General features: G+C 34.4%; 1 protein-coding gene and 1 pseudogene across 1 annotated transcript; both read left to right on the top strand.

The window, feature by feature from the left end:
• The first annotated feature begins 42,116 nt into the window (after positions 1–42,116).
• On the top strand, positions 42,117–67,112 carry LOC114102091 (transmembrane protease serine 11E-like). Its single transcript, XM_027947349.2, has 10 exons — positions 42,117–42,490; positions 43,878–44,002; positions 48,097–48,218; positions 50,932–50,999; positions 53,781–53,944; positions 57,692–57,730; positions 59,325–59,502; positions 60,113–60,372; positions 60,920–61,062; positions 66,765–67,112. The coding sequence occupies exons 1-10, from the start codon at positions 42,117–42,119 to the stop codon at positions 66,924–66,926; spliced, it is 1,635 nt and encodes a 544-aa protein (XP_027803150.2). The 3' UTR covers positions 66,927–67,112.
• Positions 67,113–69,146: 2,034 nt separating this feature from the next.
• Positions 69,147–69,579, top strand: LOC114102089 (small ribosomal subunit protein eS25-like; annotated as a pseudogene).
• The last annotated feature ends 2,510 nt before the right edge of the window (positions 69,580–72,089 follow it).

Below are 72,089 nucleotides of genomic sequence, written 5' to 3'. Positions count from 1 at the left end.
AGGTGAATAGAGAGCCTACGTTTTGGGAGCAAATCTTTACCTCTCACACATCAGATAGAACACTAATCTCTAGGGTATATAAAGAACTCAAACAGCTAAGCACCCAAAAAACAAATAACTGAATCAATAAATGGGCCAAGGACCTGAACATACACTTCTCAGAAGATGATATACAACCAATCAACAAATATATGAAAAAATGTTCATCATCATTAGCAATTAGAGAAATGCAAATCAAAACCACTCTAAGATTTCATCTCACCCCAGTCAAAATGGCAGCTATCATGCATACAAACAACAATAAGTATTGGCGAGATGTGGGGAAAAGGCACACTCATACATTGCTGGTGGGACTGCATATTGGTGCAGCCAATATGGAAAGCAGAATGGAGATTCCTTTAAAAACTGGGAATGGAACCACCATTTGACCCAGCAATCCCACTCCTTGTTCTATACCCAAAGGACTTAAAAACTGCATACTATAGGGACACAGCCACATCAATGTTTGTAGCAGCACAATTCACAATAGCTAAACTGTGTAACCAACCTATATGCCCTTCAGTAGATGAATGGATAAAAAAATGTGGCATATATACTCAATGGAATATTACTCAGCAATAAAAGAGAATAAAATCATGGCATTTGCAGGTAAATGGATGGAGTTAGAGAAGTTAATGCTAAGTGAAGTTAGCCAATCCCCCAAAACCAAATGCCGAATGTTTTCTCTGATATAAGGAGGCTGATTCATAGTGGGGTAGGGTGGGAGCTTGGGAGGAATAGATGAACTCTAGATAGGGCAGAGGGGTGGGAGGGTAAGGGAGAGGGTATGGTGTTAGAAATGATGGTGGAATGGGAATGGACATTATTATCCAAAGTACATGTATGAAGACACAAATTGGTGTGAATATACTTTGTATACAACCAGAGATATGAAAAATTGTGCTCTATATGTGTAATAAGAATTATAATGCATTCCTCTGCCATATATAAATTAAAAGTTAATAAAAAATAAGATTGATAAACCCTTAGCAAATGAATCAAAACAATGAAAGAGAAGACCCAAATCAACAAAATTAGAGATGAAAAAGAAGATATAACCACACATACTTCTAAAATCCATAGGATCATTAGAAACTATTTTGATAATTTATGCTCCAATAAACTGTCAACATTTAGAAGATATTGAGAAATTTCTAGACGCATGAACCTATCTAAATTGAGTCAAGAGGATATAGAAAACCTAAACAGACCAATATCAAGAAATGAGAATTAAGCAGCAATTAAAAGCCTTCCTTCAAAGAAAAGCCCAGGACAGGATAGATTCTCAGCTGAATCCTACCAGATTTTTAGCAAAGAACCAATGCCAATTCTCTTCAAATTATTATATGGAATATAAATGGACACTGCTGAATTCATTCTGATACCAAAACCAGACAAAGACATATCAAGGAAAGAAAATTTGAGACCAATCTCCTTAATGAACATATATGCAAAAGTCCTTGGGATCAGTGCTTTTCTCTCATGCACAAGGTCCTGGATTCAATCCCCAGCACAACAACAAACAAACAAAAATAGTTCTTAATAAAATGTTGGCAAACCACTTTAAAAAAGAGTTAAAGATGTTAGTGCTTAATGATTAAGTCATCCCATGGATGCAAGTTTTGTTCAACATATGCAAATCAATAAATGTAATTCACCACATAGAGTTGATCATCTCAATAGATGCAGAGAGAGCATTTGACAAAGTCCAAAACCCATTCATGTTAAAAATGCTGTAGAAACTAGGGATAGAAAGAATTTATCTCAAAACTGTAAAGACTATACATGACAAATCCATTGTCAACACCATATTGAATGGAGAAAAACAAAAGTATTTCCTCTAAAATCAGGAACAAGACAAGGATGTCCACTCTCACTATTCTTTTCAGTATAGTTCTTGAAAGTCAAGCCAGAGCAATCAGGCAAGAGAAGGAAATTAAAGGGATATAAAGAAAAAAATTAAGAAATCAAATTATCTCTGCTTGCTGATGACATGATTCTATATTTAGAAGACCCCCCCAAAACACCTACACCAGAAGACTTCTAGAGCTAATAAACAAATTCAGCAAAGTATTAGGCTACAAGACCAGCATATATAAATCAATCACTTCCTTGTACTCCAATAACAAGTCTGCTGAGTAATAAATCAAAATAAGTATCCCATTGATAATAACCTCAGCAAAATAAAATAAAATACTTGGGAATAAATCTAAACAAGGAGGAGAAAGACTTCCACAAAGAAAATTATAGAAAACTGAAGAAAAATATTGGAGACAAAAATATTGGAGACAATCTTAGATGATGGAAAGACTTCCCATGTTCTTGGACAGCAGAATGAATATGGCCATATTACCAAAAGCAATATGTAGGTTCAATGTAACCCCTATCAAAATACCGAAAGACATTCTTTGCAGAACTAGAAAAAAAAAAAAAAGACCGAAAATTCATTTTGAGGAATAAAAGATCCAGAATAGCCAAAGAAGATTAAGAAGAGTGATCCTGGAAGCATCACAATACCCGATCTCAAATTATACTACAGAACTATATTAACAAAAATAGCATGGTATTGGCATTCCAGACATGAAGACCAATGAAATAGAACAGAAGACTCAGAGACAAACCTACATAAATAGAGTCATCTGATATTTGACAAAGGTGCGAAAAACATGAGAGAAAAGATGGACTTTTTTAACAAATGGTGCTGGGAAAACTGGCTATTCAAATATAGAAGAAATAGGCTAGATTCCTATCTTTCACCCTGCATAAAATTCAATTCAAAGTGAATCAAAGATCAGAACCTTTGCAATTGCTAGAAGAAAACATAGGCTGAACACTCCAACATATTGATGTAGGTGCTGACTTCCTTAACAAGACCCTTAAAGCTCAACAAATAAAACCAAAATTCAAAAGTGGAACAGCATCAAATAAAAGCTTCTGCATAGCAAAGGAAACAAGAATGTGAAGAGAGAACCTACAGAATGGTAGAAGATCCTTGCCTGTTTAGAGGAGATTAATATCCAGAATATATAAAGACTGCAAAAAAATTAACATCTCCAAATCAAAAACCTCAATCAATAAATGGACAAAAGAACTAAACAGAAGCTTCTCAAAGGAAGAAATACAAATCTCCAACAAATGCATGAAAAAATGTTTACCATCTCTAGCAATTAGGGAAATGCAAATCAAAACTACATTGAGATTTCATCTCACTCCAGTTAGAATTATAATCATCAATAATAAAAATTATAATAAATTATAGTGAAGATGTGGGGGGAAAGCTGTATTTAAACATTGTTTGTGAGATTGCAAATTAGTACAACCACTCTGGAAAGTGGAGATTCCCTGAAAGAAATGGAACCACCCCAGCTATCCCACTCATACTTTCTGAAAGAACTAAAATTAGCATAATATAGTGATACAGGACCATCAATGTTTACAAAAGTGCAATTCACAATAGCCAAGATATAGAACCAGATCTGGTGCCCATCAACAGACAAATGTATATAGAAAATGTGATACACACACAATGGAGTTTTATTGAACCATAGAGAAGAATGGAATTATGATATTTGTTGGTAAATGAATGGAAATGAAAAACATCATGCTAAGTGAAATAAGCCAGCTCAGAAGTTCAAGGACTGAATATTTTATCTTTAATATGGAAGCTAGATCAATATTAGTGGAAGAAGGGGAGATCCCATGAAAATATAAGGGAGATGAGTAAAGGAAAGGAGTAGAGGGGGAAGGAGGAAGGATTGAAAAAGGGAAAAACTGAGGATTGAAATTGACTGAACTATGCCATGTATATATATGAATATGCCACAGTGAATTTTACCTTTTTGTATATCTATAAAAATTTAAAAACTATAAATAAATAGAAGGGGGGCTGGGGATGTGGCTCAAGCGGTAGCACCCTTGCCTGGCATGTGTGTGGCCTGGGTTCTATCCTCAGCACCACATACAAATAAAGATGTTGTGTCCCCCGAAAACTAAAAAATAAATAAATAAATAAATAAATAAACAAGTATATAGAAGGACAATCAGTAGAGTAGAAGAAGGGAAATAGGGGGAGGTAGAAGGGAAGGGAAAGAGGTAGTACTGGGGACTAAAGTAGAGTATATTAATATCATGCTTATGTGATTATATCAAAATGAACCTCAATATTATGTATAATACATATTTTCCACAACATATAATATATAAATATATACAATATACATATTATATATAATATTATATTATGTGTAATGCACTAATAAAAACGGTAAAAATTAAAAATTGTGTTTATATACAGAAGAACAAAAATAAAGAAAGAGAAATGGAAGACTATGGGCCAGACACAGTGGTACAGGCATTTGAGACTGGAGGATTGTGAGTTCAAGCCCAGCCTGGGTAATTTGGAAAGATACCCTACCTCAATTAAAAAATAATAACAATAAAATAGCAACAGAAGGGGTTGGGGATGTAGTTCAGTGGTAGAATGCTCCTAGGTTCAATGCCTAGTATTGCAGAAAAATAAAAAGAAGAATGGAAGGAGTATAATGAAAGGCTACTTGTAAAGTGGTATAAGAGTCCGCACCCAATTTTCACATGAGAATGTAGAAAAACTGATTGCCCCCATCTCCTTGGAAGCTTATACTTCAAACTTTAAAGTTTAAACTCCTAGATAATACATTTGATTTCTAAAGAAAACAAATAACCTCTAAGGGCTATTAAGTAAGATACTGAGTAAGCCCATATCAAGGATATCTTAGCGGCAACTCTCAGATTAACAATAGGCAGAAACCCTGTTTGAAGACAAAACAAATTTGAAGTAAGAATAATTCTGTCAGAAAGGCAACTGATCAGACACAAGGCAGAAGCAAGTGGAGTCTCAAAGTCTAAGAAGTGATCTCTAACAAACATACTGGGGAAGACATTAGAGGTCAGGTCATCTTTGGTTTCCAGGTAACCTAGCAGGTAGATATCCATTGTGGAGGAAAATGTATTAAGGACATTAGAATTGCATAACTAATATCTATGATCCTGCATGCTTACTAAGAAATATTCTGATAATTTGATTTTTCTCAGTAGATTTGCCTACCAAGAAAAAATGCTGGTCAACCTGAAAATTATGATCCATTTGGCTATATTGACAATATTTCTCATTATAAATTAACAGATATATTTTCTGGCTATATACCTTAGTAATATAAATATGTTTTGAAACTGCAAAGTATAAACATATTGAGAAAGGTCAACATATATTTTATGTTTTTGGTACAGATTTGGTAATTTGGTTTTAAGTGAGTATTCATAAATGTCAACATAAATAAATTAAAATATCACCTTGTGCAGCCAACTGATTCTTTTTTTTATTCATGGCTGAAAATATACATTTTAATTTTTACTTTTCAAATTATTTTTCAAGACTAAATAATCTATACATATTGCACTGTTATTATGAGGGAGGAAGGAGAGAAAATTCAGTTTTATTAGCAGTATAATTTTTTTGGCCCTTTAAATATATGAATGATAACCCTAAAGAGAAAAAAAAAAGTCTCTCTGTGTCACAAAAATAGATTTGGTGTTGTGTGGGGAGACGCTGGGGATATAGCTCAGTTGGTTGAATGCTTGCCTAGCATGCAAAAGGCCCTGGGTTCAATCCCAAGCATCACTCCCCCACAAAACAAACAAACAAACAAAAAAAAGATTTAGATGTTTAGTAGACCCTGCCTTGAGTCACACAGCTAGTAAATTTCAATGCTAAGATTTAATTCATATTCCTTCTGATTTCTTATGGGTATAATGTAGCCTTAAACTCTAAAAGAATATATAATCTGGTGTGCTACTAAAAATTTTAATCTGTCCTAAGGCGTAACTGGCGTAACTGGTATTTGAATGAGCCAGATTGGGAAAGGCCAAGACTCAAGTGTGGCAGATATCCAGGGTTAATAGAGGGATGGGTTTTTGTGACTGGAATCAGGCCAGAGACGTAAGGATTCAAAGGAGCTTAAAAGAGAGGAGATCATTCTTTGTAGAGTATTGGGGATAAAAAGTAACATATCAATAAAAAAGTAAACATTAATAAAAGGAGTGACCTAAGTGTAGTTCCCAAAGAATCTCTTCAGTGGCAGAAAAATCAATGATCACATTCAAACATAGGAGGCAATTTATAGGAGGCCCAAGGATAGGAGCATCTATGCATCGTATCTGAAATATGGCTAAAATTCAATTAAATATTTTAAATAATATTAAGCTCATAAAGAACTAGAAAACACGACTATCAACTCCTCTGTTATTGTTATCTCTGAAAATGACTTTGCTTACTTGATAATTTGAGTATGTATAGAAATCAAGATTCAAAGAATTTTTTTCTCCTAGCCATTCTGCTCAGTTTTTTCACTGCAAGCAGTTGTGCTGATAAAAAGTCAATTGTCGATCTTGTTATTATTTTCCTGTAAGCAATCTGCCTTTTCTCTGTCGTGGTATCAAGATTTTCCCTTTTATACTTGCTATTCTAAGATTGTACTGTCTTGTATTCATGTTTTTAGTAATGTGTCATTCACTGGCTCTTTTTGATGTTTCATGTTTTTATGCAGTTAGGAAAATTCTAGGCTGTTACCTCCTGAAATATTTTTCCACTACAGCCTCTCTAAACATTTAAGAATTTTATGCCTCGTGAAGTGACCTGATGACTGACCTTCAGGGTACGAGTGCTCCCCATCTTTCGTAACATCTCTAGCCCCCTGCTATATGCCTTATTTCTTGTAATAAGTGCCATATTCATCTTTCCTGTGTGAAGATGCACACTTACACTTGTCTGGCAGAAAGGAAGGAGAGAGAGAGAGATTCAGAGATGGGCCTACCTGGCTTCTCCCTTTGTGGTAGTCCAACTAATAATCCTGTCAGTGGCTTCTGGGTCCCCTGTCTGCTTATGGATCTATCGCCTCAGGCATGGAGCATTTGTGACCTTGATCTTATCTCTTAGGTTGGAATTCCTCAACAGAATGATGGACTCTGACTTCTCATCTGCTCCTGTTGTTCAAAGACTAATAATTTTTTCCCCATAGTTACATAAGTTGTTGTTGCGCTTCTCCTTTTTGTGGGTTGGTGAGGGTGATGGTGGTGGTTGGTTTCTCATTGTAGATATTGTAGTATTCACGTTTACTCTCTTAAACTGACCTCACTCATTCCCCTTGGCTCTGATCATTTTCTTCCAAAGCATATACACATTATTCACTCTGATAAGCATATAGATATACAGGCAGATTTAACTATAGTTTGAGGACATTCATTAAATGATAATGAAGAAACAATAAAAGCAATGTGGGAAGGTATAGTCATGAAATATTGTTAATACAATTAATAATCTGTAGCATTTTTGGTCATGTCTATGGAACACTGATGAATGAAGTATCATTTACATTTTAAGTTATTTATGTATAACTTGATAATATTCTTTTGGTTCCTAGTGTTCGTATTTTAGGGTTAGAAAAAAAATAAATTTCTTCAGCCAAAAATAACAGTCCTGAGAGCAAAACCTTTTCTTGTTTTCAAAATATTATTTTTAAAGTCATTTATAGAATGAACTGGTCATTGAAACACATTTTTTTTTAAACTATAGATACCTGACATGGAGAGTTTAACTGTGTTCACCTCTATTGACTTGCTCTTGCATTTTTGCAATCATATTTCTAAGTTCCCTTCAGTTTTAAAATATTAGCAGCAAATTAGAAATAGAATCTGTATATGTACATATTATGAGCTTTTGCATGTGTGTTTGACTGGGACAGACTTTGAAAAAAATAAGTAGTGTCCATATTGTTGTATAGCACCATTATAGCTAAAGCTCAAAATTCCAGTAAGCACTTTGCTATGGTTCCTTTCTTTCAATCTCTTGAAATAATGAACAATAAAAACTTTTATTATTTGATAAACTATCTTAAGTCTTTAAGTATATCCGAGCTTGAATAAAATGACTACTGATAAAGACAAGAAACATGTTATAGGTAAGACATTAAAATTGAGAAAAATTTTGGTCATGTCTATGGAACACTGATGAATGAAGTATCATTTACATTTTGTTTTCAAAATGGAATAATAGAGAACGTACAAAGAGCGTTCCCTTTGTGGTAGGGAAAGAATTATTGTTAAGTATAGAGATGAGAACTCCAGTGTGACAGTGTGGAGGGAGTGATGGGAAAGTAGTATGTGATAAGTTACGGAAAGGTTGGTAGAAATCAGATCCTCCCTGGACATAGAAGTTATAGTAAAGATGAAAATCTTTTCCTAAGGTCAACAGGAAATTTAAATATAACTCAAAAGGGTATCTCTATATCTGTAGTTTAAAAAAAATCATTCTGGGCATAAAAACAGATAGGACAATGGAACAGAAAAGGGAGCCTAGAAATAAACATATCTATGATTTTTGATGAAGGTGCTAGAATATTCATTAGGAAAGAAAAGTCTTTTTAATATAAATAGTGCTGGGGAAATTAGATATTTATACACAGAAGTATGATGTTAGATGCTTGTATTTTACAATATGCAAAAATCAAGTCAAGAAGGATTAAAGTATTAAATGTAAGATTTGACACAATGAAACTATTAGAATAAAGTATAAGGGGAAAGGTTTATGACATTAAAATGGGCAAATATTTTTGGATAAGACCTCAAATACACAGAAAAAAAAAAAGAAAAACTGACAAGTAAGAGTATATCAAACCAAAAACTTCTACACAGCAAAGGAAACAATCATCAGAGGAAGAGACAAACAAGAGAATGGGATAAGAATATCTGAAAACTATTCATCTGATAAGCTGTTAATATTCACAATATGTAATAAGCTCAAACAATTCAACAGTAAGAAAACAAATAACCTAATTAAAAGACTTGCATGGACATTTCTCCAAAGAAGACACACAAATGGCCAACAGATATATAAAAAATGTTCAACATGGTAATCATTGTGGAATTGCCAACTAAGACCACAATGAGATTTCACCTCACTCCAGTTAAAATGGCTTTTTATTATCAAAAAGACAAAAGATAACAAGTGCTGGCCAGGACATAAAGAAAAGGGAAATCTTACACACTGTTGGTAGAAATGTAAATTAGTATAGCCATTATGTAAAATGGTATGAAGTTTCCTCAAAAAATTAAAAATAGAGATAATCTGTAATTCAGAAATCCCATTATTAGGTTGATATATTTTGGATAAGTGTTCCCAGAAGGTTCATGTCTTAAAGGCTTGGTCCCCAGCCTATGGAGCTTTGGGAAGAGATGGGTCCTTTGAAAGGTGCCACCTAGTGGGAGAAAATTAGGTCATTGAGAAGTGACCTAATTTTCTAAGTGATCTCATATTTCTAAGTTCCCTTCAGTTTTAAAATATTGGTAGCAAACTAATACTGGGTAGCAAACTAATACTAAACCCTCTTTAAGAGGGTTGTAGAACCTTTAAGAGGGTTGTAGAACCCCAGTATTTACTTAAGTCTTTGCTTCCTGGCTGCTATGAGATAGGCAGCTTCCTCTACCACACATTCCTACCAAGATGTACTGTCTCAATGTAGCCCAAAACCTTCAAAATAAAGTTTCCTCTTTTTAAGGTTATTATCATGGGTATTTTGTTACAGCAATGGTAAGCTGATTAACACTAAGCATATGTTGAAAGGAAATGAACTCTGTATGTTAAAGAGACATCTGCCAATATATTTCAATGGCCAAGAATATGCATGTGTGTGTGTTTGAATTATATGTATATGCATATATGATTGAATACTATTCAGCCATAATAAATGGATTCTTGTCATTTGTGGCAACATGGGTAGAAACGGAAATCATTGTGTTATGTGAAATAAGTCAGGCACAGAATAAAAAATATTTCGTGATGTGACTCATGTGGAAAATAAAAAAGTTGGTGTCATATAAGTTAGTAGAATGGTGTTTACTAGAGGCTGGGGTGAGGGGAAAGAAGGAATGGGCAAAAGTTGTTAATGGGTACTAAGTTACAATTAGGTGAAATCAATTTTGGTGTTCCACAGTGGGGTCACTATAGACAACAATAATATACCATATATTTCAAAAGACCTAGAAGAAAATAATTTGAACATTCTTACCACAAAGAAATGATGAGCATTTAAGGATATGTGTTTATCCTGATTTAAACACTATATAATGTATACACATATTAAAACATCACATGGTATTCCATAAATATTTATAATTATTTTGTGTCAATTAAAAAACTGAAAATAAAACACTTAAAAACATGATTACTTTGCATTTGGGGGGATGAATGGGTTGTATGTTCACAAATGCACATAAAAAATGAGGAGGATGTACAGTAAATTGTGTTCACTGTTGGCATAAAATAAATATCTGTAAAACATTAGTTAACTTTATTTTGAGACTTTTCCCCTATATTTTTAAAAAATTGTCAACATGGACAAATATAATTTTTAATAAAAACCAATAAAACAGTATTTAAAACTCTAATGTAATAATAATAAGAAGAAAAGTTCAGATTAGGAAGGATACCTAATCTAGACTAAAGGATAATAGCTACCTAGAGAATGTGAAGATGTTTAGGGGCTGATGGATGAGTAGTTTAATCAGACTGAAAGAGAGGGAGTGGAATTTTTGAATCAAAGGAAGTCAATTTACAAAGACAGGTATGTAAAATAGAAGACAGCTCAGGGAATAAAGTATATACCATAACCAGGGGTGTGGCTGAAGAGGTAGATGGGAGGGTATTTGGATAGTATGCTAATAAATTCATAATTTATCTTGAAGTAATAAATAGTAATTGAAATATTTTTAGTAAAATAAAGACTTTATGAGATTGATATTTCAAAATGAACATTCCAGGAAGAGAGGGGATAATGTACTGGATGAGAGCAAGACTTGAAGCAGAAAGACCAGCTGGGTATTTGATTTATTTATACAGTAATAGTACCAAATGATTAGGATGTAACAACTATTGGGCAATGTGTTGAAGGCACAGTGGTGAACAAGAAAGAGGGCCACTGCTATTTTTTCAAAGTTTAAAATGTAGTACATTAATGAACTCTAACTTACTACTGTTCAATCAAATCTCTTCCCATTCCTCTTTACTCCCCACTCTCCCCAGTCTCTGGTAATCACCATTTTATTCTCAACATCTATGACATCAACTTTTTATATTTCACATGTAATGAGATCATGAAGTATCTGCCTTTCTGTGCTTGGTTTATTTCATGTAACATAATGATTTCTGGTTCCATTAATATTGACACAAAAAACAGGATTTTTTTTCCCTATAGTTCAATAGTATTCCATAAAGGTGACTATAGAAAATAATAATGTATTGTAAGTTTGAAAAAAAAAAACTAAAAGAAAATATTTAAAGTATTTTTATAATAAAAAAGTTTTAAATGAGGAGAAAAATATGTTTAACTTGATTTAAATATTATATGATGTATACATATATTGAAAAATCACATGATAACTATTTATAATTTTAATATTTTTATGTTATAAGTTAAAGAATTTTCTAAAATATGTGAAAAAATATACAATGTACATATATTATACACATATTATACATATATACATAATATACATATATCTTATACATGTGTTATCTTACTAGAATTTGAAAATACATATGAATAAGAAGACTGTCAACAAAATTAGAGATTATCTCGATCTCTAAGGAAAGTTAATACTTTATATGTATATACTTCTAGATTTTTTTACATGAACATAAATATATTGTACATTCATATAATTATTAAATAAATTATATTCTACTTAATTGTTTTATAATTTGCTTTCCTCTTAACAATGCATGGTAATCATTCCATGTTCATAAATCAATTTGTTAATGTTATTTTTTTATGAGGGAATGATTTTTTTTTGTATTTTTGGATTTGGGGGAAGACTATTTAAAACAATGTCAGAACGAATACCCTTATAGGCAAAATTCTGGGAACTTTCTTCTTTACTAGATTGAATTCCTGAAACTGGAAAAGAAAATTCACATTTTAATGCCTCTGATAATCATGATGAGTTCTTTTTTATACTCTTTTCCTCTAGCTTTCACAACTTGCTTCTTGAGGTCCTTTTTATGAGTTGAGCAACTAATACACTCTTCTTCATTAATTTAGTGTGGTACACTGCAGTCACCTGGAGATATTTAAATATCCTTATGCCTGTCTCCCACCGTCAGACATATAGATTTTATTGATATGTGGTACAATCTGGCATCAGGGGCCTGGGATGTGGCTCAAGCGGTAGTGCGCTCGCCTGGCGTGTGTGCGGCCCAGGTTTGATCCTCAGCACCGCATACAAAAAAAAACCCAAAGATGTTGTGTCCGCCGAAAACTAAAAAATAAATATTAAAAATTCTCTCTCTCTCTCTCTCACTCTCTCTTAAAAAAAATCTGGGCATCAGAATTTTTTAAAGTGCCTCAAATTAATCTCATGTGCAGCAAAAGGTGGGAACCATTGTACTTTTTAAAATGTCCTATTTACTCAGGAAATTTAAGTTCCATCCTAGACCTGCATCTTATTTTTATTTCCACATTCTCGTCATATCCTACTTTTACCCTTTCCATTCTCATCTCAATGAATATACTGTAATAATTCCTATCTTGCACTCTGACCTCATTTTTGTGAGTTCTAGTTCCACTATCTATAGAAAAATTAGCACTAAGACTATGCAGAGAACTAGCTCCCAAACTCAGGGAATCTCAAAATGAAATCAGTTTACCCAAGTGAGACCTTTCTGACTTTCTACAAAGAGGTAACTAAATAAGCCCATGAGAAAGGGTGTTTTTCACCTTTCAGCTTTTTGTAATCCTCTTTTGCTTTTTTTTTCCCGCCTACAAGACACATCTTAAATAATTCTTCCCACCTTTTCTATTGCCATTGTGTTGTGGTTTAGATATGAGGCATCCCCCCAAAGTTCCTGTGTTAATGAAGGAATATATGAAGTGAAATGATTCAATTATGAGAGCTGTAACCTAATCAGTGGATTAACCCATTTGCTGGATTAATAATTTGAATGGATAGCTGGATGTTAACTGTAGGCAGGTAGGACGGAAGAGGGTCACTGGAGGCATGCCTTGGGGATTACACATCTTGTCCCCCTGGCTCCTGCTATCTCTCTTTGTCCTATCACCATAAAGTGAGAAGCTTTCCTTCACCATGCCCTCCTGCCATGATGCTCCAGCTCATTTTGGGCCTAGATCAATTGAGTTGACTGTCCATGTACTGAACTAATAAAACCATAACCAAAATAAACTTTTCCTCCTCTAAATTTTTTTTTCAGGTATTTTGGCCCCAGTGATGAAAACCTAACATCACCTGCTATAGCATCTGCTATCATAGTCCCATTGCAGGAATACACATTTAAATATCTGTCTTGGGAGCACTACGCTGTCAAGGTAGTTTTTCTGAAGTCCCAAGTACATGAAAAAGGCTTCTAGAGAATCCCATAAAGGTGGGATAAAAAATTTCAACGTGTGAGAAAATGTGTGTGGTGGGGCACGCAAGGGGAAAGATGGAGGTCCTTTCCAGCTGCTTAATGATCACCACTCTTGGCAAGGAACTCAGCTCATTGTTGAAGAATGTTGAGATGCTGAAGTCCCATCCTGATTGATGTTTAGGCTGTGCAAGTCACTTTGAGGATGAACCCAAAGAACTCTGGAGGAACAAATCCAAAGATCTTAGTAGAAAAAAAAAACTAAAAAGCAAAAACTATTCCATTTCTGTTATAAAACTTTGAATTATTAAAATAAATTGAATTCCTTACCCAGGCAACTCTGCCATATTGCAACCAAATGAATACTAACAGATAAAAAAATTAGAAATTTATAAATTACAGAAACTAAAATGTGAAAGCAAGTAAACTGAGATGAAGAAGTTGAGGGGGGGTAAGGATCCATTAGTTCATGACTGGGAAGGCACCATCCTTGACACCCAGCGAAGATGGAGGTATAAACCATCACCTCTTGTCTCTTAGATTTTAGAATATTGATCCACTAACCTACAGTAAAAGATCCATCCAGCAGGGACCTTCCTGTGCTGTTAATTATTCAACAGCTCCATGAGTGCCAGATATAAGGGAGCCATGCAAGAAATATCTGTTGAGTAAATAACTCTTCATGCTAAGGCCAAAGAACTTGTGTCTATAAAAGCCAGCTATCAGGACCTTCAAATGTGTGGGTTACTTTCTAGAGTTTTTGCAAAATTAGAAACCTGAAAGATTCTTGCAAATGGAATGGGGCATCAAGGGGAAGCCAGAAGAATTAAGAATACTTTTTAAACATTGATGTGGGTGTATCACTGTAGTATGCTGGTTTTTAAGTCCTTGGGGTGTAAACTAAGGAATGGGGTAGCTGGGTCAAATAGTGATTCCATTACAAGGTTTCTGAGGAATCTCCATACCATTTTCCATAATGGTTAAATTAATTTGCAGTCCCACTGGCAATGGGTAAGTGTACCTTTTCCCCCCGACATCCTCACCAACATTTATTTTTGCTTGTATTCTTGGTAATTGCCATTCTGACTGAAGGGAGATGAAATCTTAGAGTAGTTTTGATTTGCATTTCTCTCATTGTTAAAGATGTTCAACATTTTTTCATATATTTATTGATTGATTGTGTTTTTTCTGTGAAGTGCCTCTTTAGTTCCTTTGCCCATTTATTGATTGGATTATTTTTGGGGGTGCTAAGTTTTTTGAGTTTTGTATATATCCTGGAGATTAATATTCTATCTGAAGTGCATGTAGTACAGATTTTCTCCCATTCTGTAGGCTCTCTCTTCACATTATTGATTGTTTCCTTTGCTGAGAAGAAGCTTTTTAGTTTGAATCCATCCTAGTTAATCAATTCTGGATTTTACTTCTTGTGCATTAGGAGTCTTGTTAAGAAAGTAAGATCCTAGACCAACATTGTGAAGATTTGGGCCAACTTTTTCTTCTGTTAAGAACAGGGTTTCTGTTCTAGTGCCTAAGTCTTTGATCAGCATGATACAGTGACACAGCCACATCAATCTTGGTAGCAGCTCAACTCAAAATAGCTAAACTATGGATCTAACCTAGGTGTTCTTCAACAGATGAATGGATAAAGAAAATGAGTTATATATACACAATGGAATATTAATCAGCCTTAAAGAAGAATTAAATTATGACATTTGCCAGTAAATGGAAGGAACTGGAGAATATCATGCTAAGCAAAAAAAAGTAAATCCCCAAAACCCAAAGGCCAAATGTTTTCTCTAATATGCAGATATTAATTCACAATAAGTGGGGGGTGGGCACAGCTGTGGAAAAATAGAGTTACTTTAGATTAGGTAGAAGGGAGTGAAGAGAGAGGAGGAGATATAGGGGTAGGAAAGATAGTAGAATGAATTAGACATTATTACCCTATTTACATATATGACTGCATGACCGGTGTGATTCTACATCATGTACAACAAGAAGAATGAGAAATTATATTCCATTTATGTATGAAGTGTCAAAGTGCATTCTACTATCATGTATAACTAAGTAGAACAAATTTTAAAAAGAACACTTTTTAAAAGCATCTCTGATAGCTCTTGCCTAGCTGGACTAAAGAAATACTGAATTCTATCATAAATCACATTTCTCTATAAAACAGCAGGGAGGAAAGGCTGCCATCATCCTCCCCCTCAATACTTCAGCTCTTTCTTGTCATACAATAATACACAAAAGCCTCTACATAGAGAGTTACAAGGAAAGGCATAGCTTCCAGACATGATAGAGATGGCATACTCTGTCCCTTTCTTTAATAAACACAGGCTTAATGGGGCATGACTCACAAAACTTCCAGTTTTAGTAATTAATCAATAGTCTCTCAAATTAAATCTGACTTAAAGCCAGCAAAGATTTTTAAATTAATTGAATTTTCAGTGAGGGTGGGGAAGCCCTAATTCTGGGAACACAGATTGCTAATTTTATAATACAATCCTCAGGCAAAAAATATCTTTATCTATAAGGAATAATTTGGATTGCAAAGGTAGTATAGTTACCTAAGGAGAATCCCCCCAGTACATTTCTCAGAGGCAGCTCTAAAAATTGAAAAACAAAAGAAATCTTTCCAGGGAGCAGAGCTTAAGGCACAGTTCATACCTCAAGGATACTAAGGATATTAGCTCTACTCATCCCCCTTTCCCTCTGGCCCCCGTACTGGGAATTGAACCCTGGGTCACTTTAACACTGACCTACTTCCCCAGCCCTTTTTATTTTGAGACAAGATCTCATTAAGTTTTCCATATTGACCCCACACCTGGGATCTTCCTACCTCTGCTTCTTGAATTGCTGGAATTTGCAGGAATGAGCCACCATTCCCAGATACTTTTTCTACTTTCAAGAAAACAAGTCAATAGCATTTTATAGTACATGCTTCTAACAAGGTATTTTCTTTCTTAATGAGATGACTTATCATAGTTATTCTGCTTGTGGTATGCCTTTATTTACCCCCATGAATCCATTCTTCACCCTCCACCCTTCTCCCCTGATCTGTCTGGGAGGCTATGTGAACAACATTAATGGATTCTTATGACCTCTGACTTCCAGTGGGGTTTGTCCAATGAGAAGGCACAACAGTATATCAAAGGAGTCATAAGATCAGGGCATTTATCTTAAGGCTACTCTCCTATAAAGTCACTTCCTGTATCCATCAACTGAGGGTCATAGCTTATCTCAAGTCAGATGACTGTATGTGAGACTCCCTTTTTTTTTGGTAACTTCTGGCATAGGGGCAAGAGCTCAGGTGTTATAAAACTCTGGGTTTTTAAATTATAATTTGAAATTTCCCTACATCCATACCTTAGCAACTTCAAAAATAACCCTCATTGAAATTTCCTATTCAGTTGTACCATCTTCTTGTGATCCTGATTGATTGATAGAGCAGTGAAACACATCATTTAATCCAGACTGTGGTACTTGAAAACTTCATATTAGAGTCTGACTCAGTTGCATTAAAGGAGATTGCACATCCTACAGAAATCTTGGAGAAGACCAACTGACCTCTTGACATTGTCTGTGAAGGTTAATAGATATGCTTTTGTGTAATTTCCTGTTGGGGAGGAAGAGGGTGCTTATGGTTGCATGTAGATTATGACTGGTGGGCGCATTTTTAGAATGTATGCATTTCACCGGATATATGTTAAGCACTTGAGGAGTAAATTGCACTGAATACCCACTGAGGTTCTATTTTACCCTAATAATTTTTCTTTTAATTTTCTATTCGTAAAACAATTTATATTAGAACCCTTACCAATTGGGCATCATTGTCTCATCATGATAATGGAATATATAATGGAATATAAGTTCACTTGCTTTTGCATGAAATTTAAAACAATACATGTATTTAAGATGTTGACAAAATATTCACCATAAGAAAAGACAATAATTGGAGAAGTCATACAGTCACAGTCAAATTTTGTAGAACACTCATACTTGAAATAGTTATGGAGAAATCATGTTCTTTTTATTATGACATGATATTTTATATGGTATTTACTGAGGTGACTTAACACATACAAAATATTGACCTTTTTCACATTTACTATAACCATATTGGAAATTCTCAATAACAGGTAGAAATGTTATAGCTGAAAGAGAAATTAATGTCTATTCTCTTTAGACAAATCTAATCTTAATCTGGTCATACAATATTCTTTTTGATAAGATTGCAACAAATCAAAGAATAATTAGTTAACAATTATCTTAAAAATCTGTAAGTGATCTTTTATACTTATAAAAGGATCTGCCTTTTCCTACAACATCAGTAGTTTCTTTAGGAATCATTAGTTTGTGACCATTCTGAGTGATACATGAATATGCCAGGAAAATAATCACAGAACAATCTCTTGCTACTGAGCTTGACCTTTGCTTGGAGCTTGGTGAAGAGGAAATTTACATAGCATCCTACATGAGGTGGCAAAATTGTTTTAGTTTTAGTTTATAATTAGGATTGAACAAGAAGAAAATACTATGTAAGACTTTCAATGGATTTGTAAGAATAAAGTGCTGTCTTGGTGTCAGGTCCAGAACAAAGATAAAATAATTTTGAGCATCTAGTTTTTATCTTATAGTGATTATTCATTGAAGTGGCAGTTCTGCCTTCAGAAAGAGCATACTTATGCAATGTGTGATGATTCAGTCAATGATTTACCGCATATATGACAATGGCCACTAAGACTATAATGGACTTGAAGGAGTTCTTGCATAGTGACTTGTACTATCATGATATCATAGCCATAGTAACATTATAGTGCAATGCCTTACTCATGTGTTTGTGGTGATGTTGGTATAATCAAATATATTGCACTGTCTGTTGAATAAAAGCAAGCTACATACAATTATGTACAAGATTGCACAGCAATAAACATAAGAGATGTTGGAAAATATAGGTACACAACTAAATACTACATAAACAATGAAAATTAGGCTGTAAAATTTAACTTATGGATATGGAAAGATGTTCATGGTGTACTTTTTTTTCTTTTTTTGTACTACTGGAGATCATACCAAGGGCCTCACACATACTAGGTAAGTGCTGTACCACAGTGCTACATACTCAGTCCTTTGACACATCATTAAATAAAAGGAGTCAACTGTAATGTAAACTATAATGGTGTCAGGATAGTTTGGGCAATAAGCAAAAGAGCATCCAGCTCAAAATAAATGAAAGAAAGAGACATTTACTTTTATACTTATAATTATCAAGTTTCTAATCTAATTAATCTTACGTAGAGGTAAGGCAAGCATAAGGATTGATTGTTTCAGTGACCCAAGAATGTTATCAAAAAATTAGGTTCTTTATCTCTCTGCTATTATACCAAATATCTGCTTTATCCTTAAAGCTGGTTCCCAAAATAATTATAAGATTGATTCCGAGGGCAAATTGGTATAACTATTTGCTTTCTTATTTATGTGGAAAATGGAGATAATTCTAACTTGATAGTTGACAAAGGGACTGTTCTTATATTTAGACCCTTCAGGCTCCCCATTAAGCTAAGATCAATTTCCAAAATCAGGGTATTACCATTCCATGAAGAATAGGATGGGATGCATTTGGGGAAACAAATATAATTTTAAAAAATATCTCTGCCTAATCTTTGTCACCAGATACTCTAGAAAATTGAGTGTATCAAATTACATTTCTTATAGTTTTGAAAAAAATCTCTATTTACCCATCCATCCATTCTCTATCCATCTTTTTACCTTTTTATAGTCTAGAAAATTAATACAATATGGTAGCATGTAGACAATGAATTACATTTCTTTTTACTTTTCTTTTGCTTACCTGTATTGAATATTATTCTGTACATAAGCATGAATTGTTTTTGTTTTGTTTTTAACCTTTGGTATGGACATTTTTAAATAAATACAAAAATAAAGATAATAATATAATGAACCCTAACCCAGAATCAATAATTATCAACTTGTCGCAAACCTTATTTTATGAGTTGTTTTGTAAGAGGGAAAAATTTTATTTTAGCTCAAAGAAGTTAATATCTAGTCTTATTCTTAAAGAAGTAGTTAACATTTTATCTTGTCTATAGAATATACCGTAAGCAAATCAGTAAAATTTAGTTAAAGATAGCTAATATTCTTTCTCTCAGTTGCCCAAGACCCTTCTTGAATTTTACCTGATGTATATATTTCTTTAAGAGTTTGGTTTTGCTCAGTTTATTTCTCTTCCTACACTTCTCAAATATTTGTATTTGAGCACTCCTTACATGGGGGTTAGATGAAGGTGAAGCAGATCACCTTAGGAGTTTGTATATAAGAAATGAAGTGGCTTGCTGAAAACATAGACTTATTTTTTAAAAAATCTGTGAATTAAATTTTACTACATCCCCTTGCATTTAACAGAAATAGAATGTTTTGAATTACTCACCATTGAATAACTCTGACACAGTAGGAAGATGGTCCATGTTGGTCTTATGGCTTCCTGTCCTCTGAGGCACCCTGACAAATACCCCTGTGAACACAAGGTCCCCAGTTTAAGAGGCACAACCTAGACTTTTCTCCCCATTTAAGCCCCTACTCATGCCCTTTGGCTTTGTTTTCTTGACTTTGAAACTCCATTCCCTTTGAGAACTGTGGCTAGAATTCAGTCCTCCCATTTTTTCCACTCTAGACTTCCTCAGGTAATATTCCCTACTGTAGAAATATTCATCATTTTTCACCCATATAGAAATTTGTCCTGGCTGCTAGGCTTAGTGGCCAGCAAGAAGATCTTGGATCCCTAAACTTTGAGTGTTAAGGTACTCATTCATTGAATAAATTATTATTGGCTGTCAACAATGCTTCTGACACTCACCTATGTCTTGAGGACACTGTGCTTAGAAGGAACACAATCCCCGGATTGTGTTTATAGTCTTTAAGGAGACTATACTGTCATGACTGGCACAAATAAAATGTTAATGGAATTTCAAAATGGAGTAGTAAATGCTACATTGGTTGAAAGTACTGTGTTCTTACTGGTGATTGAACCTAAAGACATTTTGCCACTGAGTCCCATCCCCAACCACTTTTTAAAAAATTTGAGATAGAGTCTCACTAAATTGCTTGGGTCCTTGCTAAGTTGCTGAGGCTGACTTTGAACTTGGCGATCATCCTGCCTCAGCCTCTCAAATCCCTGGTATTACAGTTTTGCACCACCACGACTGGCGGAAAGTACTATGTTTTATGAACCATAAAGCAGAGTCCCTTAAGAGGATCAAGGAAGTCTTCCAAGAATATGATGTACATAATGAGAGGAGAGAGAGAAGGAAGGGATGGCAATTTTACACATTTGAATATAAAAACTTTCTCTTGCTTAACCATGAAGTTTGGTTTCTTAGAAGGGAAGGGATTGCCAAAATAGCATTTTATATGGAAATTCTTTACTTTGATATATCTAAAAGAGACCAGCATGAAGAGTTTGAATCTTTGAAATATGGATTAGAAATAACTGTTTTTCCCTCACAGAATGTAGTGTCTGACAGGCAGAATGAATTGCTCCTTTGTCTCAATTTCCTCAGCCCTCTCTATGCCTTCCTGTCGGAATAAAAAATTAATCATTCCACCTTCTAACCTCAGAACTCTATATAGTATGTAAACATAGTAGATACTTTTGTAAATATATGGATTACACTGATTTTAACAGTTTTATTTTCAAATTTAACTGATTCTTTTCATTATCATTAAATGACTATGCTATCTCAGTATTCAGAAAGTTTGGGGTTATTTTTTCTGCCCTATTTCTCAATACAAGCAGGGATAGTGGTGGTGGTAGCATTTGTTCTGAAAGGTGAAAAGTGATATGAGACTCATTTCTCATTGAGTGATTCAGAAACAGACACACCCAACCATTGGTGAACTCCTCTAAGGTGGAGATAGAAGGCACATGGTTAATGAGTGCTGAGTAATGCAGAGGAACGGAACAACAGACCAGGAAAGGCCAGTGCCACCTTCACCATGCTCTCTCTGAATGGATAGTCCTGCACTTTAGATCAAGTAAAAACAAAACAAAACAAACAAACAAACAAAAAAACTGTTTCTTTGGTCTATATTTTTTCTTTTCCAACTTTCAAATATGTATATTAGGTACAAAAATGGTAAGGTGGTCCCTCATTTGGAGCATTCTCCTTTAAATCATTTCAGAGGATAAATAAATAGTATAACCATTCAATAATCTTTTTTTTAATACTGCAAATTGAAATCAGGGGTGTTTTACCACTGAGATACAACATAGTTGTTGTTATTATTATTATATTTTGAGATAGGGTCTCACTAAATTACTCAGGCTGGCCTGACTGTGATCCTTTCGCCTTAACCTGAGATTATAGGTGTACACACCTGCCCCTGGATAGGGCTCTATTTTTGATAATTTATATCTTATACATTCTGTTCACAGGACAGGTCTCATTATCACTTTTTTATTTCATTACATCCTTGTTTGGCCTAAACAAAACAAGGGGCACTAATGGGTACAGAATCGTTACTATAGTAAAGTGGGTTTGGAGTATTGACGGAAAGTTATGACACCCAGAAGTCAAAATAGCCTTGTTTGTGATCTTAGAGGAAAACCCAAAAGGCATTCACTTAGGTCCTGTTTTAAACCAGCACAACAACATATTTTACAGAAACATTTCTGGTAACCCTATGAATGCTTTTGAGTGCCTTTGTTATAGTAGACACTGTACTAGATGCTATGAGGAAAAAAAATATAAATAAAAGCAAATTTATTTTCTTAATCACTATTAATCTTCCACTTTATTACAATCAAATCTTTTTATAACATCCAAACAGAGAGTCATATGTGTCACATACAACTTGTTAGAACTTGTTTAAATAACCATTACTAGGTTCTACTCTTCAAGTTCAGTGAATTTAATGCCATACAGCTTGATTTAATTTGGACATATCTACAGTTAGAAAATAGCTCTAATGCTATATCATCTATTAAGTCATTAATATTTTTAAAAATCTACTTATTTATTTTCAGGATGAGGTATTACAGAAAACTTTGGGTACAAAAATTTTCTAAAGAAAGCAAGGGTGACATTTTTGAATTTTAGGTGACAATTTGCATGTATTCTACTGCTGGTTAGTCTTATTCATTAGAAAAGGAGCCGTCTTTTAGGTCTTGAGTGACTTACTAGAAATACCTCAAGACTGGAAGACTCCAGCCTAAAAATTAGAAATGCTGTGCTAAGATATGGTTGTTAACACCTAACCTATACTCTAGTTTGACTTGGCTCAAGTCCCAGCTTATCTACCTACCAGTGTGTGACCTAGGTGAAGTTATATCAGTTCTTGTATCTCAGTTCCTTTATCTGCAAAATGGAGATAATAAAAGTGATTATGCCTACTCAATAAGGTTGTATAAAGATTCAACCAATCAATATATATGAAGTGCTTGGAAGAGGATGTGATAAAGGTAAATATTCCATAAGTGTTACTTATTTCTGTTTTTACTTGAATGTGGGGACTTACTCTCCAATTACACCATTAATCTTGTACTGCAACCCAAAGAGATTATGTCAAAGAAATGATAAATAAATAATTCACTTATTTGTGGTGATTGGGATTGAACCCAGGACCTTGCACATGCCAGGCAAATGTTTCTCCATTGAGCTACACCTCCAGCTCTCAACAAGTATTTTCAAGTGCCTTTGTGTCAGAGGCTATCAAGATCATGGGGATAAAACCAAGGAAGAGAAGATATAGTTTTATGTTTGAGAGCATTTAAGTACAATGAAATAAACTGACAGTAGAAAAAAAGAGAAAGAAGTACATAAATAAATAATTTTAAATATCAATAAATATCTCAAAGATAAATAAAGCAGGCTAAATCATGGAGAGTAATGATGGATCCAGATCCTCCTTGACTTAGGATGGGGTTACATTTCTATAAAACCATTTTAAGTTGGAAGTATCATAGTTTGAAAATGCATCTAGTACAACCAACCCACTCAACATCACAGTTTAGCAATTCAATATGCTCCAGAGTATAGGTTGTTTATCCTTGTGATTGCCTTGTTTGATTGGGAGCTGTGACTTGCCACAACTGCCCAGCATGTCAAGAGAATATTGTACCACAAATCATTATGCCTAAGAAAATATCAAAATTTAAAAGTCCAAGTATGGTTACTATTTAATGCATTTAACTTTCACACCATTCTAAAGTAGAAAAACCAGTAAGTCAATCCATTGTAAATAGAGAATTGTCTGAAATATTAGAACAGGTTGTTTTAAGACTGTCTTGAGGAAATACAATTTGAGTGTAGGCATAAATGAAGTGAGATTAATGAATACCAGGAAAGAGTTCTAGGAGGTGAATAAAAGCTATGAGACCGAACTAGGTTCAGGGGTTCAGGAACAAATAGAAGAGCCATGGGGTACAATGAAGTGAGACCTATTATTTAGAGATGAGGTAGAAGTAGTCAAATAATTGGGGGTTAATAATAGATATAGGAAAGGACCATAGTCTAGAGTTTGTTTCTGAGAAAGAATAAATTCCCCTTTTTTACTGGATCCTGATGCTTTGTGACTCCTGGAGGGCTCAGAAAATTATCTCAGTGCTTGCAAATTTGGCTGCATCAAAGCATCTTGGAGGTAAAGAAAGGGGGCATGAGAGCTGTGAGGGGATGCTCCAGCGGGAGAGGGAGTTAAGGACATGGACTGGCATCAGGGCTCAAAGTGGATATGGTTGCTTTTTCCAGAATTGTTCCTCTGTGAGTGAGGTGGCTAGTGTAATGATGAACACTGTCCGTAGTACTCTCAGTGGCTTCAGAGGCTGAGGCAGGAGGATCACAAATTTGAGGTCAGCCTCAGTAATTTAGTGAGACCTTAAGCATCTTAGTGAGACCCTGTCTCAAAATAAACAATAAAAAGGACTGGGGATGTAGCTAAATGGTAAAGCACCTCTTTGTTCAATCAACAGTACCCACCCCTCCAAAAAAGGAAACCAAGCATATCATTAGCAATAGCTCTCAATAGCAGAGTCTGTTAGTTGACAAAACTGGACAGGGCAAGAGAAAGACCCAGTTTACACACCCACATAGATACATATCTAATTATGTTAAGATCTCTGTCACCCTTGTCTCTCCTCTCTGAGCCCAAAGCTCAAGGAGTTAAGCAGTGGGGAAGGAGGAGGAATGTCTCAGAGCCAGAACTCATATCAACTTCTCTACCCTACACAGCCAGCATCACAATCTATTAGAGGAAAACAAGTTGATTGTATTAATGTCCAGCTTTGTATTCAAAGTTTTAAATTGGACAAGTGAATTTTCAATAACCAAAAAAAGTAGAAAGTTATGACATGTTCCAAATTCCATTAAATACAAGAATGAGCTTTAACATGTCATGGCTGGAAGCCTTATTTAAAATGAAAAATAAACTATTTCCTGCACATGCTCCTGTTGAGATGTTGTGAACAAGAAACCAAGCAAAGAAATATGAATTACATGCCATACCACATATACTAAGGAGTCAGACAGCACTAACCTAAAAGCAAAACTTCATGGGCTTTTACTTTATTTAAATGTAAAATTTCACCTAGGTCCTCTGTTTAGAGAAACTGCATTCTTTCATCTTCCTCTTTGCTTTAACAAAGTAATGTTGTCTTCTCTCAGTTTGCAATCTACAATATGAACTTACCTAGCCCTCGGAAGAATATAAACTCAGGTTATCTCCTATTATGTTTCTGGAAAGTTCTTCTGAGAGAAGCAATATTTTAAAAAATTTCATCGAAGAAACATTATGCCCCATGAGTTCTATCTTTGAACCAAGTTAGACGCTTGGGAAATATGCATATTTGACAATATAAATATGTCTTCTTTAAAAATCTGTATCAACTTCTTAGTTGTATTCTCAGGTCTCTTTGAATTTGTTATAAAAATTATTATACTAAATTTTTATACATTTATTGGTAAAAATATCACTGACATATTGGAATGTATTGATCAGTGTGACCCTCATATAAGAAATGTCTTTTTCAACTTAGTGACAGGAAAAATTTTCCTGTGTTCCTTTCTTCTCAATAATGAGAATTGTATAACTATCTTTGTTTCTTTTGTAATCCTTGCTGCCTGCAAGCTCAAAGCCAAATTTGTAGCTGTATCAGTGTCTCAAGATGTAGAACATATTTGCATTTATACTTTTTATTGAATTTCATTTTGAAACTACTTTATCAATTTATTGTATACTTTGGAGGAGTCTGTAAAGAGAGACGCAATGCCCAGAAAAATTATCCCCAGCATTATGAAGACAGTTATAGCAGTTGCAGAAATATCTTTTGGAAGAACTTAGAAAACAAATCCCATTTTATTTTATCTATTTATCGATTTATTTTTGTGTGCTGGTGATTGAACCCAGGGCCTTGTTCTTGAGAGGCAAGCACTCTACTAACTGAGCTATATTCCCAGCCCCTACAAATCCCATTTTAACTATGAATACCCAAAAAACGGTGGGGGAAGTCAATGACAGAGTAGTGACAAGCTGGCTCTCCAGCAGCAGATTTTTTGTTTTTTTGGTTTTTTTCCTATTAGTACTGAGGTTTGAATAGGACCTCACATATGCTAGGTAACATTTTACCCCTGAGCTACATCCATGGCCCTTTTTATTTTTAATTTTTTGACAGGATCTCACTAACTTGTCCAGGCTGGCCTCAAATTTGCTATCATCCTGCCTCAGCCTCCTGAGTAGCAGGGATATGGACCTGTGCCACCACATATGATTGTCCAGCAAGTTTTACATGATCTCTTCCTGCTGAGATAGAGGTTAACTAATGGTATTTATACTCTTTGTTTTCTCAGCTTAAGCAAATGAAGGTGGATGGGTACCATCAGAACTATACACAGTAGGAAAGGATGGATCCAAAAATGACAACAGCTGTGTTTACCCAGGCATCTGGTTCATTTTCTAGTCTAAAAATGTTGGCCAATCTATATTGTACCTTAGTATTATGAAGACATAACCTAAGTATAACTTTAAGGGCTTCCATTAAATTAATCAGATTATTACAGACATCCACGTATTACCAAGCATAAGAGAACTTGGTACAGGCTAGGGGATATTTAAACAATGATAAATATCATCCATGAGTAGCCACATTGGCACTATACTTCTGTAGCTTACGGCCATCAGATGTTCATTGCTATAAATTGCTAAGTGTAGGCAGGACTATGTAATAATTTGTTGGCAGATAAAAATGCTTGTGGTCAGTGGTTATTTTAATTGTCATGAAATGTAACATATCTATTGTGGGTTTCCAAGAGACATATCTACAAATATATTCTCAATTCTTTTTTCATTGTTGACGGAATGGCACAATCACAACTGAGTCATGCTCAGAGAGAAGGACAACTTTTTGAAAACATTTCCTTCATTCCATGGTTTAAGACAAAAGGATTGTGGAATGATTTCATAAAAATGAAATAAAAAATTTAATGAAAGACAAAATTTTACTCTAAGGCCTTTTTTCCCCCCTCTTAGACACCAATTATTTTGAAATGACTCACTTTGCTTTTGTATCTTATAACTCCAAGAATGACTATCAAGGAATACCTAAATATGTAAAATGTTCCACTCAGTGAATAATTCAGAATCTAATGTTTTATTCCTTCTTCTTTCCCTGACATTTTTCAATTTTCTACTAAAATGTAAGCTACCATGAAATCTGATGATGTACACTGTAATGACTACTTGAGTGGCCTGAACAGAGGCCATTAGAATAGGAAGGACAGACATACTATTGATTATCTTTTTGTATCTTTAAATGGATATCCTCTTACCCTCTTTTACATACTTTTCATCTCTGGTTTTCTGAATTTCTTGAAGTTGTGACTTATACTCACAGGATATTAAAAAAAATACAAACAAAAACCCTCTCATTTTCTGTATTTACATTACTAGGTATACATAAACTTACACATAAAATAAAAGACCTTGGGGACATACAGAAATTTATTTGAATTGAGAATTTGCATTTTGTGAAAGGAGAAAAAGTAATGGGCTAGGATTGAAAGGGATAGAAGATCTTCTCCTAGAAGAAGGATACCACAAGTCTATGTTCAAAGTTATACTGAAGAAGAATCTGTTTTCCTTTGAAAGCAAGAACTTAATCAATATTTTAATAAAATATGAATATAAAATAAAAGATAGTATTATTAATCCATATTAACATTTCATTGGAAGAAATTTAATTTTTAAAGGCTGTGTAAAAACAACTTAATCTCAAAATCTAGAAGTTTTCACTGTTATTATATTTTTATTTTTGACTAAGTTGTATTGTCCAAGTGAATAAAACAAGAATCTGATACTACTTTATTGAATAACTTCAAGTAAATAAATATGCATGCTGTTTACTAGTGTTAAGGGATCTATTGTCCTGAACATAAAGGGGCTATCTCTCCATCCCAAATTCAGTATGTCTAACATAGAAGTTTCTTGGGTTATACTGGTAAAGAGTGATTCCAGTTCTTGGCAGCATGGTTCCACACTTTATCAGGAATTCCAACTCTTGCACCTGTCCAGGTGAGCCATTTGTTAAATGGGTGTAGAGTGGAATTAAACAGTATTTATTTGTTTCTTTATGTTGATTTTTAGACCTCACCAAACACACACATGCTTCCCTCTTTCCTTTCTACACAAATATTTGAGAGCCCATATATTCTAGTAACAGGGTTCTTATCTGTTCACAATTCACTATCTTTTCGAATTGAGAAACAAATAAAAATTCTAGTACAATGAGTAAATATTAGTATACATGAGAACATAAAGCAGAAGAACCTAATATGGTTTATGGGGATTAAAGAAGACAATTTAAAGATCATACTTAACATAAACACATAGACAGTTGCATACATGTATACACATGTATATGATATATATAAAATTTATATATATGCATACATACATATGTATAATTTCCAAAAATAAGATAGTAGTGAGTTATCTGATATGCCTGTCTGCAGTATGATGAAAGAAAAACACTAACTTAGGGGTTAATATTTGTGAATAACTGACTTCTCTAGAAGAAGGATACCACATAATTTAAAGCTGTTAATGTGTTTCTAACCTCTAATGCGCTTTCAACAGCTGACTTATAGTTAATACCAAAGGAAACTTTCATTACCTGCATGACAGAGTAGAGAACATGTCAGATTAGTTTAAAAGTTATTGGCATTAGTTCTAGTTTGGCAGTTCATTAACTATGTGGTTTTGACTAAGACATTTGATATAATTAAACCTCAGTTTCTTTCCTGGAAACATGATGATGCTGAGTAAAATTGTTTAAAAAATTTTTATCATCTGACTTTTCTAAATATTTAGGTCTATGCTAAAATTTAAATTATCTTAAGACAATAGTTTTTAAATTCTTGCTCCTAGAAAGTGTTTATAAATTATTCTTGTTCTTACTTCCTACAAATTTTTTTTTTTTTTTTGTTACTCATCACACAAACCATCTCTGCCACACTGGCCAAGACTTGTCAGACTGGTTCTGTTTGGATCATCAGTGACTTCTTTCTTCACCTCAATCTAGCTTACAAAGTCACTGATAGAGCTGGATGCACACATTTGATTGTAGACTGGTCTCTGTGGGAGTCTCCTTGCTGGTCAGCAATGTATAGGTGAGTTCCCTTTTCTTCTTGTCTTAAGGAAGGAAAAATGGTATAAACTATATCAAGGAAGGTATAGATCTCTAATTTATTATCTGTAACGTATATAAAATGTAAAATATTTTTGAGATTTTACATAAGTCAAGAAATAAATGTCAATTCTCTCTTGATTAGCGTACCTGATCCTCTCATATCCTATCACAGTGTTTTCTGTTTACTCTCAGAAGGACTCTACAAAATGTAAAGGTATATGATATTTGACAGTTGTCTTTCACTTTGTTCTAAGAAGAGTAGCATGTGCTTTAATTTGAACTTTATTTATCATACTGAGAAAATACTCTTATTTCAGAAGGAATGCATTAGAAAAATATAAATGTAAAGACATGAAAACCAAAATTATGCTGATTTCTTTAAGTAAGTAGTTCAAAATATAAAAATTATAAATTTTTGAAATTTATAAGATGATTACATGACTAAATTACTATAGTCAGATTTTATAAATAAATCCAATAATGTGCTTGACTATAATTAACTTCTCTATTGTTTTCTCTCAGAGTTAGCAACAAGGTTTGAGTATACCAATTTGGGCTAAAAATATCTCATATTCAGATTCAATTTTCTTTTTTCTGACATACAACTTTTGATTTACTTTGAGAAGAAAACCATTTGAAAAATATAAAACCTCCATTTGGAATCTGTAATCTTCATTAAATGGGGAAAACAGGGCCTGACATTGGGAGAGAGAATTTCAACATACTTTGTATGAGATGTTTAATTCTCTTTCATACCTGTCAATGAAGCAACTAAGAGCTATAGATATTACAAAAGTACTCAGATTTCTCAAGCCTCCCTGGTTTTTGCAATTATTTCTCCATATTCTATAATACTTTTGTATCCTACCTTCTTTCCCTCATTATCTTTAAAATTTTTATCATATAAAACAGGAAAGCCTCTACCAAGCTCAACATACTAAACAGATCTAGGCCTCATCTAAGTCAGCTTTGAGTGAGTCTGGATTTGATTCTAAATGTTTAGAGAAGCCATAATAAAGGGGTATGGGAGTGAATTTTTCTAAGAGTAGTCTCTAATTTGAAATAAAGCATATGCTTACTTTTTAAAGTCCCTCTTCACAGTAGATAGAAGTTATCTCTCAAGGAAAAAAGACCAAAAACAGCTAACAAAACAAAAGCCAAAAATGTCTTCCTGATCTGATGGTTTTGTAAGAAAAATAAAGCATGTCTGTTTGAGTGTGCCTACAAGAGATGAAGCATCTAGGGAATGAGCTAGAGTGAAAAGGGATCAAGTTTATTATACACATTTGTTGGACTAAATGTGCCAACAGGAATTCTCTGAAGAAAGAGATATAATTGAAATGCAATTAGACATTTTCTATTTAAGGACTTTGGTTCATATCTGGAAAGCATATCAGAAAAAGGCAGGGAATTGTATTAAATAGTACAATCTTTTCTCTTAAGTAAAATTTTGATAGCCTCTTCCCCTATTTCACCTAAATGAGAATCATATTTTTAAGAATTTAAGGGTAAGGAAAAAAAAACATTAGAGCAGGTAAACATTCATCTTATGTTGCTACTTTCCCCAAACACTTATTTTATGCTATTGTTTGGGCATGAAGCAATCAACATATGAACTTTATAAACATATGTGCATATGTGTATGCGCACACACACACACACACACACACACAGTCACACACACACACACCAGAAGGCTAAAGAAAACTTTACTGGGAATAATCTTATAGTGAAGAGGTTTATGAGAAAAAGAACATATTTACTGAATATATTTCTTAAATATATTTACTTGTAATGGATGTGTATGCTAAGTATGTTCACCTATAACCCCAAAACAAGATGAAGATAAGCAGATCAAATGTACAGGGATAACATCTATGTATATTTAAGTAGATGAAGGTGAAATGAGGACTGTTCAAATGAAACAAAATATATTTTCATTTTTCTTAAGAATTAGCAAAGGCTGGCTTAAGTACCCCCACGTTCAACACAACGAGTGTTTATTAAAAATAGTGATGCCCAGCTCCCATTCCAAAAATTCTAATTACTCTCTAGTTGTGGCATGGGAATCATATTTTAATAATTTGCACTAGGTAATTCCTAGTTGACCTAAAGTTTGAGAAGTACAGGTACGGTGTAGATATAAAAAGGAAGAAACTTGTAAGGTTGAAAGAAATTTAAAAAGAAATGAAATAGCTCAGTGGTTAAATGAGGCTTCCCTTTGTTTTATTTCAATTGCCATAATTATATCTTAATGGGAGAAGCTCTCTCCCTAGTCAGCTTTCCCTCTGAGGGAGAAGAGCATTCGTTTATGCAACATAGTGATGATTAAGGAGATGAAGGTTATTGCAGAAGGCACAGAAACTGAAGGGAGGACACGGATATTATTTGAGTAGTTGAGTCAAAAAGGGAGGCTGATCTTATTTGTATTTTAAAATCTGTATGTTTACAGGAAAAACTTCAGTGTAAAACGAATATGTCAGTATTACCCCCTGAACTAATCAGGGTGGTGCTGAAGGGACTCTCTGTTAACAGACGGACCCAGAGTTGCTTCCTGGTTTAGTTTCAAATATTGAGCCCAAACTCATTTCTCTTTCAACTAAAATCAGTGCTGATTCAGATAACAACTTTTAGTGAGTTCTCATTGTGGACTAAGTTCTGCGTGGACTTCCATTGTGGATTTCATGAAGTACTATTTCAGGCATGGTTATTGTTATCACTCTTTATTAAAAGATGAAGTGACTGTGGCTCCAATTGTACAGGCTGAGTAAGTGTTGGATTCAGAACATGACCCGGTCTTTATGGTTTTAAAGTCTAGGCTCTTATCCCTGTAGCACATTGTCTACCATGTGTGGGAAACCAAAAGTAGGGCCTCTTGAAAATTTATACTAGAAGAAAGAAATGGACCATGTAAACACACATATGCATGAAGAAAATGTGACTGCATAAGCAAAGCAGTAGATATAAAGACTAATATGTGATTGTTCACATATATGCTGGGGGGCAGGAGGGTGGGATATAATTTTGCTTCCTTTTATAGGTTTTTAAGAATGCTTTGACTGCCTTAGTTAATTTTCTTAAAACTGTCTTTGTTTTATTTATTAAATAAGATGGGACCTAATTCTTCCATTCTATCTAAAAGATGACTGAGAGTAAGCACTTTGATTAGTGTTTTCTAAAAAAGGATTACAACATTGGCTATATTGTGAAAATTGAGTTCATTTTAGTGTAGCATTTCTTAGAATGAATTCATTGGTCAGTAGTGACTGTGACTAACAGACCTTTGTTATTCTTTCATTGTTATTTTCCTAAAAAAATGTATTCTTGCTTCAATGTACAGAGGAGATAAATAGACATACTCAAGAAAAATAGCACAGTATATGCCTAAAAATCAGCTCTGAGATTTTTTTTCCTCAGTAATTTTTGAAATTTTATTTGTTGGAGAGATGGAGGAGGTGAGTGATAAATAGGCAGTTATAAATAATAGTTCTAGACATTAGTATGATTGGTTTAAAATATAAAACAAGGTACTAGTATAATGAATAACAAAAAGGGATGATCAACATACAATATTAAAGAACTCACCCTTAGAAGGTAAAGTTGAGCTCAGACTCAAACCTGAATGTCAATGTTAAAAATAGAGTATGTTAGGTCAAGAAAAAAAAAAAAGCAGAAGGTTCTGGTCAGAGTAACGAAAGTGCTAAGGCAAGAATAAGCTGGATATATCCTAAGTACAGAACAAGGCTAGTGAAGCAGGAGCTCAGTAAGCACTCTTGATGACAACAGGTTCGAGAAGGAGGTGGGTTGAGCAGTTGTGGGGCAGGTTGTCTGAGACAGTTTGTGGAAAACTGAGTCCCTGACTTCATGACTCTATCAGGGTTAGAGTCTGGAGGAATTGTGTTAAGAAGTTATTGAAGCACACTCCCTTGGACCTACATTATTGAAGATACTAGATGAGAACTGTAAAGAAAGTTCTCACAGATTCGGGCATGATTTAATAGGTTTGAGATCTGTGGATGAGAGGATCAGAGGGATTTAAGAGGTGAAGAAGGAGGAACAGGCTGCAGAGAGAGCCAATACCTCATGCCAAAACCTACAAACCCAACCTTCTTACAGGTACATATGTGGATGGATGAGTGAGTGATTTCTGAGATTTTTTTTTAGAGTGGTAATTCTAAAATTAAAGCTAGTCTTAGAAGAATTCAAAGTACCATACAGGCATCATTAAGTTCTATCTTGCAACCTTTCATCTGAAGCTGTCAGATGATATCTCTTTTTTGAAGCTTCAAACACTAACACAGAAGGATTTAGCACTTTAAGTTGAAATGTGAGTCAGTGCAGGACCATGTAATAATAATAATTGCTATCTTTTGTTTCAAACATACTATGGGTCAACTACTGTCCTAGATCATCATGTGTGTTTAATCTTTATAACAACCTATGGGTATATTATTATACCTATTCAACAGATTAGGAAACTGAGGCTCAGCCAAATACCATTTTTGCTCGGGGATAATACATGGTAGAACTAAGAATTAACCCAGGCCTATCTGACACATATATTCTTAATCACAATGCTGTACCAATCTCACAATCTCTCCTTTGTTTACATAGGTGGTTCTTATACTACTCTGGGTTAACTGTCTTATAGTGTTAAAAGATATCAAATTTATACTTTTTTTTTTTGGTACTCAGGATTGAACCAAGGTGTGCTTTACCACTGAACTACATACCCAGTCCCTTTTACTTTTTATTTTGAGACAAGGTCTCACTAATTTCCTTAGGCCTTGCCGAGTTGCTGAGGCTGACCTCAAACTTGTGATCCTCCTTCTTGAGCACCACCACACCCAGCTCAAACTTATGTTTTCAAAGAACAATATTATTTTTCAAAAAATAATCTTTGAAATTGACCTCTGAGGCTATTGGACAGGAAGAATTGCTATCTGTATTCTACAAGGAATAAAACACTCCAAGATCAGATAACTGACGTGTGACCACAGGAATGTGTTAGTCAATACTAGAGATAGAATCTGTCCTCTTGGTGCACCTGTATACTGAGTTTTATATAGTCATGTAGAAGAATTAATCAGTAAAGATGACTATATGATACAAAAGGTTTACTACCTGATCCAAAAAGTATTGTTATTATTATTGCTTATACCATTTGTATTTGTATAAAATATAGTCCTTTTAATTGACAAAAATTAATTAATCATATAGAGTGTGTTGCTTTGAAATAGTTATACATTGTAGAATGGCTAAATTGAGTTAATTAAAATACGTATGCCTCACCTCACATAGATTTTTATGATGAGAACACTTAAAATTCACCCTCACAGCATTTTAAAAAATACCATATATTCTTATTAATTTCATCACTATGTTGCACAATAGATCTCTTGAATTTATTCCTTGGAGCTAACTGAAATTTTGCCTTTCAAAAATAGATTTGGCACCTTAAAAGCTTGTCAAGTCACATATGAAAAAATTCAGAGTACGTATAGTAGGAATAAAAATATTCCCTGATATATATACAATTCTAACATATATTTTCTCATTTGGTAGTTGTCAACAACCCCACCAGGCCAATAATTTTACTATTACCATGACAATAATCTTACTATTTCCATACAAAGGAGGAAAGCAATTGTTTAGGAAGACTGAGTCTTTCCCAGGAGAGTGGTTGCTGGAGCTGAGGTTTGAGCACACATCTTCCAACTTCACCTCTTTGCTTTCTAGCTCTCTTTTCTGTCTCTATCATGTTATTACCCCTGGAATCACAGATGCTCCCTTGTTTAAGCCAAGCCAGTTGTCTTTGCCCTTCAATTCACTTAATCTTAACATTTCAATGTCTCTAGTCAAGAAAATATAAAAAACAATAATGAATATATGTAAGATACTTCAAACCAGTCTTTCAATTTATATAGTACATTCAAGCCATTATCAAGCACTTGAGCATGTTACTGGGCTCGACAACAAAGCAAGGTTTGGGCTTCATAGAGTTCTAGATCCTTGACTTGAGTTGTCTACACCATGGCTGACAAAAGGCAAGCTCCTGACTTAACACTCCATGTGTCCAAAGATTAGTGCTTTTCTATAGTTTCCTTTCCAGTCAAATTTGTCTTTTCACAGAGGACTAAAGAAGATTCCTGATGTCTGGAGCAGAGTTGCTGTAGTGGAGCAGGACTGAGGCTGGGAGCCTGTTTTGCTCTGCCTTCTTATCTGCTCATATACATAAGATGCTTCTTGAGGATGTATTTTGTTGTTTTTCCCAGTCCACTTTAAAGGCAAATTAATTTCTAATTAGGAAGAAGGAAATAATGAAAACAGCTAATACTTAAGTATTTGCTCTGTGCCTGGTGAGGTGCCAATAATTATGCATTTAAATCTTGGAAGAATCTTCTGAATTGGGTTCTATTAAAATCTCCTGATGTAGGGGGGAAAATGTAGACTTGGGAAGGGTGAGTAACTTTCATAGAATCACCTAGCTAATGAGAGGCAGAGTCAGGACTAAGGCTAAGATGTTTGTCACTGAAGCCTAGGTCTTTATGTACTAAGTAAGAAAATGCAATTCATTTGCTTAAAGTCATAAAACTTGTTGCAGTGAAATTCTCAAATGGAACCTTGGCCTCCTCGTATATTACTATAAGATTTATTATTTGTATTTCTAAGTCACACTGTTATCAGAAGAAATTAAGTACAAATATTTTATTATCTTCTTATACAGAAAATTTGCAAGAAAATTAGTAATCATGTATCTTGATGTCCTCCTTTTCCAAAGATAATTACATGAAAATGGTAATTTACTCTGATTGCAACTAATCTGTTTTGCATACTGTAATAGCGTCAGATTTAGTCTTGAGTGACAGGAAACCAAGAACAATAGTAGATTACACAAGATGGAATTTCATTCTGTTTAATGTAAAGCAAGCCTGGAGGTAATCAGGTATGAGCTAGCAGGCAAGTTCACAAAGAAATTAGGAATGTAGGCTCCCAGTGTCATGTTGTCCTACCAAAATTGCATGTGTCTTCCAAATTGTGACCTAATAAGGATGTCTGAGCTCAATTAACGTATATGTGTTCTAGTTATAAAATATACTAGAAGATTCTAGCCATTAGAATAGAAACTCCATTGATCAGAACCTGTTAATATGGTGACCCCTATGAACAAGGAATACTGTTCTGTTTTCCACATAGCTATATCCTTAACCAAATATCAAAGATTTAATTATTAAAAGAATAAATATTTGAGATAAGCACATAAGTCAGGTGAATGTATGGGTCTGAAGTTTAAACAAGTTAGCTGAGCTGTAGTTATAGATTTAGAAGTTGTGAGTTTATCAACTATGGACACTGGTAACAAAGTATTTGGTTCTTTTGAATAAAATAATACTTATAATTTTTATGGCATTATTTCCATAATTTTTTTACCTTATTCTAACATGAATCCTAGCATATTTTACTATATATGTTATTGTTAAAATGCCAATATATTATAGTATGATTAATTTGGGGTGAGTATATAATGATCAACTTCACAAATTGGAGGGCAGAGAATGCTGGAACCTGTGTGATGTTGAACTTTATCTAAGATTTCTCATCTGTTACAACTAAGGAAAGACACAGGTCACTGGACTTTCAGTTCAGAGCTATTCAACTCTCATAGGACATCTCTAGACAAAAGTCTTGAGGAAGATTTGGTAGGAAGACAGCTAATATTACAAAAGGGCTCTGAAAGCTGAAGCTCTCTATGAGCAGCCAAGAGTGTCCCTAGCTCACTCAACCATTTTCTTCTGATATTCCTCCATGACACATCTGCACACTGCCTATTAATTCTTAGGCTTCTTCCCCATCTTCAGTTCTCTGCAGCCAGCTGCAGGGTCATCCTTTGTTTAGTTTGCTGTGGGAAACTCTTTCTTTTAAAGTTGCTTATTTAGATCATGCCAACTTATAATTGGAAAGAGTTTGAGGAAAGAAAAGCAAATATGCTAGTGGAATTAAAACTTTATATTTTTGTACCCCATCTATCTATAATTATAAATTTCTGGAGGTCAGGCAAAGTTTCAACCTAAATACTAGTTTGGAGTAAACTATGCCACACAATATCTGGCTGGGAACTTTAATAAAGACCCTGATGATAACAGCAAAGATCAAAGGCATTCCTTAGTGCTGAGTTACCACCACTCTTCGTATAATACACCTATCTAAGAAAATCTATCATATGCAGTCTTCACAACCTTCTTTTAAAGTGGTTGGAGGAAGGATAACATTGCTTGAGTTTTTTGGTTGGTTAAATAGAGGAATGGCTAAATTATGAATTTTACACAACTTACACTTAGTATGCAATATGATTTTCTCTTACAATATTTAATAAGAATTTAACTGCTATACTAAACAAGTCTATATTTATGTATTTTTGTGTGTGTGTGTTACTAGGGAGAGGGGGTTGAACTCAGGGAAACTCTACTACTGAGCTACATATCCAGTTCTTTTTATTTTATTTTGAGACAGGATCTTGCTAAGTAGCTCAGTTGGCCTCACACTTGCAAGCCTCTTGCCTTAGCCTCCCCAGTCACTGGGATTTCTGTGCTGGGCTAAAAATACTTTACTTTCAAACATCCAGCTTTATGCCCACCATTTTAATAATCTTTAGATATTTTATAATGTGTTAATATCTTCTAGAATCATTTCCATAATAATTATGGAAATGTTAGATATTTTTAAAAATTATCATAGTACTTGGTATCTGAGTGATTTCACACAGACACCTTTCTTCACCTTGACATCAAATTGCTTTTACTGAATACTAATTAATGCCATTTATTGGAATTGAGGGACATTATAAAGCTAATTTTTATGTCTATATTAAGAATAGTAGAGACTATAGTTCACCGCATCACAATTTTTTTTAATGGGGACCCAAGAATTGTATTGTTGCTGAACAATTGCTCTGTTTTGTCTTATGGGGTCCATAAAGAATGTCCTCCAGCAGGATTTGCTTGCTTTTAGTTTATTTAGTTTTTGAACTGGCTACTAGAAAGCTACAAATTTTGTGGCCTGATTTAAGAAATAACTACATGCAAATTATGTTACCTACATAGTCTTAGTACTATTTCTATTTTATGTTTCACATATATTCTTATATTCCCAATTTAATTAAGGAACACCCCCACTAAACACATATGTACATATACCCATATGTATGTATATATAGATATAGATGTGTGGTATGCATATCTTTATAAGCCACCTTAAATCAGTCTGGTACAAGGAGAGGTATAAAAAAGAGCATCTATGATAAAACAATAAATTTTCCTCCAAATGTATTAGTGTCATAAAATAAAAATGGAAGTAATTGTTTGGAAATTAATCTATTACCTTATTATAACTTCCTTAAAAGAATTATTCATAGTTATCATTATAGGGACTGCACATATTATAATTTAATACAAGGACTTGATGGAGACTATTAGATACTTAATAGATATGTTCTATTTAATAGTGGCAGAACAGAAATATATTACTTCAATTTTATAAGGAGTAATTTTATTGTATTTCTTCTTTTAAGAAACAGAAATAAAAACATATGATCCATAAACACATTCACAAAATCTTATTTTTTATTTTATCTTTTTGTTTATTTTTTTTTTTGCTATTCCCTAGTGCCAAGAGAACCCAAGATTTGTACACATGCTAGGCAAAGCTGTACCACTGAGTTACATCCTTGGCCCCTCTACCTTGAATATTTTTATAGCTTTGTTATAGAAACATAAGAAAGAGTAAAGATCTCTTCAAGACATGCTAGTAGGAGTTCTCCCTAATATAAAATGCAGCTGAAGTATTTCTACAGAGAGGCTAAGCCTGCACAATTGTATGAACTAAGCCAGTACATAATAAATACTGAATAAATACTTATGAATTGGCATTTTATATCTTAAGCACTTATTAGGGAATTCACAGTGTCATAAGGCACTATGCTGTTACTATTTGTGGTATCTTGCTTTTGCTTTTGTTTTGATACTGTAACACAGACATTCAATGACCACAAATAATATGTCTCCTGAAATTAATGTCTCCTTATTTGCATTTGCCACTTTCTATATTATGATAACTGTTTTACAGTAGATAGAATACACAGTTGGGAAATCATGTATTTTAAATGCAGGTTAAATACAAATATTAACCACAAATCTTGATCAGGGCATGGAGTGTCTTATTGCAATTAGGCTTTACTTAAAGAACAATTATTCTTTATAATGTCTGTCTTATCTTCTCTTATGTGTAATCTTCCAAGTTCTTTTCTAGAACTAGGGCAGACTCCAAGTACTTTGAAAGAGATCAAATGCCATGTTGTAGTATTGATTCTATTTGTGAGGCAACTTCAATTCAGTTCCTCTGTGAGCAATTTCTTGGGTATGTAGTGAGAGAACATACAAAGAAATAAGGCTCAGGCCCTGTACCCAAGTAGCTTGAAATGCATATTTCAAAGTAATACTCCGGAGTGAATACATTGACCAGAGAAGAGGGGACTTTTCAGTTGGTCCTTAACTATGCATAAGACTTTTATGATGCAGGCAAAGAATAGAATCAGAGTGACTCCACATAGAAGACAGCAGAAGCAAAACTAAGAGCTTACTGGAAAGGGGAAATGCTAGGCCAAGGGAGGCAACTTGGGTTTAAAATAGTCCAAGCCATTTTTCATATCACTTCTAGAAAGACAGCTTACTATAATGGGGAATCAGTGACTGGGGAACCAGAAGAGAAGCTGGTCATCATCTAGCTATATGACAAGTTTTAGTGAGAACTGCCCGAGCAAATTCAGCATCAAAAAGAGACTGCAGAAAGACTATATTATATTTAGGTATGAGTAAGACGAGAACATAAAAGATCATGATAGCTTCCCAACACAATTAGCATTGACTTGCAATCTATCACTTAAGCCAGCCTGCGAGAAACTGCAGCCTTGATACTTCTAAAGAACAGTAATTTATGACAGGTGAAAATGATAAGAAATTTCAGTTTCGGTCTACAGAAATGAAACTTTATTAACACATATGAGGTTTATTTGCTATAGTACCCTTTCCTCCCTCCCTTGCCTTTTTGTTCTTGCTGCTTTTCTTTTTTAGCAGTATTTTAAAAATTTGACACAGTAAGAAGTATCAGTGTAGTGGTGGACTGATTGGCTTCTGGCAATATGAAGCTGACAAAATGTACCTCTCCTCTAACTGCTACATTCACCAGTCTTGAACTAGCTACAACTTCTTTTTCCCCAAACTAAAAAAATAAAATCATCATAAGAAAGCAATTTAATACCACTGAAAGTATTAGAATTCAATAATTTTATCTGAAGGTGAATTTAGGTGAGGAAGCGCAGTTGTTTCAGCAAGCACAAATAACGAAGGGACAAGTGTCTTGTTTATGTGCCGTGGGAGACTAATTACACAAGTGCTTGTTGATATGTTCAACAGCTATTTTTTTCATTTTTCTAATTTTTGAGCACACTTTGTAATCATATCTAATTTGGAGCAACTTAGTACTGAATTGCTTTCTGAGGGGAAAAAAAGTGATTAAGACACAGGATAAATTATGCCTCAATAATGGTAAGTAGGAAAAAAAGAAGTAGGGTGAATCTGTTTGAAAAGCAATACCATAAGATTCAGAAAGAAAATGATAATGTTTCTAATGACAAACATCTTGGTAATATGTTAATTGTCATTATTACTAACAAAGTAATTATAATCATTCTTGATATTTGTACAATAATTTTTTAAAACTTGGAAGCTTGAAGTACTAAAATACTTTATCATTTTTTACCTTCACATAGCTTGTCATGTTAAGAGGAGTTTGGAATTATAATCCTCAAATAACATAACAGATAGAATTGAGTCTGCTATTACAAGACTATATGATAAATAAGTTGATAGAAGGGCTCAGAAATACACTCTTTTAATTGTTTACTCAAAGTATTTTTTCTGGTTTCTCTGTTGTTTTTGTTCCATAATGTCCCTCTTGGTGCCTTCTAAACCACCAAAGACAGCATGTCACTTAAATCATTATGGGAGGTGGGGGTCAGGAAAGGACATAACAGTGGTATCTTAGACTCAATAATGATGTGAACTTCATCAAAAAGCATGTATAATTGTCCTTGGTCATTTTTTTTCTTTTAAAGATATCTCTGTATCTCTCTCTCTCTCTCTCTCTCTCTCTCTCTCTCTCTCTCTCTCTCTCATTTAATTCAAAAGTCATAATGTTTATTGTTAAAAAAATCTACCAAAATGGGGGCTGGGGATGTGGCTCAAGCGGTAGCGCACTCGCTTGGCATGCGTGCGGCCCGGGTTCGATCCTCAGCACCACATACAGACAAAGATGTTGTGTCTGCCAAATACTAAAATAAATATTAAAATTCTCTCTCTATCTCCCTCTCTCACTCTTTCTCACTCTCTCTCACTCTTTCTTAAAAAAATCTACTAAAATGAAAAAATACATAAATTAAAATCAAATTTTTTATTCCATATCTTACTGTTAATAATTTTATGTTTTCTTCTACATATTTTGCTGTATACACCTATATAGTTTTATTATTTATAAAGACTGGGATGTAGAATAACATAAGTTCTGCCATATTTTTCACTAAATGTACCATTGTCCTTTTATGTTAACACATGCAGATTTACCCTCATCAATTTAATGACCACACTGTTTACCTTTCTGTCTTGATTAAAAGTTATTATGGAACAAATTAAACTTGCTTATACTATACAATTCTACATAACAATCATGTATTTTTAGTAATTTTATCATATTTCCTACAAGCATAAATTCACACTCCTCATCTGGCATGCACTGACATTAGTGGAGAAGCACTTTCCTCCCTCTAATCCCTCCAAAATTTTGCTTACGTCTGTTATATGCATCTCCTTTCTTCTGCAACAGATGAACAGCAAGCATTCAGAGAAGAAGAGACAGGAATCAGTTTGGGAGCTTCTTAAGCACAATTGTGCAGAAAAGAATAAACTCCTTATGGAGAAGTATTTTTATATTACAGTAATTGCCATTCTAGGAACAGGTGTTTGGAGCCCCACTCAAGGGAGAACTGGAGCTGATAGAAGTAGAAGAGGGGAAGATGAAGTTTCCCTGGCTACAGCCCCATGGGACAATCACAGGAACAAGGGAGGTGATCAAGTAGAGTCCCTGGAGCCTACTGCTACCCCCCAGTGCCTTCAGCAGGGACAGAGTCCTACAGAGATGATGACACCATTAGCTTATGTGACAACGTTCACTATTCAATGTTCAGATACAGCCAGGATGTAATGACACCAGTATTATAATATCATCATTCCTGGTTTTATATCAGCAGATAAAGAGTTTGATGATAAACCAACTATTATAACCCAAGAATCTTCTTGATATCGGTAAGCAAAAATTATCTCTTGTGAAATGCTTTGTAGTTTGCAAGAAGTTTACACATTCATGAGCTCATTTTGAGGTCCCACTGTGTGTGTGTTTCTTTGTTTTATAATATTTTTACTTATAGATGGACACAATACCTTTACTTTATTCATTTATTTTATGTGGTGCTGAGGAATGAACCCAATGCCTCACATATGTGAGGCAAGCGCTCCACCACTGAGCCACAACCCCCAGCCCCACCATGTTTTAAACATAATCCTGCGCCTTATAGGTGGAGAAACCTAGCTCAGAACTTAAATGATCTATCCAAGTCACAGAGTTGGTAATGGAAGGGCTGGACTTAACAGCCTTCTTTGTTCTGGTTCAACACCCAATACTCCTCCAGGAGAACAATATATTTCCCTTTAGTCCCCAGGAACCAGACAGGTAACAAACTTAAAAAAAAGAAAAAAAAAGCACATGCAAAACACCTCAGGAAATTTTAAAATAACACTATTATAGCCAAACTCCTTAGTCAGCTCTGATTTATTATTTTTTCTCTGCTGTTGAGTTTGCTTACCAACTATTATAATCCAAGGGAACAGCAACTTCATCATTCACAAAAACAAATAAACCAGGTTACTCAACATGTTTCAATAACATGTTTCAGAGGCAGAATAAATGGGAGAGGCTTGGAGATAAATATTAACTCAAAAACTCAGGAGGTTTTGAAGAGGACAATCTCTTATGTGTATCCTAAGAGTTTGGATTTTGAATTAAACAGAAAATTATAAGGAGAATGGAATTAGAAACTCTATCTAGAACTTGTGTGATTTGAACTGCAATGTATCTCACAGGCTATTTGTCATTCTAGAGTGCTAGAAATAGGCTTAAAAAACGTAGTTCCTATAGAATTTAGCTCCATAGCTTGTCCATAGCTAGTCCATAGCTAGCTTTACAAGTATTAGCTATCACATAACACTTTCTACAGGCCAGAAACTATCATAGACACCTCATATATACAGTACCTTCATCTAATTCTTATCATAATCCTATGAAGTAGGTACTGTTACTATGGTCTTCATTTTATGGAAGAAGAAACTGAGGCACAGAGAAGTCAAATTACTTGCATAGGGCCAGGCTGTCAGAGCCAAGATTGGCTTCAGCATCTGGGACCAGGGTTTGTTCTAAACCCTACACTGCCACCGGAATGTCCTTTATTCCTCAGATATATCTGTTCTGCCTAAGGAGTGTATGTGGGCTTCCTTGTACAGTCTGTAATCCATCATTTACTTTCTTCCTCAGGCCACCCGTGGCGAGGGCCAGGAAAGGACGGCGCGTGGAGCCCTGGGTTGTTGGCCTCATCACCTTTTTATCCCTGATTATCCTAGCAGTGTGCATTGGACTCACTGTTCATTATGTGAGATACAGTAAGTATGAGCTGCCCTAGAATCATGTGATTTACCCCAAGCATTTCCTCATGTACCTTCCTGTTTTGTTTTGCCTGGGGCTTGTTCATTCATTGCTGTGACTCATTTGCATAACCCAGACACATCTTTACCTGCTTCTTTGTCTTTCACTTCAATCCACGAGCCAAGGAGGGGTTTTCTTTCTCTCTTTGATATAGCAATACTTCCTGATGGGACTAGCATGCTAGTTTTCATATTAATTAATAAGTGATAATCAAGTCTTAAAGAGAAAAACCACAGGTTAGCTCCATTTACTGTCTTAACTTGTTTGAGAAAAGTAACTTAAAATAATTTTTAACTGAAGTCTTGACATCCCTATAAATTAATTATACAATAAAGATAATCTTTATAGAGAAGTAGGCTCTATTCTGTACTAACAAATTGGAAAGATCCCCATAGCTGTATGATGTTGAATAAGTGCCTATTTCTTTTATTTAAAATCTTATCCTCAGCTATAGTGTGATTAAAGAAGACAGGATATGCTGAGGTTAATTTTAAGAGGTTCACTCTGCGGTTATCAGATATCTCACTGCCAGATGAACTGCTAGTTGCTATGTTATTAGAAAGGTCTCCAGGGTACTGTAGAACAATTCTTCCAGGGTCTAACAACCCTTCTGAAGTTTCCTTCTATCCTGTCTTGGGTTTTAATTAGTTGACTCAACTATGACCTCTTAGTTTAATATCTCCCTCTGTGATTAGATTATTCTTTGATATTCAAGGCCTTGAAATCATGAAAGTTAATCACTTGATTCTAATTTCATTGGGAATTTGTTAAAGGTGGTTTCCTATAAAGAAATAGAACGATACGTAATCTGGTCATCTTCCTCCATTACCCACACATGATCAATCTCATCTTCCAAAGCGAAGTAGACTAATTCTGGGCAGTTTAAGAAAAAAATATTTAAAACTCTGTGTGTGTGTGTATGTGTGTGTGTGTATGTGTGTGTGTGTGTGTATTAGAATTTGCCCAAATGCAAGTCTTTAAATTCAGGGTATTTTCATTTGAGAACAGAGATTTCTCTGGTAAATGCTTTTAATAAAAATGTATTACTGATTACAATTCTTTAGTTCTGTTATGAATTTATCAAGTCCCATTATGTCGTGAGGATTGTGACTTCTTCCCATGGATGCCTAAGACTGTGACTTATTCACTTTTATATTTCCAGAACTTCACAGAATTTCAGCACCTATTAGTTACTTTATAACTAATTTGAATATTGAGTGGTGAAAATTAATGAATCATATCTATGATTTTTTTTGGGGGGGGCGGGGATTCTCTGACTTCACATGAAGTTCCTAGTAATGCCAGGGGCCTGATCACTTTCATGAGAGAAAATGTTATTTGCTACTTCTCCTTTGCCTATTCCCAAGCCAAGTTTTATAATATTGTATGTCTTATTCATATACATACTGTGAAGAACTGGCACTATTCTTCTAGTTACCAATTCCTGAATCCCATTGTTGAGATGAGCAGTTCGGAAATATGGAACACACAGCTTCCACAGCTCACACGGTACACCTGAATAAACAATGATTATTATGAGGTGTGTAACTGCCGTCTTTGTGCCCTGCCCTCTTGGTAGATATAAACTGACAACAAAGTAAATATAAGTGACCAAATAAAAAACATCTGTTGCAGAAATAGATATTGATAAAGGTAATCAGATTAGGAAAATATCATTTTGACCCTTACTTCACAAAGTTCAGGATATCTTAGATTTGTGTGTGTGGTCGGTGTCCAGGGCCTTAGGGTTTCCATTTCTGCACCTTTTTGATTTTTTTTTTTTGTGTGTGTCTGTGTGTGGTGCTGGGGATTGAACCCACAACCTTGTGCTTGTGAGAGCTATATCCCCAGCCCTACCTTCATGATTTGAATGTCAGATGGTGAATCTGTCAATGAGTGACATCCCTGAAAATTATTGAATCACAAACCTGTTAGAAGATTATCAACAAACTCAACATTTGTCCCGATTTTTCTTACTTTTCTGTTAATATTCCAAATCATACTTTTAAATAACTAGATAAACCATATAATTCTGAAAACTGTAAATATGTTTTAAAACTTACTGGCCTGTTTACAAAGCAAAGTAAAATATTTGTTATAGATAAGTTGTTCATGTGGCTGTGATTGAAGCATACAAAATTACTGATATTTGCTATGCAAATGACAATTTCAAAGGATTCAACCAAACAATTCAAAGAATCCAGGTCTAAGGATATAGATTAGGTCTAAGGATAAGGTCTATTAGCTTCTGCTCTGGAACCTTACTATTTAATGTGTAATTAAGTTCTAACTGCATTGGCATCACCTGGGAGCATGGTAAAAAATATAAAATCTGTGTCCAATGTTAGACCTAATGTGCCAGAATCCCCAGGTGGTCCATTTTTACACTATAGTTTGAGAAGCAACATTCTAGAACAATGAATGTAGTTACACAGAAAGTTATGGCTAACCATGAGACAGATGTAAAAAATGCAAATATAATAAAACACATACTATTTTCATTAAATTATAAACTTTATTTGAAATGTATATGTATATTGCCAGGGACCTGCCTACATTTCATGCCACACTGGCTGTTCAAAGTTATTCAGGGAGAGGGAAGAGAGGAAGGATAAGGAAGGGCAAAAACTCCCTCCTTCCTCATGTAGGTTGCTGGTGCTCAGGAGACCTTGAACTTGGATATCTCCAACCTCCCACCCTCATCCTTACATCTCCAGCTATTCTCCAGGCCTTGACAGAGTCTGACAAACAACTTCCTTCTCAAACCCACCAAATCCTTTGAATGGTCCTGGGATTCTTTTGAAATTTAACAAATTTACCAATAGTTTTTTGAATGAAAGTTACAATTAAAAACCCATAGTTTCCATGAAAGACAATGTTTTGTTGTTGTTGTTTTTTTCCCACTTCAAGAAGCAGTATTGCAAAAAAAAATCTGTGCTTTAGGAGCTAAGTTTCGGCTTGAAATTCAATTGTCTTTTCTGGCTGTGTCACATTGGGGTTGGGCAAATTATTTATATTTCTCAGACTGGAATCCTCTAAGTGTTGTTAATTCTGCTTCCCCATGAGGGTGTTATTGTAAATTAAATGTGATATATGAAGATGCCTGAGCCACTGGTTTGTGTGCTCTTCCTCTGGGGTTTAAATAAAGAGGAAAAGAATGGGAAAGAACCTAGAAGAGGAGAGAGACTGAAAGTGGATGAGGTACAGTCTCTTATAATGAGCATACACAACTGTCTTGCTCATTACTGTATTCCTGATGTTTAGAACAGTGTCTCTCACAGAAAAGCAGTTGGCATATATATTCATCAAACGAGTGGATGAGTTACTGAAGGCTCTGTGCTTGCTTCACGTTTAGGAGGGTAGAGAAAAAGCTATACCGCATTAACCCTTCAGTAGGTCAAAAGTGTGGGCTGCTTAAATTGGATTCAAAAATGGAGACAGTAGCTAAGATGACAAGACATCTGCAGGTGGTGGAGAAAATAAATGGAGGGACAAGGGTCCCAGGTGAAACTAAATATTGTCTTCGGAATGTTATGAAAGTTGGCAGTTCTAGCTCCCTAAAGTGAATCTCTAGCACTTTAATTCCTATCCTCATTTTGCCTTTTAGCTAAAAATAAATTTTCTCACACAGCGTCCAGAATTGATGTGTAGTTTACTGTAGTTTACTGGGGGTGGGGGGGGTAGTCTACTTTTGGAATATAGAAAGGCATTCAATCTTGGGAAGCTTCTGAATCTATGCTTGTTTGTGTGCTCAGGTGGCCTATTCAGGAATGGAGAATACATGAGTAATCAGCCCATAAGGCCAATGTGGTATTGCTAAAATGCTCCAGGAACACCAGGTGTTCCTTACAGCTTTTGCACTCTAACTCATATGATGACAAATGTTCTCATCTTCTGAGATAAGCCCGGGGCAGGATGATGAAGAGGATGACCTGGGTTAGAGCATTCCTCCCTGTCTTAGTCTTTCTAGCAACCACCAAATGGGATAATAATGGTGTTTAACACACATCTGATAAAAAATTATGATGGACTTCTGTCTCTTTCTTTGTAGATCAAAGGAAGACCTACAATTACTATAGCATATTGCCATTCACCAGTGACAAACTGTATAATGAGTTTGGAAGAGAAGCTTCTAAAAATTTCACAGAAATGAGTCAAAGAATTGAATCAATGGTAAGCAATTTTTTCCCTCTACTTTTAGGACATTTGCTATCACTCTTTATTGTACATTTTAGTATCCTACCTTCTAAAATATCCATTCAATTGCTTCTTGCATACCTTTCAAAATGGTAAGAGGCAGAAACCCTCAGTTAGAAGAGTATGTCTTCAAAAGCTGAACCAAGTGAACATCAGCCATTCATGTGTCCTTCCTACTCACCGTTCCTTAATCAGCGTAATATTCTCCTTCAACAGAGTCCAGAAACTCTGGGACTGTGAAGGTGATTCAAATACTTTGTTGCACTCTAGATTTCCTAAAGAAGAGACCTTGGGCAAAGATTGCCAAGATTGAAACTATTTGGCTGCATACATGAATAGCAGTTTAGCTTTTAAAACTACCTAACCTTGAACTTGCTTTTGACACACAAATTTACAGGAAATCCACAAATACTGATCTCTGTCTGTAAGGTATCAACATTATTTTGAGGGCTTAATCAAATATTTAAGAAACTAGAAAATTTTGCAGAATGGGCTAAAAGAACAAAGACCTGAGTGATGAATTCTCATCACTATCAGATAACTTAAAGAATAATTTGGATTTTTCTTTGATAGTCTGTGAGGTATGATGTGATGGAAAAAATATCCTGAATTAGGAATTGGGACATCTAATTCTAATACCATCTGTGAAGTGTCATTTGGAATATCACTTTATCTTTCTGGATAAACTTCTTTATATGAAAATTACAGTGTTAAATTACATAATTTCCAAATTGTCTTCCATTTCCAATATCCTGAATAAGAACAGAATGGAAGTGATCTGTATTAGTCTGTTTTCTTTGCTATAATGAAATACCCAAGACAAGTTACTTCATAAAGAAAAGAGGATTATTTTGGTTCACAATTCTGGAGGTGTAAAGTCCAGCTTTCTTGCTGATGGAGTCCTTAAGGTAGCCCAGGGTATCATGTAGCAAGAGATAGGGAGCATGCATGTGTATGTGAGTTTTCAGGCCCCCCCCCCTTGAAGTACTGGGGATTGAAGCTAGGGGTACTCTGCCACTGGACTATATTCCCAACCCTTTTTATTTTTTATTTCGAGACAGCAGCTCACTAAATTGCCCAGGCTGCTCTTGAATTTATGATCCTCCTATATCAGCCTTCCTGTGTATCTGGGATTACAGGCATACCTCGCTGTACCTTTTCTCTCTTCTTCTGTAGTCACCAGGATTCCATCATGGGGCTCCACTAAAATGACTTTATCTAATCCTAATTGCCTCCCGAATGCTCACTGCTAAATATCAGAGTGAGCTTGAATTTCCACTCCTGTAATGCTTCACAATGGGGATTAAATTTCAAATCAGGAAGACACTCAAATCATATCCAGATCACAGCTGGACCACACACTCTTCCTATCACTAGAAACTATAGCAGACTGGAAGCCAGAGCATTTGGACATCTTGCTGAGAAGGGGGTCAATCCTGGTTACATTCGCAAACAGTCAATTAGAGGAATGTATAAAGTTCTTCTCTAAGGCCAATTACAGATATAAAAGTAAATGGAACTTAAGAAGTCAAGAAAAGAAGTAACTATTTCCCTGTTCTCTGTGCCATTTGCCAAAATCCAGATCCAAATTGATATATAAATCTAAAGGAATATAGGCAGGACTCTAATATCTTCAAAACTAATAATAGCTTTGAAATTATTTGATAAATATAAGTAAATAAAATATTCACAGAACTTATTTGTACTGATTTGTCTCATAACTGTAGAAACTGTCCTATTTAGGATTCTATGAAATATAAGAAAGAATAAAAAGGCTCATTGTTCTGTCAATTAATCACCAGCTTGGAGCATCTGTATCTAGTAAATATACACACAATGGAAACAAGAAACATTTGAATTATTTATCTGCATATAGTCCAAATTAAAAAAATTAAAGTTAAGTGTGGTGACATGAGCCTGTAATCTCCAGTGCCTTGGAAGACTGAAACAGGAACATCACAAATTCAAGGACACCTTAGCAAGTAAGCAAGACCCTGACTCAAAATAAATATTTTTTGGAAATGTAAAAAGGGCTAGGTATTTAGCTCAGTAGTAGAGCACCTGCTTAGCATGTGCAAGGCCCTGGGTTCAACCTCCAGTACTGCGATTAAAAAAAAAAAAGTCTCTAGAATTCTTATTTGTTTGTAGTTAATAACAAACATCGCCACAATAAATTCTTTCATCTTATTAAAATAAGCTTCTCAGATCACAGATGTGTGTGTGTGTTATACATTCTAGTTCACATGGGCCTTTTCCAGAGCATTTTAAGTGCTTGAGCTGGTCTCACATTATGCCAGGATACTTGGCAACTTTTTCACTAGGTTGAAAAAGTTGACAGAATTATTTCATTTCCTTTGTAGACCTACAGCAGTTCTTATATCAGAGTATACATACTTTTACTTTTCATGAAAAAAAAAGTCCATTTTTTATGATGTCTTTCTGAATACTACAGCAGATGTCACTTGTGACCTCACTGGTTCCCCACCTCCTATCATTCTCAAAGCAGAGTTCAGTTGAAATCTCTGGGATGAATACCAAGAAAGGTTCCTCAAGTTCAGCTCATTGCAAAATGTCAGTCACTGTCTTTCGTTTTACATTTTTTTTTAAATGTTCCCTAGAGCTTTGAATTAAGTTGTGGAATTTTAAAAAAATTATACTTGCTAACACATTTTAAATATTTTTTGAACAGGTCAAAAATGCATTTTATCAATCTCCATTAAGGGGAGAACTTATCAAGTCTCACATTATCAAGTTCAGGTATGCTGACTTCTGAATTTAATTTAAAGCTGAAACTGTTAGCCGGGTCTGCAATAAATATGTTTTAAAGTATTAATGGTATGATGTAATTGCATTTAGCAAACACTTTTTGGCACCTATTCTGTGTGAGTCATGGTTTATAATGCCCCTTACTCATTCTCTGTATCTAAAAGCTAGCATTTGCAAAATGCTTACAAAGGGACAGAGTTGTCATCCATGCCTCTGCTCCAAACTTGTTTTCTTGGAAACTAGCACAATTGGGAACCTAACACACATGCTTTGGTTTAACAGTAGTGTTCTATGTGAACAGTGTGGTAAATAAGATTTGTCTTCAGCTCTTGATCCTCTTCCTTATCAATTTTATTTATTTTCTTGTATTCTACCTCTGTATGCTTCAAGTAGTTAGCTAAATCTACTATCAATAAAGTTCAGAACATAACATTTTAAACAATGTATTGCTATATGAGGACTTTAAATAATGTATTCTCTCAATACAAATTATTTGTAATTTTCAAAAAATAGAATAAGAACTATTTGCAGGGCTGGGGTTGTGGCTCAGTGGTAAAACACTTGCCTAGCACGTGCAAGGACCTGGGTTCAATCCTCAGCACTACATGAAAATAAATAAGATAAAGGTATTGTGTTCAACTACAACTAAAAAATAAATATTAAAAAATAGAACTATTTGTAGTATTATGCCAGCAACAAAACTCTAAGAGTTACTTCCTAGCTCACATCTCTCAGGTACTACTCTGACCACTTCTTCTTGAAAATCCTCTACTTTCTGGTGTTCAGATAGTATCTGTTGTTGGATCTGCCTCTACTTCTCTGATCCTTAAATTTTTACGGACTCAAAGAAACCTCATTCACCCACATGGCTGCATATACTGTTGGAATCCAAGTTTCTATCTCCATTCGGAACCACTTTCTCACTTAACTACTGCCTGTGCATGCACATTCAGTTTTAGAGATGTGGAGTTAAGATTCAAAAGCAACATATGAGCCTGAAAAATAGTCTGACCTGGGGAAGGAAAGGAATCTAAGCCAAAGATATAAATTTGCTTATTATAAATTCAAAATATTGGAAATCCTGTGTGTAAATTTGTTAGGAAAAACAGGAATGGGAAGGAAAGGAATCTAAGCCAAAGATATAAATTTGCTTATTATAAATTCAAAATATTGGAAATCCTGTGTGTAAATTTGTTAGGAAAAACAGGAATGATGAAGAAAACTTGAAAGATACGATATTTATGGGAATGGAAGAAAAATGGGAAGAACCAGGAAAAAAGAAAAATTCTGAAAGAGGTTCCACTGGTACTAAAGATAAAAAGCTTCAAGAGGAGAATGGTGGACTTCAACAAATACTCCCGAGACAAAAAAATATACATGTTGAAAAGAATCTGCTGGAGGTGTCTATTAGGAAGACATTAGTGTTCCGATAGAAAAACAGTTCAGTGGAAATGAGGGCAAGAAGCAGACTTTTAAAAGTGTGCTGTGATAAAACAGGTGAGAGATAAACTGAATAACAGGCAGGAAGGATTTTGTTTGTTTGTTTGTTTTTCTTATCACCCAGCCAGAACAGTATTAGTTTAAGAAAAAGAAAGAATAGGGTTGGTGAGGCAGAAAGGGCTTATGAATCCTATATTCTTTCAGACTACAAAAGTAATATGAAATTATATAAAATCCAAACAGCACAGTATTTTAATAGAAAATGACAGCCTCTTGTCCAACAAGTCCACTCCCAGAAATAACACATGTTCAGCAATTTATTGCCAACATCATTCCAATGACTGTATATAAATCTTTTTATTCTTTAACTGACCATATAATATTTCACTCAAGTGTAGGACAGTGTTAATTTAGCCAATGCCCTATTTATGGACATTTGTTACTTATTTTTGTTTTAAAAACAAGATTATAATGAATACATTTATACTCATAGTCTTGCACATGAATAGTATATTTGAATATTTAACTTCCAAAAGAGGCAAATGCTGTCATTTTAACATATTCAAAAATATATTAAACAAAAATGACTTCTAGAATAGGATTCTCATTTATACTTATATTCCCATTTGCAGTTTATGAAATTAAGAGTCGATGCAGTGTGTAGAGAGGAGTAAGATTCTTTGGAAACTGTGAAAAGGACAGGTCAGGTGGCTGGCAGAATTATCAAGAGGTGGTCACTTGTATAAGCAGTGTCAAGGTGAATTAGTTAATACACTCTTGAAAATACGGTCACATGAAGCCATACAGCATGGTGAAGCTTTCCAAAAGACTTAGGATTCAGAGTTGTGTAGGAGAGCCTGAGTTTGCTTAGGAAAGATGGACGGATTTAAGTCACAGGAATTAAATCTGAAAGCCAACAATACAGCTGATTTCATATTTACCACACATTCTATTTGGTAATTTTGAATGGTTGATGAGATACATGTCTTTTTATGTTAATAGATGTGTATTTAACTAGACCCTTTGGTCGTAAGGGATACCATGAGCATACTACCTTACCATCAGGGTGGCTGAAATAGGTTCTATACAAAATAAACAACAGAAATATAGAAAGAAATATTTATGGACTGCATTTGTGTATGTGTATGTGTGTGTGTATGTGTGTGTGTGTGTGTGTATGTGTATGTGTGTGTATGTGTTTCAACTGAATGATGAGGAAAGCTGGTTGTGATAGTATCATAAATCAATCACTCTCTCTTTCCCTCCCTCCCTCCGTCCGTCCCTCTCTTCCTTCTGTTATTTTCTTCCTTTCTTTATATTTTTGGTCCACAGTCAAGAGTCAGATGGAGTTTTGGCCCATATGCTGCTGATTTTTAGATTTCCCTCTACTGAGGATCCGGAAACCATAAATAATATTATTGAAAATGTTCTACACGAAAAGCTGCAAAATGTTGCAGGACCCCCTAATGTCGACCCTGAATCAGTTGAAATTAAAAGTAAGTTGATTTCTATTATTTTGTTTATTTGTTACATATAACAATTCCATGTTAGACTTGAGCACTCATTTTTAGGTTGTTTTTTTTTTTAGATGTCCTAAAAATACATGGTAGGGTCTTGCTACCAACAGGATATTGCTTTTAAACTATATTAGTCCTAATAACATATTTTAATATTTTAAAAGCATGCTAAATGTATGGTTTCCATGAAAGCTGGTCCTTAAATCTTAGGCAGTTTCTTCTATATTGGGCCTTATACTTTGGTTATAGAGTCTGATTATAAATATTGGCTTTGTATATCCCTTTTCTTTTTTCCTCTTTTATCCATTTTATGTTCTGGAGTAGTGTTTGGAAAGGTTCATGCCATCTATATATTTTCTTTCAAACGTTATTAATATACCAATCTTATAGCTTCTTTCCTTAGACACTAACAATGAAAAATTATAACTCCATGCTTAATTTTGTTATATCTTACAGTGAAGACTTTGAAACCTACTGTGCATTTTATGTTGATCAAACATTTTAATTTAGACTTCATATTTCAGGAACTCACTGGTCACGTGTGGTTTGTGGATATAGTAATGAACATGGTAGCACTTGAGACTAGAGAATAGGGAACAAGTAGAGAGAATGAATACAGAGTGCTAACATAAAAGCTGATAGATTTAAGTCACCCTAGTAGCTTAGAAAGGAGGCACAGCTGTAGTAGGATGAGCTACATAATTTGTGTGTTCCAGTGCAAAATAAAAATGCCAGGGCTTTTTTCAAAAAGCAAAAAAAGTGCTGTTAATATAATAAAATATAAGACTTTTCTTATAGCTATGGCCTCTCTCTTTATTTTTATAGTATTTTTTACTTACTAATAATTAATATTATTCTAAATGAAAAAAATAAATTTTTAAATTGCAAGTATGAATTTTACCCTTCATCTTTATATAATGCAATGCCAATTTTATTTTTTGGTAGAGGGGATTGAACCCAGGGGTAACTTCATTACTGACCTACATCCCAAGTCCTTTTAAATTTTTATTTTGAGGCAAAGTCTTGCTAAGTTGCTGAGGTTCTAAGTAAGTTGCCACCGCTGGCTTTGAATTTGCTTTCTCAGCCTCTAGAGAGGCTGGAGTTACAGGTGTGCACCACCGAGCCCTGTGCAATGTTGATTTTAAATGTAATTGTAAGCACATTTATACTCATAATCACATTTTAATTTAGACTTCATATTTTAGCATGTATGTAGAATCATCAGAATTATGAAGCTTTATTTCATATCTGTAGAGTCAAAAACCACAATGTATTTATAAACATAATATTTGGAAAAACTTGTGTCTATACCGAACACTTACTGACTGTTTTGTTATTATTCCCTGAACAGCACAGTATAACAATTATTCATGTAGTTTTTATATTAGGTATTGTAAATACCCTAGAGAAGATTTAAGTATATAAGAGGGTGTGTGTGTATTTTATATAAGAAACTTGAGCATCAGTGAATTTTGATACCTGCAGGGGTGACTTAGAACTAATTCCTTATAGATATAGAAGGAACTACATTTCATGATTCATTCATGCAAGTATATTCAGCCCTCCACATCTACAGGATTCATATCCATAGATTTAAACAACCTCATTAGGTTTGGAAATGCTTGGAATATCCTTTTAGGCTCCTGTTACTTTTGTGTGTGAGTCAATGGCTTTTGTGAAAATAATGATGTGAATAGAAAGGAAAAGAAAAGAAAATCTGGAGTTCCTCTTCTCTTTAGTCCTTCCTCATCCATTAGCAAGCTGAAGGCAGGTTCCCAAGACTGTCAGTGTCCCAGTTCTTAGTGATATTCATGATACACTTATCTTGTATATAACTGCTTTGAGTCTTGCTGAACTCCCACCCATCATGGCCCCACCAGAGTTCTGATTTCATAGGGCATTGTGAATAATATACGCAAGTGGAGTGGCAAGAATCCATGGACACACAAATTGTGTGTATCTCCTCTGCCCACAATATGCTCCGTTATCCTGTTTGACTTCATTTTCAAATCACAGTTGCAGGAAAAATTAGTAAGAATTTCAGGTCAGCAACAGCAAAGCATTAAACCAAGAACCAAGCTGAGGGCGGGATACAGTGCAGCAGCACAAGTCACGCTTCTCTGAGACCTGCCTCGTCAGCAGTAGCAATATACAAAGCCAGACAGAGATTTCCCTCAGAGGAGCTTGGGATGGAGAAGAACAGGTTATCTGAATGAGAGATCAGAGATGGCTCCCTTAATAATAACTGAGGCTAAATGGTCAATTTTTTCTTATATTCATCATTTTCTCTACATATAACTAAATGGAGAAAGTCAGAGAGAAGGATTTCTAGAATACAAATTTCCAAAAAAACAATAACCAAGACTAAAAGAAAAATGAATAGGTTAATATATTTGCATTTAGAATATCCCATCCTGCCATGTTCACAGAGAATAGTTTTGGTTATTGGAAATCTACTAAGTCAGGAAATGTGAAATTTAGAGTATTATGTATTTGTTGTGATGTAGGACAGATGAGGCAGGACACCAAGGGATAGAAGGAAGCAGGTTCATTGGCTGAAGTCAGGCTCCAAAGGGGAGCTTTCTGCCTTCATCAAATTATTCCTCTGAACCCCAAGTTCAGAAAGTTTTAGAACTTTATACCCAGTGTTTAAGGGGAGGGACTCAGAGGCTCACAATCTGTACAAGTATACATAAAAGCAGCTTTTTCACTGTTCTGGGCATCCAATTCAGGCCAAAGGCACTCTCTGTGAAAATCAGTGTCTGGGAAAGGGAGAGTCCTCCTCCCCTCTCTTCCCACCAGCTGGCTCTGCAGGACCTGATCATAGTCCTTTGAGAGACAAAAGCCTCTGTAAAGGCTCCAGACCCAGGCTGCAGGCCTTGAGTCCCTTATCACACTCTGGCTCTACAAACATACCCTCCAACTGAAAACTCTGTTGTAGAAATTCTTGCTGATAGTCTAAGAACAATTATGCTAAACAGAATTTTTTGAGGGTCTTTGGAGAAGCTTAGTTATGGCAGGGTTCTTCTGGGTGGGGGACTCTGGCCTGCTTCAGTTGGTTGGGTTAGCATTTGCATAGGGTTAGGTCCTGACCGCTGAGAGGTCAACAAGGTATGAAGTCATTGGCTTGAATTGAATGACAATTTGAGGGCAGACTATCTTTCTAAAACTTCTGAAGAAAGAGACTTAGAAAAGGATAACATTCTTAAATGTGATTATGGGTAATTCATGAAGATGCCACTTGATGTATTATATAAGTGGACTATGCTTTTGAGTTTAGTAAAATAATTTGAAATAATGGTTAGTAAAACTGTTATTTCATTCAGGGACTCAGTACTATGGTTTAGATTTGTATTTTCCAAACAGGGGCTGTGAACTACCTGGATCTTATCTTCTGACACAAAAATTCATGTTTTAAGACTTCACCACAAAACTACTAAAACAGAATTACTGGGAAGAAAAACAGGAATCTATGTTATAAATATGCTCCCTATGTGATTGTTATCCAAAATAAAGTTTAAAACACACTGCTTGTCTTGCTTCTAATATCCAAAGCAAAAAACAAACAAACAAACAAATAAAACACTAACTATGCTGCTTTTATTATCACCCAGAGACACTATCTATAATGAAATTTATCAGCCTTTTAGTATTTGAAATGCTCAGAGGCACAGTGCAGTTCTGATGTGCTAACCTTCTTTTATTCACCATTTTTGTGTATTTCAGAAATCAACAAGACAGAAACAGACCACTATCTGAACAATTGTAAGTTTAATATATAAATAGTATATATAAATTTAAATTATTTAATATATAAATAATATAAATACATATAGCTATACAACTAGTTCAGAATGTTTGATCACATCACTTAATGTCAAAAATTAACATTCTTTAACCTTTACTCTCACTTTGTGTTGCTATTGTAGGGACAGAATAAAGTTTGACTGATTTGAGCACAGCTCAGACTGCTTTATCTTACCTCTCAGGGGCACAAAAGAATAGCAAAATTGGGATCACTCTGGAGAGGATTTATAGGTGCCTGTGGCCTGTGGCCATGTATAGTGGAAGTGAGTTCTGCAACTATTAAGGAAGAGGCAAAAAAATGTTTGCTTATCAATGTTCTATTTGCAGATATCTATAATTTCCTCTCACAAAAATTTTCTAAAGATTATATAAAAGTGATCTGTATATTTTTCAGCTAGAGGCAGAGACTGATCGCCACTCTACTCTGAATAAAATTTCCTTGATATTATTAATTTTATAATATGGAAATTGCAGGCAATTTACAGGGTTGAGGTTTATTTTGATTAAATTACAGATAACCCAGACAATATCTTTACCCATATTTTTAAAATGCCTACTCTACTTCTAGTCCTTCCCTATAGAAGAGAACCCCACCATAATTCAGAGAAGATATTTACTAGTTACAAAATTAGCATGTACTATGTTTTTCTTCAAAAAATGAAAGGAAATGTGCTACTCACTAGCTCAGAATGTTGCTTAATTTCTAAAGTTAATTAAACATGGAGCCAAAATATAATTTTCTCATCTAAGTGGAATATATATTCTTGCCATCAATATTTTTTAGTAGCCTACTATGTGCTGGTACTGTTAAACATAGGGATACAAAATGGATAAGATAAAACCTCTGCCTAAAGCAGCTCACACTCTAATGGGTGTAGATAGATGCCTGAGCCTGATGCATGAGTACATGATTCTAAAATAACAGTATTCAACAATTTTGTTGCCCTAGATATCATGCCTTATTGTGACATTTTTACCCATATTTTGAAAATGCTGACTCATTCTATACAAGTTCATCTTTACATATGTTCCTTGGAGTCACTGCTGTCCCCTACCCCCAAATATGTAGAGTGCTGCTGACATCTATGATGTATAGGCCAGGGATCCTACTAAACATTCTGTGATGCACAGGACAGACACCCACAACAAAGAATTATATGGTTCAAAATGTCAATGGTTGAGAAACCCTGTAATAAACAATGTTGAGGAATAAAATATATAAAAACATAAGTACATGCATACACACATATAAATACATGATAAGCACACACATAGTGTGTCATTGTTGTTTTTGTTATTTTTAATTAAGGAAGCATCAAAGAAGTTATAACTAGTCCAGTTTGGAGGCATGGAAATTAATAATTATCTTAGGAGAGATTATGGCTAATTTAAATCTTACAAGATGAATAGGAGTTTATTAGAGTTTACAGAAAGATAAGAACATCAGAAAATATTTGATACCATCAGAACGCTAAGTACAAGAATTTGGGATGTAGTAATACAATTTGATGCTTAGAACAACTCTAATTAGTTCATTATCTCCTTTTGGCAGGCTGTGGGACACGAAGGAATAAATCTTCAACAGAAAGTCTCAGGATTGTTGGTGGGACAGAGGTAGAGGAGGGAGAATGGCCGTGGCAATCCAGCCTACAGTGGGATGGGACCCATCGCTGTGGAGCAACTTTAATCAATAGTACATGGCTTGTGAGTGCTGCTCACTGCTTTCGAATGTAAGTCCTGAACAGTGAAAATGATTGGGGGTGAACAAAGGGCATTGGGTTTTGCACTTTTTATTTGTGAAATAGCTCATGAATTTTGAGAGAGATGAGTTTAGTATAAATTAAAAGAAAACATGTTCACCACAAAATGCTGTAAGAATATCACAAAATTTAGTTAAAGGTTTTATGGTCTATAAATTATTGTAGGTAAATTATCCATCAATAAATATATGATAGTTGGTCAAAGAAAGCAAGAACTTTAAAATCATCTATGTTCTTATGTATGTTTGTGGGCAGGGGACAGGAGGCATAGGAATACATTTAGTTTTCCTATTCTGTACAAGATTTCTCTTCAGATGTTCTTTGGAGTCATAAATGCCCCGAAACATCAAGAGGCCCAAGGATCTGAAGTGGGTGACTTGTTATCTAACCTAGGAAATGTGCCATGTTGGTCTCCACATTATCTGACCCCTCAGTCTTATTCTCAGATTGGAAAAAGTTTATATCTGTAGACAGAAGCTATTATTTTAAAAAACAAGACTCATATTGAAACTTGCTGGTTAAATTATTAGATAGGTAGTATAGTAAACTGGAGTCTCTCATTTCTTTCTTTTCTCCCTAGGTATAAAGACCCATCCAGATGGACTGCTTCATTTGGAGTAACAATACAACCTCCAAAAATGAAAAAAGGCCTCCGGAGAATAATTGTCCATGAAAAATACAAATACCCGTCACATGAATATGATATTTCACTGGCAGAGCTTTCTAGTCCTGTTCCCTACACAAATGCAGTACATAGAATTTGTCTCCCTGATGCAACCCATGAGTTCCACCCAGGGGATGAGATGTTTGTGACAGGATTTGGAGTACTGCAAACTGATGGTGGGCATCTGAACTGAAGCTTAATTATGATTAACCTAATTTGGCTTTCAAAGGCATTTAAAGAGCAGCGTTTTTATGCCAAAAGTAGGTTCATCACTCATACAAACCTGGACTGAGCCAGACTCTGGCATTTCCAAGATGCATAAATCCTTTCTGCCTTAGGTTACTATTAATTGCCTCACTACTGCTACAGTAATGATGCCAGTAAGGTGTCTGAAAGATCAAGTATATCTCCTAGCCCTTAAGTGTTTTACTAGAGAATTAACCACTTAAGAGATTTGAGATCATAAATATACCCAATTGTGAAGATCAGAGAATCATAAAGACACTATATTCCCCAAATGAAATTTTTTTCTAATCATAACAATGGAGTGGTACCTAAATTTTCATTTAAACTAGTTTGGAAAAAATTCTGTTCCCAAATATTAGTGCATCTAAAACATATATATCCTAAGATTCCATATTACCATCTTATCTAATAATTATGAAAAACTTTCTTTAGGTTTATCAAATCATTGTATATCTACAAATATGTTTTTCCCTTTAGGATACACTCAAAATCATCTTCGGCAAGTACAGGTCAATCTCATAGACTCAAAAATCTGCAATAAACCTCAGGTTTACAATGGTGTCATAACTTCTACAATGTTATGTGCTGGCTCCTTAAAAGGAAAAAGAGATGCATGTCAGGTAAGTGGTTTTACCTATTAGTATGCTGCATAATTATTTGTTCACCTTTTTTGAAATAGCCATGGATTTTCAGGAAGTTGCAAAGATATTGCAGAGGAGTCACATGCCTCCTTCACCCAGCTTTCCCCAATGGTTACATTTCACCTAACTAGAGTACAGCATAAAACTAAGGAAATCAACACTAGAACAAAGGGTGTGTCTATGTCTGTGGCATCATGGCACATGTAGAGATTTGTCTAACAGTTAAGACAGGATCTATTTTATCAGCATAAAGATCCACCTTAAGAATAACTCTGCCTCCCCTAACATCTGGCAATTTTTAATTTATCCTGTATCTCTATAAATTTGTAATTTCCAAGAATGTTATGTAAATAAAATCATACGGTTACTTTTTCTGGATTTTCATTTTGATTTGTCTATTAATAATTTTGACTATCTGGAAAATTTTTAGTAGTTCTTCTAAATTATGTGTTTACATGTGTAGCTTATCACAATGTACTACTATTGACATCTAATTAGTTAAATGGAGTATAGAATAGAAAACATATTTTCCCCTTAAGTCTCTTTACCTTTCTCTAATTATAACATTAAATATTATTATGTATAAACATTAAAATTTCCTCTCTGTATTGAGAAACACATCAGAGAATATTTTGCTTCAATTACTAAAATATGAAAAACTCAAGAGGAGTTTTTTCCTCTTCCCTGACTTGCTAAGAGTCCTGGCTTTTTAATTTTGTTTTTTGTTTGTTTGTTTGTTTTTGGTACTGGGGGTCAAACAAAAGAGCTCCTTATCACTGAGCTACATCCCAGACTTTTTCAATTTTTGAGAAAGGGTCTCACTGAATTGCCAAGGCTGACCCCAAACTTACAATCCTCCTGTTTTTCAGCCTCTGAGTCGCCCTTATTTTCTTTTTAATCACTCTGTTAAAAGCCCCCTTTAGCTATTATTTTATTATAGGTCTGCTATGACCAATTTTCTTAGATTTTCTTTCTTTGCAAGTCTTCATTTCCCCTTCATTTCTTAAGCACAATTTTTCCAGATACAGAATTTGGGATCAAATAATGAAAGATTCATTTGAAAATGCACTCAGTCTTAATTATTTGTGGATTCCATATTTGCAAATGCACCTACTCATTAAAATGTTTTAACCCAAACTCAATACTTAAGGCACTTTTATGATCATTCGTGAGTATGAATAGAGTAGTAAATATTTGAATACCCAATACGTGTGCTTCCACCGAAGTCAACAAAGGTGAAACTGTGCCTTTTTGTTTCATCTTTCATGAGGTGTCCTTTTCATGGTCTGTTCAGTGCCACATTTTTTATATTTGCACTTTTTTTTCTGGTGATTTTGCTGTTTAAAGTAGCCTTGAAGTTTAGTACTAAAATGTAGTATATGAAGATTCTAATGTGCCATGTAGAGAAAATATAGATTTTAGGTAAGCTCTGTGTAGGCATGACTTACAGTACTATTGACTGTGCATTCAGTGTTAATGAATCAGCATTATATACAAATAAGGTAACTTTAAACAAAATGCATACAAAACATGGTTATGTATTGATCAGTGGACAAACATGTGCCTATAAGTTCCTGGAAAACTAACTAGATTTCCTCTATTAGCAATGATCAATAGTCAATAATTCATAGGCTGTGATGACTTGATAGAATAAAACTACTATGAATAATGAGAATTACCTGTATTTTATTGTCTTTTTTATCTGCCATAGAATATTGTTCAGATATTATTCTACACCTGCTTTTCTCTTAATGATCTTTATCCTATTTGCTTCCAATTTTATTAGAACTACTACTGAAAATATCTTGTAATTCACATTTATGATCATCATTCAATTTTCTCAGTCTCCATTTATAGTAACTTCCTAAAAATTTTAGAATATATGCGTGTCCTTTCAGTTTCCTATAATTTTTATTATGAAAATTTTAAATGTACACAAAAATCAAAATAACAGGTTAATGAACCCTATGTACCCATCACTCATGGTCAAATTATTTCATCCATACCTACTCTAAAACAATCCTCTCACCTCCCAAAAATTCTAAATCTATTTTGAAGTAAATCACATATATCACACAATTACATCTAAAATGTCTTCTAGTCTAAAATGTCATTTTGATAATGGTGTTAAAATTGAATGTCCTTTCCAAAATTTTGCTAAGTAAAAAAGAAGAACCAAAGTTATCCTTGTGATTATAATATCCTATTTTCCTATGGCTGAAGAAAACAACATTCTATTTTTTTCTTTCATTTTTATGTCTAGTATTCACAATTTTCCCACTTGCCTGGTTCTGAATATTTATATAACTCAAAAATCATCAATATCTTTACTTGAGTCTGCTCTTCCTCATCTTAGTGGTGTTTGGCTACCCTTCTTTATTAAGGCATGATCCTTTAGGCTCATGATCCTGAAATATGCTGATTTCTTTCCTCTCCTATAGTTATAGGAGAGGAAAGAAATCAGCATATATCGTCTTTGGTTCCATCTTTTGGTCCATCTTTATTCCCTCTCTGTAAGCCTAACTATCCTCCAAGATTCAGGTCTCAGATTAAAATATATTTTTAAATCTTTTTTTTATTTGCACCCAAAGAAGTCATCTTTTCTTTGAACTCAGTGGCCCCTTTAGTGATTTCCAAATCCACATTGTCAGCATTTAACTGTTGTCCAAATTTAGTCTCACATTTCCACCTAGTCCAAAGCCATTTCCATTTACATGTTTTAAGTTGTTAGTATTAGGTGAAAATTTGTATGTGTGCCAGCTCAAATTCAAGAGACATCATACAACCAATTTTTCATTTTTAAGTTTCTCACTTTTTCATTATGGGTCACTAGTCTTAGAGTCTTCTTTTGCTCTTTTATGTTTAAGTTCTAGAATATTTTTCCACTTTATAATATAGTTTATTTCTTTCATCTCTCTTCCTTCTATTAACAATCTATTCTATTTCTTCATTATTTCACATCTCATCTCAATACTACAATTACCTCCTAGTTTAACTTTTTTTTAAAAAAAGTATTGTAATAGTTTTATTGCAGGGTAAGACTGTATCTGGCTATCTTTAAAATCAATGTTAATGAAATTATGATGTTCTTACAATAAAAGTACCTATTTTAAGTGTACAATCAGATCAGTTTTGATAAATGTATACTTATGTAACCAACTTTACAAGTGAGATATAGAATATTCACAACATTCTCAAAAGTTCTTCAGTACAATACTGACCCTGACAGTGGTTGACTTCTTTATAAGTTTTTGTTATAATATGTACCTTCCTTAATATACTCCCTATTCTGTTTCTTACTTAACTTTTTACTAAAAAATGACAGAATTTATAGGACAGATAAAGTTTGTGAGAAAAAAAGGACTAGAGATAGATCCTTCAAAGACTTTGCATTTTTGTAACTGGAGAATTAAAAAAAAAACTAATAATTGATACCTTGAAAAGTAACTTGGACATTGTTGACAGACAGAATGACTAGGGGCTGATGGTTGAGCAGAGATGTTAAAAATATACAGAAACAATTCAGTGGAAATACTGGCTTACTGGTCCTGAGGCACTGAATATGGAACTGTAGCCCTAAGCACAGCAGGCTACTAGGACACAAGAACCACACTAATCTGGAGTGTATCTCGTTGGGTAAGGTACACTGGGTACACGTACTCTATATTTTCTTAAAAGAGAGCTCCTAAGGCTTATGTCTGTGTCTTAGCCAAGCTGAGAACTTTTTCATTTTCTTCTGAACATTTTACTATTACTTTGATTATTCTAGCTCCTCTGTCTAAGGAGAAAACATAAACAATCACAACTATCATCTTATCTGAATATAACTCCTCTATTCCCTAGTCACATGTCAGCTAACTAGTGTTAATAGAACAGACTCTCTCTTTCTGTGATACAAGCAGAATTTACCTTATTCATCAGCTTGTAATATTTTTAAATACATAGCTCCTTTCTTTAAAATTACTCCATTTTCAGACCCCTTTATTCCTTTATTTTATTTATTTATTTATTTTTGGTACCAGGGATTGAACTCAGGGGCACTTGACCACTGAGCCACATCCCCAGCCCTATTTTGTATTTTATTTAGAGACAGGGTCTCACCAAGTTGCTTATCACCTCACTTTTGCTGAGACTGGTTTTAAAATCATGATCTTCCTGCCTCAGCCTCCTGAGCCACAGGGATTACAGTCATGTGCCACCACACCCGGCTTATTTCTATTTCTTAAACTGATTTTGTCTCTGGCATATTGTATTTCTTCCTCCCAATCTTTTCTGCCTGTATATAGGTTTTAGTTTCAATTATTAAAATTATTTATGTGTTTATTGAAACCAGGGACTGAACCCAGGGAGGCTTAACCACTGAGCCACATCCACAACCCTTTTTAAAATTTTTTATTTTGAGAAAGGATCTCCCCAAATTGTTTAGGGCCTTGTTAAGTTGCTGGGGTTGATTTTGAGCTCAAGATCCTCCTGAGCCACTAGAATTACAGGCATGTGCCACTGTGCCTTGCTAAAATTATGTATTTTTAAGTGGCTTTATGTGGTAATCTTAATTTCCAGAAGCATATTCCAGGATCCTTGAAGGCAAAGACCATGTGTTTATACTCTTTATATTTCCTACCACATATGAGGGTATCAGAAAATACTTATTGACTAATTGATTTAAAAATTGATTTAAAATTACAAACACACTAATTCAAATATTTTTATTATTTTAGCTATTATTAATGCTAGCATTTTTAAAGGATAAAAGGAAAGTCACAAGGAAGTTAGTATAACGTAGCGGGGAAGCATGTTAGATGAGTTAGATCACTGTGCTCCAGTTCAAGTTGAGAAATTTACATTTTTTACCTTTGATCTCAGCAAATACTAAATTTTTCTGTGCTTCATTTTCTTTATTGCTTAACTGAAGAAAATGGAAAGTAACTCTATGCTTTGTTGCAAGTATTACACAAAGTGATGAAATAATGATTAATTATTTAAGCGTTTCATACAGTCCTAACTTTATGAGTGGGCAATACCTGGAGGCCCAGGATCTTGAAAAATAATCAGCCAATACCTTGTTTTTATGACCTATGTAAAGAAACAGACTTCCTGGGTTTGTAAGATAGAATCAATTGGTATTTGTGGTTTTATATATGTGTTTCCTAAGTTCTTCTTTGTGCTGGGTCTAAATATTTTACATTCACTGCCTTACTTAATTTTCATAAATAATAAATAATAACAATGTAGTATAAATAATATTTTAATAAATAAATAATAAGTAAATCAGAGGTCTAAGCCAGCTTGGAAAGCCCAAATTTGCAATTGGAATTCAAGTATCTGACTAATATCTGCTCTCCTAATCAGTAATTAACTCTCTTCACCCTTTTGTGGGGAGTTAAGCCATTATGAATACATAGCCAACTTGTAGAGGGAGTTATTTTGTCAGATGTTAAAAGTACTATTCTTGAAAGATAGAAAATCTCAGTCTCAATGTACTGAATCTCCAGGTTAAGTCAATTTCCCAGGTATTGGGATTCTTCCTCTGTGTGAATACCTGACATAGATTGTCACCTCTATTAGAACACACTGAAGACCTTTGCAAATCGGCACTTTTGTACATTCTAAACTTAGAAAGATAATAAATTCCTCTGTAATGAACTGGGTTATGAAATGCTAATCTCTCTCTTTTCCTTTAGGGTGACTCTGGAGGACCATTGGTCAGTTCAGATGCTAGAGATATCTGGTACCTGGCTGGAATAGTAAGCTGGGGAGACGAATGTGGACAACCCAATAAACCTGGTGTTTATACTAGAGTCACTGCCTTCCGGGACTGGATTGCTTCCAAAACTGGTATCTAACAGAGAAAAGTCCAGTGGAATGAAATATAGTTTTTGTGTATAGACCATTCTTACAGAAATAGAATTATGGAAGCCTTACAAATCACCAGGATCTGATCTGTCTCACTGAACTGTTTGATGAATATATTTCCTTCCTACCTCTGCTCTACACCTGAGCATCTTGAATTCTACCAGATGGACTCTGCTCAACCTGCATTCATTTGTTTTCTAGGTTTCTGTCATCAAAATTTTGATTTATTACTATAAATCCCTTGTGCATATACACAATTTGAAATAATCCTGTTCATTTCCTCAACTTCTCTCATTGCAAGAAATTCCCACTTTCATTGTATATGACAAGGAATGGAAGAAAATATAAAAAAGAAAAAAATTATGTATGCAAAAAAAGTTTTTTTGTGGAATGTGGTAAATGTTCATATTCATTAAGGAAGATCAATCTAACAGAAACAGCAGACTATTCAACATTTAAAGATGGAGAAAGAAAGGAAACTAAGTTAAAGAAATACAGAGAGAAACCAAAAGAGCTTTATTTTTATTTTTAAACAACCTCAAAGATAAAAATGAAAATGATCTTTTTTTTGTGACTACAGTAATTACACAAACTTTCTCTAATGTTCTGGACAAGTTAAAGTGAATCATAGTTATTTAATATTGCACTGTTGAAGGTTTCAAGACGATAATAGTGAAACAAGTGAATCACCTATTTGCTTGACAGTATAATATAATAATCCATGAAGAAATGGAAGATGGGGAACATATTATTAGTAAACTCACTGAAAATTCTTTAAAAATTTGAGACTAGAATGAAAATTTATTTGAGAACAACTGGCATACCTTATGTACTAAAATAATTATGTGGTTGAACAGGAGGTAATGAAGAAAGAATCTGTCTAAACTATTGACTGAAATGGCCTTGACTGAATGGGATCAATAAGTGCCTGCTTGTGCATCTAAAGCTTTCTCAAACAGCAAAACCTTGAAGGGAATAAGGCTTGGGCATTACTGTGTAGCTGTAGTCATGCACCTGAAGCTGGGGCTCAGGCCTCCACTTTGAGATGATTGCAAATATGCTTTCTCTGCTGTTGTTTCCAGTCTTGGTTTGACTAGTGGCCCTGCTAAACTCATCTGCACTGAGATGGGAGGATATGATAGGGAATACGTTCTGAAGTTGCCTTCCTCCTACATCTAATGCAGCACTGAATTCTAGTTGCCTAGATATAAGACTGAAGAGTAAAAGCCTAATGTTGGCCACCTTCACAGTAATAATTTTGGTAATTGTTTACTGAGTCTTTAAAGACACAACATTCAAATGATCTAGACCATATTGAAATTAGGACATGTGATTTGTTAATGATGAGATTGTGCTGAGTCTTTGGTTACCCTTTCCTCTATGTATACAGAACATGCATGTTCTGTATTATACAATAGCCACTTTGAAAAAGAATAGCAGCAGAAAATATTTGATTTTTATCAACCCAAATAACATTGTCATATAAAATGATAAAATTTGGGAACTTGTCTAAAATGAGATATGAAATAAGGTATGAAAGCTGACATAAGTGTTAAATATTTTGCATAAACTATCTTGTTCATATAATATTTTGGGGGAAATTTGAGGGAAATGATGACTATCATACAAAGATATAAATATATTTCAAACTAAATTACTTACAGTGGTCCCTTAAAAATTGATTCTCCAAGTATATTCTGAAGTTGGGCCACTAAGTGGCACACTCAAGCTATGAGAATATTAGTGTAAAAGGATATCTGGATTTAAGGATGTCTGTACTTTCAAGTAATAATGAAAACCGTAGTCAAAATTCCATATAAGGGCCTTGCAAAAACAAATAATAGAACTCATCTTTGCAAGTGAATTTATGAATATCTCATTTAAATTGACATCATTATTAGTATTTTCTATATTTCTAGGGGTTAGATTCCAAATTAAAGTAAAATATATGATACATGATTTGAAAAACTCCCTCTGAAAACAAACTTGAAGGGGTTTAAATTAAAGAGAAAGTTTAGAAGTTTAATTTTATAAGTGAATTACATTCCTCAGAAAAATATTTTTGGTATTTCCTTTTGCAAGAGATTTGAGAAATAGGGTTTTGGATCTCAGTGAAAATATGAGCAATAGTTCAAACTTCATGTGCATAGAGAAATAGATAATGCAGTACCATATTTTTAGAATAGTAGATTTGCCTTTTTGTGTAACATTGTGGTGAGGCTCCAGTAGCAGCCACTGCTCTCTGTACTTCACGATGCTTCCTAAGGACAAGGAAAAAAAAAAAAAAAGATGAGGGAAAATTGGCCCCAAAAGACAGACCCAGTGACCAAATCTGGGGCTAAGCCAAAAAGAAGTGGTTCAAAGGCAAAGTCGGAACAAGCTCATCAACTAGTCTTTTTGACAAAGCTACTTCTGTCAAACTTGGTAAGGAAGGTCCCAAATGCCAGCTGTTGTCTCTGAGAGACTGAAGCCCTTCAGGAGCTCCTCAGTAAAGGACTTCTCAAACTGGTCTCAAAGCACAGAGCTCAAGAAATTTATACTAGAAATACCAAGGATGGAGATGCCCCAGCTGCTGGTGAAAATGCAATGAACAGGTCCAACCAATTGCACATTTGTATAAATAAAACTTTATTAAATCAATAAATAAAACAGTAGCTTTTTTTTCCAAAAGTAACTGATAGTGAGTTTTGGTATTCTTGACTATGTATTAACCATGGCTTTAGAGGTTAAGAAGTTGTGATTTTAATGTTTATTAATTGTACAAGAGTTTAGGAGAACAGTAGAATGAATTGGGCATAACTTTCCTATGTTCATATATGAATCCATGACCAGTGTAACTCCATATCACGTACAACTACAAGAATGGAAAGTTCTACTCCATGTGTGTATAATATGTCCAAATACATTCTACTGTCATGTATATCTAAAATGAGCAAATACAAAAATTTATAAAGAGAATCCAGGAGGTTTCTCTTCAGTATCTTTTATCTCCTCCCATAGTACACACTAAAGTTTTCTCTGTATGATAATCTTTCAATTAATGTTGTTGAATGGATATTTTATTTTTGCATCATGCTTTATATTATAGTCATGTGCCACATAATAACATTTCAGTCAATGACAGATTACAATCTAAGACGATGCATTCATAAGATTATAATAGAATTTAAAAATTCCTATCATCTTGTTTTATTGCACCATTCACAATGTTGAAGTGCAATGCATTTGTGGTGATGCTGGTAAAAAAAAAAAAAAAAAAAAAAACCTACTCCACTGCCAGTTATATAGAAGTATAGCACATGCAACTACATCAGTACATAATGATAATAAGCAACTAAATTAATGGTTAATATATTTACTAAACTGTACTTTTAATTGCTATTTTAGAGTATAGTCCTTTTCCCTGTAAAAAATATTGTAAAACGTTATGACATGTTTTGCCAGTGGTCACCTTATCCACTTTGGGTCAAATGACTGATGTGTACCATCTAAGTTTGTGTAAGTATATGCTTTGATGTTTGTTCACTTACAAAACAGCCTAATGATGCATTTCCCAGATTATAATAAAATCTACAGCATACTTCCAATGTTGCCTCCTCCACGATTGATTCCCCAAATATGTAACTTCCTCCTTTATGAAATTCTTTACTATTTTAGGTGATTATTGAATAGATTTGCATTCAATTATAAGATACAATACAGAAAAATTCTTTTACTCGGTTTCTGGCAATGGTGGCAGCTTTCTTAACTATTGTACAATATCATAACCAGAAAGTTGACATGAAGACCAACTATCAATGTTATTCAGATTTCACCAGTTTTAAAAATATAACAATGTGTGTTTGCATGAGAATGTGCTTAGTTCTATGTAATTGTATCACCTATATAGATTTGTGTGATCATCCCTACAGTCAAGATGCTTGACCACAAGATTCTACCTATCTACTGCTACCTGGATCCCTCCCTGACCCTATCCCCTAACCAAGTCTTTGGCAAGCAATCATCTGATTTCCATCTGTATAATTTTACCATATCAAGTATACATAAATAGAACAATATAGTATATAACCTTTTCAGGTTGGCTTTTTCATTCAGCACAATTCCTTTGAGATCTATGCAAGTTTTTGTGTATAAATAGCTTATTTTTTATTGCTGAGAAGTATTTCATGCTATGAATATTTGAGAGTTTGTTTAACCATTTACCCATTGAAGGACATTTCAGTTGTTTTCAGTTTTGGTGCCATTACGAATAAAATTTCTTAGAACATTCATGTATAAGTTTTTGTATGAGCATAAATTTCACTCCTCTGGGATTAATGGCCTAGAGTTCAATTGCTAAGTTATATTATTAAGTATATGCTTAGTTTTTGCAAGAAACTGTCATATATTTTTCAGATAGTTCCTTATCACTTTTTATCTCTCAGTACTTATACTCTGTACATGTGTGGACAGAAGTGACTGTAATGACTGTACTATAAGCTCCATGTGGATAGGAACCATGAGTGATTCATTTTTATGTTCTTAATAGTACAAAAATACATTATTTATGACTGGTGTGCAATAAAGATTTATTAAGGGCTGTGTGTGTAGCTCAGCAGTAAAGGACTTATCTAGTGTGCACAAGGCCCTGGGTTTGATCCCCAGCAACACACACATCTCCTGGTTTTCTGACACGTGTATCATCTTCTGCACCGTAGAAGAAATTTCAATGTAGGTTTATATTCAATAAATATTTTGGTATTAATTGTTATAGCCACAACCCTGTCATTTGTATTAACATAATTTTTTCTTATACAACTCTCAAGGTGGAGTGAAAAACACCCTGAGAAATGCAAGCAGAAGATCTCCTTTAGTTAACACAGATTCATCAATAGTCTCCACTTTGGCATAGCTTTCTCTCTTAAACTTCATAGTCAATCTCTATGCTCACTGCTTTCCATGTACTTTTATTCCTTTGCTTCTCTCTTGCTTTGTCACACTCATTTTTTACCACACCCTGTTAAAATCCTGCTCTCCCTACTCTTTCCCTACACCTTGTTCTCAAACATATTTGGAGAAGAACTCCCAACCCTCCTGACTGTTCTAGCTTCAGGTCCATGGTCACACCTCCAGCACACGCAGTGCTCCCCCGATTGCATTTTGGCTCTCTCCTT

Source organism: Marmota flaviventris, chromosome 7 (assembly GCF_047511675.1).
Source record: "Marmota flaviventris isolate mMarFla1 chromosome 7, mMarFla1.hap1, whole genome shotgun sequence".
Taxonomy (NCBI): domain Eukaryota; kingdom Metazoa; phylum Chordata; class Mammalia; order Rodentia; family Sciuridae; genus Marmota; species Marmota flaviventris.
Note: the sequence above shows the minus strand (reverse complement) of the source record. Positions and strands in the feature narration are given on the sequence as shown.

Excerpts from the sequence above, each read along its gene's own strand:
- LOC114102091 (XM_027947349.2), top strand. The coding sequence starts at position 42,117 with ATGAACAGCAAGCATTCAGAGAAGAAGAGACAGGAATCAGTTTGGGAG. Across the intron at positions 42,491-43,877 it reads TGTTCAGATACAGCCAGGAT|GCCACCCGTGGCGAGGGCCA; the intron begins GTAATGACACCA and ends TTTCTTCCTCAG. Across the intron at positions 48,219-50,931 it reads GTCAAAGAATTGAATCAATG|GTCAAAAATGCATTTTATCA; the intron begins GTAAGCAATTTT and ends TTTTTTGAACAG.